Source organism: Hyla sarda, chromosome 6 (genome assembly GCF_029499605.1).
Source record: "Hyla sarda isolate aHylSar1 chromosome 6, aHylSar1.hap1, whole genome shotgun sequence".
Taxonomy (NCBI): domain Eukaryota; kingdom Metazoa; phylum Chordata; class Amphibia; order Anura; family Hylidae; genus Hyla; species Hyla sarda.
Window position 1 is genome coordinate 143,268,778 of NC_079194.1, and position 72,089 is coordinate 143,340,866.

The 72,089-nt window shown below is 44.6% G+C and overlaps 1 protein-coding gene across 2 annotated transcripts; it reads right to left on the bottom strand.

The window, feature by feature from the left end:
- Positions 1-4,456: 4,456 nt before the first annotated feature.
- On the bottom strand, positions 4,457-28,390 carry SLC38A7 (solute carrier family 38 member 7). Of its 2 annotated transcripts, none has more exons than XM_056525404.1 (11): positions 28,262-28,390; positions 20,057-20,320; positions 19,781-19,979; positions 19,530-19,671; positions 17,554-17,652; positions 11,667-11,724; positions 11,468-11,582; positions 11,235-11,382; positions 6,945-7,144; positions 6,807-6,861; positions 4,457-6,689 (listed from the first exon to the last, which is right to left on the bottom strand). In XM_056525404.1, the coding sequence occupies exons 2-11, from the start codon at positions 20,285-20,287 to the stop codon at positions 6,587-6,589; spliced, it is 1,350 nt and encodes a 449-aa protein (XP_056381379.1). In that variant the 5' UTR covers positions 20,288-20,320; positions 28,262-28,390; the 3' UTR covers positions 4,457-6,586. The 2 variants fall into 2 exon arrangements, with proteins under 2 accessions (XP_056381379.1, XP_056381378.1); XM_056525403.1 differs by lacking the exon at positions 28,262-28,390 and adding an exon at positions 28,199-28,246.
- Positions 28,391-72,089: the final 43,699 nt, after the last annotated feature.

Genomic DNA, 72,089 nt, shown 5'->3' on the forward strand with positions numbered 1-72,089 from the left:
GCCTCAAACTCACCTGTCCCCTGCTGCAGAGGTTGGGGTGAGCCAGCTAGTGCTGCTGGTGGCCGTGGCTGGAGTCAGGAGCTGGTGCGTGGCGGGGCAGAGAGTGGTGCTGCTGGGGACCAGATGGAGGAGACAGAGGACGGAGCCCAGTATCTGCCGGAGGGGAGAAGATGTGAGGAGTGGTGCTGTGAGTCTGGACAGGTGGCGGAGGGGGAGCTGAGGCGGCAGCAGAGGTGTGGGCTGTGGTCTCCAGGCTTTGTCTCCCAGAGCACCCCTGTGGGGTAACCCTCACTTTGAGCACCTACAGGTAAAGGCAACCGGCTTCTGGAGCGATCATGGGATCAAGTTTGCTATACATTTATTTTGGGAATTTCCGTATTTACCCTCCTTTCACAAATTGTGTGAGCATTTTCATGTTCCACGGAGTGCCCATTATCAGTACCTCCAATTGAGACATGCAGTTGTGGCACAATTTGGCTCTCTTGATGTGACTCCAGCTTTTTCGGAAGTGGAGCTGCTGTTGGGCACCACCGACCTCACCAAACCTCTTACAGGCTTATGAGCTTCTGCAGTCGGTAGGTCCAATCCCTTTGCTTTAGCGTTTGTAAAGTGGGTGGGTGATATCCTGGAGTTGACAGAGGACCAATGGGAGGAGGTTGTTAAAACATATTATCCTACTGTGGTAAGTGAGAGGGATATGCTTATACAGACTATATTAATACTTTGTCTATACTATACTCTTGTTAAATTATTTCGTATAGGTGTCTCCTCTTCCGATACTTGTTGTTTCTGCTGTCAGTTGGATGTGGGCTCCCTTCTTCATGCTGTGTGGAGTTGTCTGTGTGTTGAACCCTTCTGGAGAGCTGTTATGCAGTTCCTGTCTGACCAGTTAAAATTCCCCTTTGTTTTTTCTCCGGTAGTTTGATTGTTGGGAGTCATTAATGACCTGGGATCGGGTTCACTTAGACGCCTGCTCATTAGTTTCCTATTGTTTTGTACGCGTTAAGTTGTAATCATGTAGTATAAGAGACAAAAACAGACCACACAGGGTGCCTAGTGCGTTATCCCAAATGTCGGAATAGGTATACAGAATTGTACTGTGCTCACCTGGAGCACAAATTAAATGCGCATATCACCCAACACAGTGGGTATAGATGTCTGGTAGATTCCTTGGAGTGCTGCAAGGCCGTAGGGATATGGAGACAGACAAAGGCCCGTCCACAAATGGTATAGCAGGAGTCTGGAAAATTATCCCCCTCTAGGTGCTACTTCTCCGGATGCAATCACACAAAGGATAGTTCAGAATAAAGTTGAATTTTTTATTTAATTTACCAATTGCAAAACATTAAAAGATAGAAAAATATTGGTGGAAAAATATTGAAAAGATAGAAAAGTATAGCAGATTACACCAATAGTTTTCTATCTTTTAATGTTTTGTAATTTTTAGGTAGTTCTGTTAATTTCACGCGTTTTTTCAGTGTAAATATACCTTTTAAACAGTGTTACATTATGCCAATCTGAGGAAGGGTGTATACCCGAAACGCATCATTGGTAAATTAGATAAAAAATTCTACTTTATTCTGAACTTTCCTTTGTGTGATTCCATCCGGAGAAGTAGTGCTTAGAGGGGGAATAATTTTCCAGACTCCTGCTAAGTTGTAATAATGACGTTGAAGGACACAAGCATTCCCCCCCCCTATTTCTAGGGGGTTTAACATGGTTAACAAATATGTTCCCTTGTATAGATTGTTATAGATCAGTTGCAGTTGTACAAAGAAATTTGATAAAGTGTGAATGCCGTCGCTGAATTTGGGTGAGTCAGTAGTCCCTCAGGAGCATGTTAGTTCTCCACAGTAATACATTTTCTCTTTAAAGAGTACCTGTCAGATCCAACAAAATTTATTATATATAATATATATATATATATATATATATATATATATATATATATATATATATATTACTCCGTGCCTAATTTTTGTGTCTAGCACCTTTATTTTTTTATTACACTTTTAATTTAGCTCACTAGTCTGAATTCCTCTCAAAGGGAGGGGGCGTGGCCTCACTGCAGGTCTCCGCCCTCTCCCTCAGTAGGCTATCTGCTGACATGTCCCTTAGCATTGGCAAAACTACAACTCCCAGCTTGTCCTCACTGACAGTAGCAGGACACAAGTTGACAGTGGGAGGATTTTTCCTCCAGCTGTGAGCCCTGCGCTAACAGCTGTCAATCCAGGAAGTGTGTCCATGACAAAGGTGATGATGCATGGACACAGCAGGACTAGCATGTGTCCAAACAGGCAGGGGGGCAGTTGTTTGAGATTTTTTCAGTATGAAATACTGAAAATTTTCTAATGAAAGCAATTGCAAAACCTATTGGTTTTGCATGCTTAACATATTAACCCCTTAACGACCAAGGACGTAAATTTACGTCCTTGGCCGGCTCCCGCGATATAACGCGGGGTCACGCGGTGACCCCGCGTCATATCGGGTCGGTCCCGGCATGTATCTGATGCCGGGACCCGAGGCTAATAGCGCGCGGCAGCGATCGCGGTGCCTCACGCTATTAACCCTTTAGACGCGGCGTTAAGTTGAACGCCGCATCTAAACCGAAAGTGAAAGCTGCCCGGCTGCTCAGCGGGGCTGATTGGGACTACCGCAGTGAAAATGCGGTGTCCCGATCAGCTGGGACACGAGCGGAGATCCTCTAACCTGCCTCCGGCGTGTTCCCTCGGCGATTGATTGCTCCAAGCCTGAGATTCAGGCTTGAGCAATCGACCGCCGATAACCCTGATCATTAGAAAGCTATGGCTTTGCAGTGAACAGGGTATAAGATCAGTGTGTGCAGTGTTATAGGTCCCTATGGGAGCTATAACACTGCAAAAAAAAAAGTGTAAAAAAAAGTTAATAAATGTGATTTAACCCTTTCCTTAATAAAAGTTCAAATCACCCCCCTTTTCCCATAAAAAAAACACACCATGTAAATAGAAATATATATAAACATATGTGGTATTGCCGCGTGCGTAAATGTCCGAACTCTAAAAATATATCATTAATTAAACCACATGGTCAATGGCGTAAGCGCAAAAAAATTCCAAAGTCCAAAATAATGTCTTTTTGGTCGCTTTTTAGATCATGAAAAAATGAATAAAAAGCGATCAAAAAGTCCGATCAATACAAAAATGGTACTGCTAAAAACTTCAGATCACGGCGCAAAAAATGAGCCCTCATACCGCCCCATATGTGGAAAAATAAAAAAGTTATAGGGGTCAGAAGATGACAATTTTAAACGTATACATTTTTCTGCATGTAGCTATGATTTTTTACAGAAGTACGACAAAATCAAACCTATATAAGTAGGGTATCATTTTAATCGTATGGACCTACAGAATAATGATAAGGTGTCATTTTTACCGAAAAATGTACTGCGTAGAAACAGAAGCCCCCAAAATTACAAAATGGCATTTTTTCTTCATTTTCGTTGCACAATGATTTTTTTCCGTTTCGACGTACATTTTTGGGTAAAATGACTGATGTCACTGCAAAGTAGAATTGGTGGCGCAAAAATTAAGCCATCATATGGATTTTTAGGTGCAAAATTGAAAGGGTTATGATTTTTAAAAGGTGAGGAGGAAACAAACGAAGGTGCAAAAACTGAAAAACCCGTGGTCCTTAAGGGGTTTAAAGTGTTTATATCTGACAGTGCCCATTTAAGATAAGGGGCGAGGTGGGGGGTGCTTCTCTGGGTGTGTGAGTGGGGAGTGTCTGGGTGTCTATGTTGTGTTATGGTGCAGCTTAGTGCCGGGCCTCATGATTGACTGTTCTTTTATATGCTTGTTATATAATTTTCCCTGCATTTCTTTATTGGTCGCAATGCCCAGAGGAGCTCTGTACCAGTGTGGTACAGTCTCTGTCTATTGTTATTTGAAAAGGTTTTAAATAACTACTTTTTAAAATAAGAATGAAAAACACCATGAAATTGTTTTTTGAAAATATGATTAACATAAAAAGGTATATATATTTTTTATGCCATCCCTTTAAGCAAATAAGGCAGGGAAGCCATTTAGTCATGCACAGATATGTAAAGAAGGCCCTACACATTAGCAAGAAGTAGGCTGATAGTAGAAGAACAATTGAATAAATGATTTTCTAGTGAATGATTGTCCATATTGGCCATTACAGTGGATCAGACTGGCCATACATTAGCATTGACATTGGATGAAGGACAGTCATTCTGGGACTGTCCTAAAGATTCTTTACCAAAACAGTTTGAGGACTAGTGACTATGGGACAAAAATTTATAGCCAACTTAATTCAAAATGCATGTGGTCTGTCATTCAGCAAAAATGACAGTTTGCAAAATTACTTGATTCTAATGTGTATAAATACTTTTATTCATAGTCCAAACTATGGGCAACTAAAGACTAACACAGATGTTTCCAATGAACCACACTATACACATGGTCAACATATTCCCTTTACTTGTGAAAAAATATTGCACACAGATTTGACAACTTCAATTGCATTAAACAGCACCAAGTCCTGAAAAACACAGCAGCAGATGACCAACGTGTTCTGTTATAGCAGCCATAACTCCTGCAGCAAAGCTCTGGCCTTGATCAGAAATTCAGAAATTGTATATATTAATCACCCGCTGAAGCCTTAAAAGAGGTATTGCAGGCACATACAATTTCTTTGAACCAAAGTCTCCAGAAGCTCATCATATCGACATTAATGTTAGGATTCATCCATTAGTGAAAATGTAAAGCTTTCTGTGTTGTAGCAGCGCCCCCAAAAACTTTGATGAGTGAGCACACTTAGGGCACATTCTACACACTACGGATTGTCCGCCTGCAAAAACTCTGGGTGGACATTCCGTGCACAGCAGCACTAGAAATGCTCGATATGCATTGTCATCATTGACAGCAATATATCCTAGCAGAGCTGCCAAAACAATGAACTTGCAAAATTTTCCACCATGGAAATTCATCAATATGCGCGGTGCAGCAGAATCCCATTAAAACAAGAGGAATTACGTTTAGAAATTCTATAGTGTGAATGCGCCCTAAAGGTATTTTTGCTGCAGATCTGTTGCAGGTTTGCTGTAACAGATTGTGGTATCCATTGAAATCAATTGGCAGCAAAATCTACAGCAGCAGATCTGCAGCAAAAATATGCACAAGTGAACTTACCCCAAGGGTGGGGTAACACGTACCGTAATTTTGCTGCGTATTTGCTGCTATGTATTTTCCTTCGGATTTGACTTCTATGGGAAGGAAAATATGCAGCAGCAAATACGTAGCAAAATATGGCATGTGTGAACCTACCCTAAGACTGCTTTTAGAGATAAACTCTTCCATAGCTAGGAGCCATGTTGAGTACATTTAAGAGAGAGAGGGATTTTGCAGATCATTCTAGACCTTCCATTACAATTTAAAACCAAGTTTGGGATTTGGGGGACAAGTTAAGATTTAAAACTCATGGACATAAATCATTTTAAAAAAGAATACAAGAAAAGAAAATATTACAACATTGTGGAACCATTGCCTGAATGGAAATAAAAAAAAAATAGAAAAACATCAATACAAAGTCTCATTACAAAAAGCTAGTTCCGCCCTGCCTGTAGATAAGTGAAAATGTGGTGTTCATTCAGAATCCCCTGCATATTGCTCCTCTCCCTAAGGAGCCCATGTCCTTTGTGAAGATCACAGAAAAGGTGGTGACATCACTGGTAACGTGAGGACCCCAACCTATTTATCTGTCTAAATATAATTCATTACCTATATAGAGCAGTTTTCCTGTTTCAGCTGTCACTTACATGCAGAAAGTGGTACATAAACGTCCCCATCAGGTCCACTCTCTTGAAAAGGTGGGGCTAGTCTCAGTGCTCCAAGACAAGCTCATAGCACAGCCCCCCTCCCCTCAGCTCCCTGTGTTACGATCTAGCAGAGCAGAGAAGAGCCTCAGGCGAATAAGAATAGTTCGGCAGTCAGAGCTCAGCCGCGCTTACTGCCGGGAATTGTAGTTTTAGATAGAAGCAAGGGGGAAAGAATAGTGAAAAGTCCTGGAGAACACCAGGGGCCACAGGAGCGGGTGGAATCGCAAGACCACCGCACATGGGACCCAGACAAGGTATTGTGGAAGCTTTGTGGCATTTTTTTTTCTTTACTTCCCTGGAGTACCCCTTTATTAATAAACTGTCAAGAAATGAAGCAGGAACTGTGAATGACTGCTGCTCAGGTGTGGACGTCACAATCCTTGTGCTCTCAAAAGACTTTAGGGAATGAAGCAGCTAAACGGTGCAAGGTTTGTACATACAGCAGCCATTTTGGAATGTCCACTGATCATCTCTGGCTCTGTTGTTTTAGTGTTCATTCTGCAGAAATTAAGACTACTCAGGACCTCAGCACGGGAGTTCTGGAAGGACACATGCAGCCAAGATGGACAGACAGGTACCAGGGGTTATTGTCCAGGAAATGATATCCGACAGAAGAATGCCCAGAGGTAATGATGCTACAAGAAGGGAATGTCATATATGTATGTGATATTCAAGTAAGTTTACCGTTCATTTAAAAATCAGATTCTTGGATCAACCCATCAGGTCCACGAAGATTGCCTTGGTTGTGGTCTGTCCAAAGATGAAGACTCCAAGGGTAACCATGGTAACTCCATAAATAAGCAATGCCCACCAGCTAGAAGCAAAAACAAAAACAGAGATAGGCAGATGCACTCATTCTGTACACACACAGCTCTGCTTAGTCACCTTGCATTGGCCTTTTACCCATTTTCAATGGCATTAAGAGATTTACCTTCTGCTCTTTTGTTCCTGAATTTCAGACAGCTTAAGGTTTATGAGACAGAGCCCTGCATAACATAACATAATAAATTTTCTCTGAAGAGATTTCTTATAGTACATAAAGTCAGTACAATTTACCAGTGACTCTTACCTGGAAATATGAAAATGAAACAAGCAGCAAGACCCCCAATCAGGGAAATCACTCTCCCAATGTCTGGGATGAAAAGTGCCAATAGCAGCGTGAGCACAAACCAGGTCAGGGTCTGAAGGATTCTCCGGCGTCGTTCTCTAGTCGGCTCCTCGCCAGCTTCTTGTGCTGTGAACCTCAGCCACAAACCCTCTACCACAGCCCTATGAGACATTGATAGATGCTGTAATAGACTATTTTTTATTACGGTAAAAAAATACAAAAAAACAACAGAACATTACAAAATATTAATAGAAATAAAATAAAAATGTAATTCCAAGCAAATGTTACTTGGAATACTTGCAGTTACAAATAAATAGTTCCACAATGAAATGGAGACCCTGCTGTATATTATACACTTATGCTTGCTAGGAAACTTTGGTGAGTCCTAGGGTCTGGATTTTTATGGGATGAAAGAAAGGTTTGGAAGTGGGGTCTTTCATTCCATTCCTGGTTTTCAGATCAGCTCAGATCAGTACAGCTTCTCACTGAGCTTTAAAAAGGTGAAAGTGAATCTGCAAGTGAGTCTGTAAGAAATGTGTACCACTGGGGGCGTGGCCTGAATGTCGGAGTGAGTGGTCGCATCCCGTAGGGGCTCCCACTACCTCGGTAAAAATTACCCTGTTTGTACCCACCCTGCTGGGCTGGTCTTGACTTCCACGGTTGATAGGTTGCATGCCTGGTCCTCCCTCCCTTGCTGGAAGGATTAATATTTTAAAAATGATTTCTCTACCTAAATTCCTTTATTTCTTCCATTTGGCTCTCGTGGTTTCCCCTAGGAAATATTTTAATAAACTGTGTGATGCTCTGGGATCCTTCTATTGGCAGGGAAAGTCTCCCAGACTCGGTTGGGCTCTCCTTCAGGCTCCTTAATGACATGGTGGTTTAGCTGCTCCTGATGTCTATAATTATTTTCTTGCCTCTCAGTTGGTCTATGCAGCGTGGGGGATTGACCTGGAACTGTTGAACTCGGCGACTGCCTTGGCTGGAGCACTTATGGGCTCCTATGAAGCTCTCACTAACTCACTATACAGGTATCATTCTTGTTCCTCTTCCCTTGCAAGTTTCTGTAACCGCTGGTGTCTCCTAGGGCACCCTTGTGGGGGAATGTTTATTTACCTCACCAACATGGGTTACAGGAGGCTGGTTTCTGGAGTTCTCACAGAGTCAAATTTTTGATTCATTCATTCCGGGAGGATCAGGTTTTCCTATCCTTTGCGGAAATGAAAGAAAGATTTGATATCCCTGGCAGTGCCTTTTATAGATATCTTCAGTTTAGTCATGTGGTCATTTGGCTCCCTGACGTTTACTCCTGTGTTTTCTGATGTGGAGATTCTCCTGGGCACCACGGATCTCACTAAACCCCTTACCCAGTCCTATGCTCTTCTCCAGACACTGGGGCCTAGCCCATTCTCGAATGCTTATCATAAATGGGTGGCGGATATTCCTGACCTGTCTGTGCAGAAGGAAGTTGAGGGCTCATATTACTCCACATTGGTGAGTAGTAGGGACATGCTGATTCAGTCACTGTATGTTTTGAGGTTATATTATACCCCTGCTAAGCTGAAGCCTATCGGGGTGTCTCCTTCGGATTTATGTTTTCTGAGGAGGTAGGTACCTTCCCATATGCGGTTTGGGAGTGTCTTGTTAAAGCCTCTTTTTGGAGGGAGGTGATGGGGTTTTTGGCAGATAATCTAGATTTCCCCTTCCGGATTACCCCGGTGGTATGCTTGTTGGGAGTCCTAAATGAGGGGGTATCTGGTGGTATCGGAGTCATTGGGATGTGTTGTAGTGTGAATGTATGCTTGTCTGTTGGTGTGGGGCTTCTCTGGACGGTACTGGGGATACGCTTTCCTTATGTGTATGATTGCCATTCTGTTATCTTATCCCTGTCATAGTGATTGAGTTGACTTGTGGACCTACAGAGGCACTGGTTGTGTGTTGCACTTTATTGTGCTGTTTGTTTATTTTATGCAAACAAACAAAAAAAAAAAAAGGGAACGTGAGATGAGAATCAGAATCTGGAGGTTTTCAGACTCATAAATGAGACTTTGTTGTCTAAATTATTGGGTGGGTGGTAGTGAGCCACCTGTATAGACTAGGATGAGATCTATTTAGTTAGTGCTGGACAAGCAAGATTTATTTATGTGTGTAGAGGCTATTTTTTATTTTACTCAAATTTTGGCCTTAAGGACACAGTAAATTTTCATTTTTGCGTTTTCATTTTTTCCTCCTCGCCTTCTTAGTAGCATAACTTTTTTTTTTTCCCATCCACAGACCCATATAAGGGGTTGTCTTTTGCACAACCAGTTGTATTTTGTAATTACACCTTTTATATTACCATAAAGGCCCTCATTTACTAAGAAAATCGGGTTGTAAGTCTATGTTGCTTTCTTACCCGATGTTTTTTTCCCCTGATATTTATTATTATGTCGCATCCTGTTTGTCGCACGTGCGTTTTGTTGGTTTTGGTTTCCAACTCCTCTGAGCTGTCGGGAAAAAATCCACAACAATTCAACAAATTCGGGTTGGAAACCTTAATAAATACGTGGGAAAGCTCAGAAATGTCGGGTAACGCCCCTTTTTCGGGTTTGGGAGAATCCACATTGGGTCAGTCGGGAAAAAATGTCGCATAGTGTCGCAGACTGGCGCACGATGTCTGCGACATGGCGCAGACAAAGATGCGACAAAAAAACCAGACAAGAGAGGTTGGGTTTAGAATAGTAAATGAGGGCCAAAGTGTATGGTGCAACCAACAATTAGTATTTGTGTGGGGTAATAGATAAGCAAACAGCAATTTTGCAACTTTTGGAGAAGGTTTGGGTTTTACACAGTGCTTTTTAATGGTAAAAATAATATGTTCTCTTTATTCTGTAGGTCAATACGATTGAAACGATACCCAATTTAAATAACTTTCCTATTATTATACTACTTTCAAACTTCAGTATTTCTAAAATTGTCCTTTTCTGACACTTATAACTTTTTAATTTTTCTGTATACAGGCTGTATGAGGGCTTATTTTTTGCGCCATGATCTGTAGTTTTTATCGGTACCATTCTTTTTTTTATATTAACCTCTTAAGGACCCGTGACGTACCGGTACGTCACGAGTCCGCTCCCGTTCTATAACACGGGGCCACGGCACGCTATTCAACCTTTACATACAGCGTTCAAAGTTGAACTGCGCATTTAAAGTGAAAGTAAAACCATGCCGGTTAGCTCAGAGAACTTTTCGGGATCGCCACGGCGAAATCGCGGCATCCCGAACATCTTACAAGACAGCCGGAGGATCCCTACCTGGGCGTACATTTCTTAAAGGGTACCTCTCATCAAAAAAACTTTTGATATATTATAGATTAATGTATGCAGAATAACTTTACAATGCGCTTCTTTCTATTTAATTTTCCACTTTGAAGAAATGACCACTAGGGGTCTCCCTACCAGTCCTGGCAGCAAGCATTTCAGACTCATGCTGGAGTCCTAAACACTACGAGCTGCCAGTCTGCTTTGTTCACAAAGGAGAACACTCAGAGCTGCCAGCCTGCTTTGTTCACAGCCTGTTTGGCTGTGAACAAAGCAGGCTGGCAGCTCTGAGTGTTTAGGACTCCAGCATGAGTCAGAAATGCTTGCTGACAGGACTGATCGGGAAAAATACAATAGAAAGAAGCATATTTTTAATTAACATGCTATTGGAAAGTTATTCAACATTCATTAATCTAAAATATATCAAAAGTTTATTTGATGAGAGGTACCCTTTAAGGTGCTGAACATTTTTTATTTTTGTTTTGTAATCTTTAAGCCCTCATAGGGGACTTTTACATGCATTACATTGCGTTAACTGCATAGCATTGAACAGTGAGTTCAGGCCTTCACTGACACAGCCGGGATCTCCCATACTGCATTACTGGAGAGCCAAGCAGGTGGCAGATAAAGGGACCCTCCACTGCTATTTTATCTTAACTGACCCCGCTATCACGTTGACAACCCATCCGGTTACCGATGCACCACTTATTTAGATGCAGTTTATGCTTGTTAATGACTGACTGACAAAGGTACCACAAATGCAACTCTATGTAATGTGAGGCAGGTTCCAATATGCAGCCTTTGTTTCTAAGTCACCAGCCTATCAGGTTTACAGTAAACTGCATATTAAGATCATAGAGGATAAGGGATCGGGAGTGGAGAGGGCAAGAACCAGGAGAGAAGATAAGCCCTATAAGACTTCATCACAACTTATATGTTATGAAGAACTTACCGTCCACAGTAGTGTAATATGGGGTACGATGTCAGCACACACAAGATTATGAATGCTCGAGCAATAGCAACTGGAACGTCATCAGAGGGGAAGGAGAGGAGGACGTCTTGGTCTACAGCTGAGCCAAACAGCAGATAGCCACACACTCCTGAGGACACAGAGATTAAAGCATGACAGCACAAAGTCCAGTCTTGCATATCAAACACCACAGCACAATATCTACAGAATCCTACCTGTTCCAGTGTAGACACACAGAGCAATACACATGGCTGTAGTCACTATGATGGCCCAGTGTCGTATGTCCTGCCGCTGCATGCTGCCATACACCGGGACACTGCTGACATGGCACTACCAGAGATATAAACAGATAGTAAGAGGAGGCAAGAGGGGTGAGATGATCAGCAGGAGTTATCAGAATGCTTTTCCATGTACCTGGTATCCAAAACATATTGTGGGAACAGCATTAAACACAGCAATCCAAGAGGAAGCACTGAGGAGAGAAGGAAGCAAGGCATCAGAACAACAATATGGTATGTTAAAGGTTAATTCAGTATGGACCAGCCCCACTCAATAGAACAATCTGATGGACATTAGCTGGTCTTAGCGGCATCTACTCCAGGAGAATTGTTGTATTTTATGTGCAACTGCTAATATATCAGAGCAGAAACAGTTTTTCTTAGCAGTTCTTCATTCTACCTAATAAAAGGGTCCTAAGCAGAACCTGCTCATATATTTTGACAAGTTATCCAAAATACCCTACTGTGACCGTCCAGTGCATACAACTCTTAAAAAAAAAAAAGCAAAAATTACAAATACATAGAAATTTTTATTATAGCATTCCAAAAAGCCATGCATTTAAGTAAAAAATTAATTAGATTAAGGAAACACATATGAAAAGAGGCGTGTTCCTAGATATACAAAAACAGTGAATATGTAGGGCAGGTCCAAAAAAGCATATCAAGATGTAAGAAATGCAATACACAAATATACACCCCAAACAGAAGGAACGTTAAAGAGGTACTCTGGTGTAAAACTTCTTTTTTTTTTAAATGAACTGGTGCCAGAAAGTTAAACAGATTTGTAAATGACTTCTATTAAAAAAATCTTAATCCTTTTAGTACTTTTTAGCACCTGTATGCTACAGAGGAAATTCTTTACTTTTTTTATTTCTTTTTTGTGTTGTCCACAGTGCTCTCTGCTGACACCTCTGTCCGTGTCAGGAACTGTCCAGAGCAGCATAGGTATGCTATGGGGATTTTCTCCTGCTCTGGACAGTTCCTGATATGGGCATCAGGTGTCAGCAGAGAGCACTGTGGACAACACAAAAAAGAAATTAAAAAAATAAAGATTTTCCTCTGTAGCGAACAGCTGCTAAAAAAAGTACTGAAAGGATTAAGATTTTTTTAATAGAAGTCATTTACAAATCTGTTTAACTTTCTGGCACCAGTTCATTTAAAAAAAAAGTTTTCCACCGGAGTACCCCTTTAATATATGTCCCAGCACCTACAATTTGTAGGGGAAAAGTGGGGCCCAGTCTTGAACAGACTCATACTTTTAAAAAAAAACATACAAGTACATGAAATGAAGCCCGAATAGGAAGGTAAGTATGGAAGACCCACAACACCAAAATGGTCATCTAGTTAATAAGCTTTATATATGTCCAAGAACCCAATGTAAAGCAAACAATATTAAAGGGGTATTCCAGGGGCAAAAAATTATATATCAACTGGCTCCAGAAAGTTAAACAGATTTGTAAATTACTTCTATTAAAAAATCTTAATACTTTCAGTACTTATGAGCTGCTGAAATTGTGTTGTTCTTTTCTGCAGAGATGTCAGCAGGGAGCACTGTTGCTAGACAGCTGCTGAAGTTGAGTTGCAGAAAAGATCTCTGCAAAAAAGAACAACACAATTTCAGCAGCTCATAAGTACTGAAAGTATTAAGATTTTTTAATGATGTAATTTACAAATCTGTTTAACTTTCTGGAGCCAGTTGATGGGAATTTTTTTTTTTTATCAACTGGCTCCGGAAAGTTAAACAGATTTGTAAATTACATCTATTAAAAAAAATCTTAATCCTTCCAATAATTATCAGCTGCTGAAGTTGAGTTGTTCTTTTCTGTCTGGCAACAGTGTTCCCTGCTGACATCTCTGCAGAAAAGAACAACACAATTTCAGCAGCTCATAAGTGCTGAAAGTATTAAGATTTTTTTAATAGAAGTAATTTACAAATCTGTTTAACTTTCTGGAGCCAGTTGATTAAAAAAAAATCCCTGGAATACCCCTTTAATGATGCTGAAGTGAACGATTTTTCCTGTGTTCTTTGCTACAAATTCCAATAAAGCTGCAAGTTTATTTGAAGTGCTGGATCACTGCTCCTTTGTTCAAACAATATTAACCCCTTAAGGACTTAGTTTTTCCATTTTTGCACTTTAGTTTTTTCCTCCGAATATTTTAAAAATGTCACCTTATCTTTATTCTCTAGGGCAATACGATTAAAATGATACCATATTTATATAGGTTTGATTTTGTTTTACATCTGGTAAAAATCATAACTACATGCACCAAAATTAATATGTTTAAAAATGTCCTCTTCTGACCCCTATAACTTTTTTATTTTTCAGCATACGAGGATGTATGAGGGTTAATTTTTTGCGCTGTGATTTTTGTTTTGATGTGACTTTTTGATCACTTTTTATGGTATAAAAAGTGACCAAAAATACGCTATTTTGGACTGGATTTTTTTTTTTTTAACATGTACGCCATTGACTGTGCAGTTTAATTAACGATATATTTTTATAGTTTGGACATTTACGCACGCGGCAATACCACATCTTTATATTTATTTTTATTTACATTTTTTTTTTATGGGAAAAGGGGGGTGATTCAAACTTTTATTAGGGAAGGGGTTAAATCACATTTATTAACTTTTTTTTTACACTTGTATAGCCCCCATAGGGGACCATAACATGCAATACCTTGATTGCATACACTGATCAATACTATGCCATAGCATAGCATTGATCAGTGTTATCGGCGCTCCATTGCTCCAGCCTGGATCTCAGGCATGGAGCAATAAATCGCTGATCGGACGCTGAGGCGGAAGGTAGGGACCCTCCTCGTGTGTCTGAGCTGCCGGGAAGCATTTTAAAAAAAATGCGTCTAAAGGGTTAATACCAGCCATCACCGCGATTGGTGATGTCCGGTATTAATCACGGGTCCCGGCCGTTGCTGGGTGCCGAGCCCGACCCGCTATGACGCGTGGTCACTGCGTTATAGCACGGGAGCGGGCACAGGGCGTACAGGTACGCCCTGCATCCTTAAGAGGTTAATACCACCTGCCTTATATTGCAATGTATACAATACAGATTTTTAATTTTTTTTAAAGTAATTATAATACTCATAAATCCCCATGTGTCTTTGTTGTTTTAACCTATTGCCCTTGGTTATGAGTCTCTTAGGGCATACACTGAGGGGACTGAGCAAGCTCAGTACAACTGCAATATATTGGTGTCTCCTGATAGTATTGCTCATTAGTCTGTACTGTGTATGCAGAAGGGGAATTGTGGGAAAAAGTGTGTGCACAGCAACAGTAATGCCACAGTTCAGAGAGGAAAACAGAAAGTTACAAGATCCATGGGGTGAAGCACAGTACAGGTATGCAAGTTACTTTACCTAACAGCAGCAAATTTGCACCAGCACATTACCATGTCTTGCATGCGATGTGGTTTCTTTTAACAGGGGATAACACTGGTTGTTAATATAAAACAATCACTTAAAAGTGGAAAAATAAAAGAAATCAGTCCTTTATACTGTTGGGTCTTGAAATATTTGGCCAGTAATGCTATTTTCATAGTTTGGCCTCTGTAACCAACACTATGGACTTGAAATATGTGTAGTGAAGACTTTTAGCTTTATTGAAATATTGTGTTAAAGGGGTTATCTGAATTTTCTCCAGATAGGCCATCAATATCAGATTTGCGGGGATTTGACACCCAGGACCCCTAAAGGTCAGGCTGTGTTGCTCATGTGAGTTGCTAAAGAAACATAGAATGTGTCGGCAGATAAGAACCATTTGGCCCATCTAGTCTGCCCAATAATCTGAATCCTATCAATAGTCCCCGGCCCTATCTTATATGAAGGATAGCCTTATGCCTATCCCAGGCATTCTTAACCTCTTGGGGATGAAGGGCGTACAGATACGCCCTTGCTCCCTGGTACTTACACCTATGGGAATTTCGGCCCGTGGCGGAAGGGGACCGGACTGGGATGCCTGCTGAAATCATTAAGCAGGCAACCCGTGCAAATGCAATCCCCCCCCCCACTACCACCCATTGCGGGGATGTCCGCAAATCGCCGATCAATTCAGATCGACGACTTGCGGCGATTCCGGGCTGATCGGGAAATAGGGATGATCGGAGCAGTCATCGGTGGAAACTGCGGAGATCAGCGGCGCAGGTAGGGAAGCGACGGGGGGGGGGGGGGGAGGGAAGGGGGCAGTAAAGCGATCTTTACTGCTGCCCTTCTAGTGGTTGCCAAACTGCAACTCCTAGCATGCACAGACAGCCGAAGGCTGTCTGGGCATGCTGGGAGTTGTAGTTTTGCAACATCTGGAGGGTCACAGTTTGGAGACCACTATTACAGTGGTGCCCAAACGGTGGCCACCCAGATGTTGCCAAACTACAACTCTCAGCATGCCTAGACTGCCCAGGCATGCTGGGAGTTGTAGTTCTGTAACATCTGTCCCTTCAGATTTTGCAATTTTCATGAAAATTTTGGAAATTGCTGCTATACGTTGAAGCCCTCTAATTTTTTCAAAAAGTAAAAATATGTCCATTTTATGATGCCAACATAAAGTAGACATATTGGCCCTCATTTACTATTCTAAACCCGACCTCTTTTGTCGGGTTTTTTTGGCGCATCTTTGTCTGCGACATGTCGCAGACATCGTGCGCCAGTCTGCGACACGATGCGTCATTTTTTCCCGACGGACCCAATGTGGATGCTCCCAAACCCGAAAAAGGGGCGTAACCTGACATTTCTGAGCTTTCCCACGTATTTATAAAGGTTTCCAACCCAAATTTGTTGAATTGTTGTGGATTTTTTCCCGACAACTCAGAGGAGTTGGAAACCAAAACCAACAAAACCCACGTGCGACAAACAGGATGCGACATAATAATAAATATCAGGGGAAAAAAGCAGTCGGGTAAGAAAGCAACATAGACTTACAACCCGATTTTCTAAGTAAATGAGGGCCATTGTATTTGTGAACCAATATAAAATGTATTTGGAATATCCATTTTCCTTACAAGCAGAGAGCTTCAAAGTTATAAAAATGCAACATTTTCAAAATTTCCATGCAATTTTACCACCAAAATAAAGTAGAATATGTCACGAAAAAACAATCTCAGAATCAGAATAATCGGTAAAACCATCTTAGAGTTATTAATGCTTAAAGTGACGGTGGTCAGAATTGCGAAAAAGGGCTGCGTCCTTAAGGTGAAAATGAGCTGCGTCCTCAAGGGGTTAAACTCCTTCACTGTATTTGTGATCGGGGCTCCATACGTGTACTAATGACAGGAAAGATTGCCTACATACCTATACAAGATCTTACCCTAGCATAGCGGTCTGAGTTGTGCCATAACCGCGCAATGAGGGCACGCCTATAGAGGGCATGCACTATAGTGAAGGAATAAGATAAGGGAGGGTTGGGAGGGTTCCACAAACGACACGTGCTCCGCCCCTGTAGGAGAGGGGGAAGTTATATACACACGCCCCCACCTGTTCCCAATGAGCCCCACCTGGAAGTGCAGGGAGCGATAATTACTTCCGCCCCTCGCACAAATACAGCCCATCAGGCTTTATACTTGCAGCAACCACTTCTGCAGGAAGACTATTCCATGCATCCACTACTCTCTCAGTAAAGTTATACTTCCTGATATTAGTTTTAAATTAGTGGCGCAAAGGTTAAAAGTATGTCCTCTTGTGGTAGTTTTTCTTCTTTTGAATATCTTCTCCTCCTTTACCGTGTTGATTCCCTTTATGTATTTAAAAGTCTCTATCATATCCCCTCTGTCTTTTCTTTCTTCTAAGCTATACATGTTAAGGTCCTTTAACCTTTCCTGGTAAGTTTTATCCTGCAATCATATAATACCATCCACACTGGTCATATTATAAAGGAGTACCATGAAAGAACATGTCTTTATATTATAAGGAGCTTTCAACACTCAAGACATCTATTGATGTTTGTATTTAGGAGATGTACAGATTATCTGGAACAAAAGGGTCCCGGGTAAAAGGGCAAGGTTTTTACATCCCACCTGCGGGTGGCACTGTCAGATGGAAGTTCACTTGTGGGCTTCACACATCGGTAGATGACAATGAAGGTCACGTAGCAGGTACCCAAGACGCTGAGAGAGCTGCCAAGAGAACAAGATGTGGTGTCATAAGCAATGCATTCTTTTTTTTCAAGGCCATTGGTGAAAAAAACAAAAACAACTTAAAATATACAAGGCAGAGTGGTGCAATAGCAGCCGAGAATACATATATACATTTATGTATGAGACAGACAATTGTTTTTACATTTTAACAGTTCTAAAAAACTGACATCTCCCCTCCCCAACCTAACTGCCCCCCCTCTCCCCTACACAACTACCCTCTTCAAAGGAACCCAGACTTGATGGCTACATAACTGTATGTGGATCAAGAATGCCCATTAATAAAACTAATTGGTAAATTGAAAGCAGTTCTGTAATGCATGTTTCAGGAGAATTTTTTTTTTTAAAGCATCCAGCGAATTGATCCAGTCGATTTTAAAGAAAAAAAATAAAATACTTTGCTTTTGAGTGACATGATGGACGAAAAAGCATGCGGGGCCCATAAATGCAATATGCTCTCTCCCAAAGAGATGTTAAAATCCAAGATACCTGACCATTTTCTCCCCTGATATCTGCCAATGAGGGAGAGCTTTGAGTCTCTATATACATTATATTGCTGAATAATCCTGCATATTGTGTATGGCTAGCTTTACTATCAAAAAAACACTCAGAGGTAATGTAAAATGAGGGTTAATGTATCTCTATATGAAGCCTAGTAATAGTATACCCCATCCGTACAGATACCCTTATCAGTATAACCCATCCGTCCGGATACCCTATCAGTACTGATCATGGTGCATAATGTCTTATTCTCCAGTCCCTAATCTGCTCTAACAATTTGTCTTATTCTTCAGTCCCTAATCTGCTCTAACAATTTGTCTTATTCTTCAGTCCCTGATCTGCTCTTACATAATGTCTTATATTCCAGTCCCTGATCTGCTCTTACATAATGTCTTATACTCCAGTCCCTAATCTGCTCTAACAATTTGTCTTATTCTTCAGTCCCTGATCTGCTCTTACATAATGTCTTATATTCCAGTCCCTGATCTGCTCTTACATAATGTCTTATATTCCAGTCCCTGATCTGCTTTTACATAATTTCTTATTCTCCAGTCCTTGATCTGTGGTTATTTATACGCAAGTCTAATTTAGAGCGGTAGCATTAGATCACACACTACAGTTACATCCAACCTTGCAGTTTTGCTGTTACTTCAAGCCATATACAGTAGAATCTCCCAATAGCGGAAAGGGTTTGCGTGGGGTATAGGTGCGAATACTACTGCAAGCGAAATACAGCTTTTGCACACACACACACACACACACACACACACACACACACACTACCTTTGCCCACATCTCCCCTTTTTCCTACCATGCCATGATTTCTGCATCCCGTCTCCTATCTCTATCTCTAGTCCATTTTAGTATAGTAGGATGCAAAACAGGGCCGGTAGATAAGCCTGGTTGCTAACATGTCTGCACGGGTGTGTCCGCATCTGCTATTGGTAGTGTCCACTACTGGGAGTGTGTGCTATTCGGAGGGTGAAAATATATTAAAGGAGTACTCCGGTGGGAATTTTTTTTTTTTTTTAAATCAACGTGTGCCACAAAGTTACCAAAGGTGCCAAAACAGATTTGTAAATTACTTCTATTTAAAAAATGTTTATCCTTCCAGTACTTATAAGCTTCCAGAACTGTCTGTTATTGGGAGGCGTCTGCTTTTGGGAGATTTTCCTGTACTCCAGTCACAGCTAGATCTGCTGAAACTGTTCTGCTGTTACATCATACCTTAAACTCTAGTCAGATATGGACTAGAACAGTACTTTGTTGCAGGCCTGATGTAATACTTAGCAGCAGGGAAGATGCATTTGCATAGCTGCATGAATCTATCATACCAGAGGATAGACTGATGAGCTTACCTGGCATATTTTTGGACGCTGATCTCACGCGGTAGTGACAGTGGCAGGACAAACAGAATTCCAGTGATTGTGATGGTGAATTTTCGGTCTGCGTACCATGGGATGTTACTGTCTGCCAGGCTGTGCATCATGGCACCAAGAACTGCACAGGGAAGAGAAAAAGAAAAACACAAAAAAAGGTGAAAGATCAGGATTGAACACAATTCATGATCCTAATAATGTCACTTTCCCCATCCCACCCATTCACTCACGCTTCTCCAGTTGGTCACCTATGATGATAAAGAAGGCAATGCAAGTGCCAAAGGTGTAAACAGCAATGAGGATCTCACAGAACACCCCTGTCACACGTCCGCAGATCCCCCGCACCACCTCCTGGTACGTCCGCTCACTGCAGGCATCTGCACAGTGAGCCAGAATTACCAGACCCGTGATGATAAAGAGCAGTAGAACCTAGGGAGACACACTATCAGAGATGAGAAGCAGATAGAGTACTATCCTCAAGAGTTGACAATCTATGAGTTACTTACCAATTGCAGTACAATCCCTGCTGTGACTCCTCCTGCTGCGCTGAAAGCGGCAGGGAAGTTCAGCAGGCCAGCACCTAGAGCTGCATTGACCACTATAAAAACTGCCCCAATGGCAGAAGTGCCTCCTGTCAGTCTCCTGGTCTCCGGGACAATGGGACTCTGCAAGAGGCGGGCACGTTCTCCTGCATCCCATGAGTAGTCTGAATTGATGGCCACATTACCCAGGGACATCCTGCTCAGGAAAATGCTGCCACCATCCGTACCCTGTGAAAATATAGACAGCAACAAGTGAGATGTCACAGCTGATCACAAGCCTTGGTCTTCCAAAATGCTAACCCTGCATTCTGTCCCACACTGCTTCCCTCAAACAGGATGTCTACTGCTCAAATGAGGAAGATGGATAACAAACAGGGGAAAAGTCAAGTCACTCTAAATGCTAGATACTATGGAGAGAGTTCAGAGAAGAGCTACTAAACTAGTACATGGATTGCAGGATAAAACTTACCAGGAAAGGTTAAAGGACCTTAACATGTATAGCTTGGAAGAAAGAAGAGACAGAGGGGATATGATAGAGACTTTTAAATACATAATGGGAATCAACACGGTAAAGGAGGAGATCATATTCAAAAGAAGAAAAACTACCACAAGAGGACATAGTTTTAAATTAGAGGCGCAAAGGTTTAATAGTAATATCAGGAAGTATTACGTTACTGAGAGAGTAGTGGATGAATGGAATAACCTTCCTGCAGAAGTCCTAGCTACAAATACAGTGAAGGAGTTTAAACATGCATGGGATAAGTATAAGGCTATCCTTCATATAAGATAGGGCCAGGGACTATTGATAGGATTCAGATTAATGGGCAGACTAGATGGTCCAAATGGTTCTTATCTGCCGACACATTCTATGTGAATTAAAGAGTGCTATAAAAGAGAAGGGCCCACCCACTATCTACCCCCCTATATAATGGGGGAAGAATAAATAACAGAGGGGCCACTGACTATTTACCCCTATGTGTGACTTGACTCATTGACAAAAAAAATTAATAGCGCACTCAGATATAAATGTCGGATTGCTGCCTTGCCACAAGAAGACGTAAAAATCCTTTACCTCTGCCCTATAAAAAGTCTGTTAGAGGCTATTTTTAGGTAGTGTACCTCTTGTTGAGAGACCATTGACTGCTAGAAATACCTTTATGATGAACAAATACATTTTGCCCAGTAGACATTGAGAGGGGTTGTTTTGATGAATTGCCAGTCCTGTGGGCAGTTCTGATGAAGCTGTTGGGGTGCATTCACACCATGTTTTTGCAATACAGTTCCCATACATATTTTCAATGTGAAAATCATATGGAACCATATTGAAAACTGTATGCCAAAAGATGCATCCGGGTTGCATACGTTTTGCGTCTTGTATGATTTTGTCTGTTTTTTTTTCCCGTATCCAAAACCGTAGCCTGCCAGGGTTTTTGGTCCGGGTGAAAAAAACATATTAAACCGTATACGTTTTTGTTTTTTTTGAAACATGGGAGTCAATGGGAACTGTACAGAACCGTATGTGCGTATGGTTCCATCCGGTTTGCACCAGTTTTTTACTTTGCACAGTATTTTTCTTTGAATTTCAAACACACAATTGAAATTTTATTTATAATGAGTGAAAAATTAAAAAATTATTTTTTTTACATCATTTTTCAAACTGTATTCGGCTTGTAACCGTATACGGGTTAAAATTTGTACACACGTTTTGATGCAGTTTAGTCCAGTTTTGATGAATCAGTTTTTCATCAAAAACCTGATACGGGAACTGTATTGCAAAAATGTGGTGTGAATGCACCCTTAGGGTACTTCACACTGCGGAATCTCCTCTCGCAGAATTCCGCGAGCTGAGATATCATCTGGCTGCCGCCACTGAAAATGCTTTGGCTGCACCATTGACGGCTATGCAGTGCTCGTGGACTTCGGCGCAAAAAAATTAACATGTTCTTTTTTTTGCGTGGAACAATTTCCCCCGCTGAAAATCCTCAGTATGGACGGGTCTCGCGGAAGACCCATTCACACTGATGGTAGTGTTCACTGCGTGGAATTCCACTCACGGAATTCCACAGGAATTACGGAGTGTGAAGAGGTGGTGGGAGAAGTGGTGAGAGCACGCACAGTGAACAGAGAGAGGATTGTTTGATCCACTGACAAGCACACACTCCCAGTTTCCTTGTCCACCATTCAGACACGGGATGCACCTCCACCTTTTTTTTTTTTATTATTTTTTTAAACAAAATAAGCATGTTTAAAGGGGTTATCCAGGTTTTATCAACTTTTCACTATCGTGCCTGTTATTCTAAGTTATGTCTTGCATTACTTGCCTTACATGTGTAGGGTGGATCGACCCTATTTTTGTGAGTTCATTGTCCCCCTAAGTTCATCTCAAGCCTTTCCAAAGATCCTGTTTGGCTCAAGACAACAGCTGATCACGGGGGCGGTGGCATGTCCGGCTGGACAGCACACATCTGGGGTTGGCTTATCAGGGAAGACAAGAAGAAGCCAAGCCCCCTATGATCAGCTGTTGTCTCACGCCGAACAGGATCTTGGGAAAGGCTCGAGAAAACAATCATCCAGAGTCCAGAGGAATGCTGAACCTAGGGAGACCATGAAATCACAAAAAGCGGGTCAATCCACACCACAAATGTAAGGAAAGTAAAGCACTGAAGAAATAACTAGGCATCACAGGCACAATAGTGGGGGATTTATCAAAGTTGTCTATTTCCCGCATCAATATAGACCAACCTACAGAGGGTTAGGCCGATCTATTGTGCGTCTAATTTATCAAGTGTCGTAAGGCTCTTTGATAAATTCTGAGCACAGACTTCGGGAACTATGGTTTAGACTTTATTTAAACCTGCTCCAACATGGTCTGACATTTCAGTGTACTTTCGCCCGATGCAAAATTTTTGCAGAAAACTCGCTATTGATAAATTCAGCACCAATGCATTTTTCCATCTCAAGTGTCCTAGAATGTATCATGTTCTAAAAATCCTCTAAAGCAAAAGTCGCACATATTAAGACTGCGACTTTCTGTGCGACAAATTTAGACGGGAAAAACCAGTCTAAATCCTTTGATAAATCTCCCCCAATGTGTCATATTTACCGAAAGGTGCAATTGGTAGAAACGGAAGCCCCTAAAATTTGCTAAATGTTGGGGGTTTTCTTAAATTTTGCTCTACAAATAAATGTTTTTGTTGGTTTAACTGTACATTTGGAGTTAAAATGAGTGAGGTCATTATAAAGTACAATTGGTGATGCAAAAAACAAGCCCTCATACTGGTCTTTAGATGGAAAAATAAAAGTTATGTCTATTAGAAGAGGAGGAAAAAAACAAAACCTCCCCAAAAAATATGGCTCGGTCCTGAAAGGGTTAAAATTGCCCTATTCTGACCACCTATAACTTTCAAATTTTTCCATATACGGGGCTGTATGAGGGATCATCTTCTGATGTGCAGTTTTTATCAGTCCCACTTTTACATACATGTGGCTTTTTGATAATTTTTTTGATGTGATGTGACTGAATATCAGTAATTTTGGACTTTAGTATATATTTTTTTACATTTACGCTGTTTACCGTACGGGATCATTAATGGTCTATTCACACGTACCGTATTCTGCACAGATTTGATGCGTAGGATTTTCTGCTGCAGATTTCAATGTAAACTGAATGACTAAACACAGCTTAAAATCCTGCGCATCAAATCTGCACAGAATACTGTACGTGTGAATAGACCCTTACATTATATTTTAATAGTGCTGACATTTAGGCACAAGACAATACCATATCCTTTGATTTTAGTTTGTTCCATTATTTTTTTTTTTACTTTTTTATAAAATCGAAAAAGAGGAAAAAAATGTTTTATTGGAGGAGGGGCTAAAATAAAAATGAACACTTTTTTTTTTAGTACCCACAGGGGACTATTTATTGCAATCTTTTGATTGCTATTACTGATCATCAATTCTATGCATAGCACTGATCAGTGTTATTGGTGACCATCTTGATTCATCAGATCTCTGCAATTGCATCACAGATACTTCAGATGTCGTTATCAGTATAGATCACTATATCTGAAGGGTTAATGGCGGTCATCAGCATGATTGTTGATGTCCACCATTTTCGGATAGTCCCCGGCTGCCAATAGCAGCCGGCACACACCTGCTATGTAGTGAGCGTGTGTCCTTAAGGGGTTAAAAATACAGTTTTCCCCAATAAACATATCCTTTTACACCAATATTGTAATCGCTTACATATATATCCTCATTACATTCACACATGGAAGTTTTGATTCCAACAACTCCTGCTTGATGCATTATTTTTTTAGCCAATGAGTATAACAGAGGGACCCAGTCACTATCTACCCCTTATATAATTGGAGAGGGGGGTATATAACACAGGGGTCCAGTAATTACCTACCCCCTGTATAATGAGACAAGATCTACAATCATGGCCGTAAATGTTGGCACCCCTGACATTTTTCTAGAAAATGAAGTATTTCTCACAGAAAAGGATGCAGTAACACATGTTTTGCTATACACATGTTTATTCCCTTCGTGTGTATAGGAACTAAACCAAAAAAAGGTAGGAAAAAAGCAAATTGGACATAATGTCACACCAAATTCCAAAAATGGGCTGGACAAAATTATTGGCACCCTTAACTTAATATTTGGTTGCACACCCTTTGGAAAAAATAACTGAAATCTGTCGCTTCCTATAACCATCAATAAGCTTCTTACACCTCTCAGCCGGAATGTTGGACCACTCTTCCTTTGCAAACTGCTCCAGGTCTCTCTTATTGGAAGGGCGCCTTTTCCCAACAGCAATTTTAAGATCTCTCCACAGGTGTTCAATGGGATTTAGATCTGGACTTGGTAATCTTCAGATTTCAAGACACCTTGCACACATCCAGTGCCAGAGGCAGCAAAACCACCACAAAACATAATTGAACCTCCACCATATCTCACTGTAGGTACTGTGTTCTTTTCTTTGTAGGCCTCATTCTGTTTTCAGTAAACAGTAGAATGATGTGCTTTACCAAAAAGCTCTATATTGTTCTCATCTGTCCACAAGGCTTTTTCCCAGAAGGATTTTGGCTTACACAGGTTCATTTTGGCAAAATGTATTCTTGCTTTTTTATGTATCTGCATCAGCAGTGGGGTCCTCCTGGGTCTCCTGCCATAGCGGTTCATTTCATTTAACCCCTTAAGGACCAAGGACGTACCGGTACGTCATTGGTCCTGCTCTTCTGATATAACACGGGGTTACACAGTAACCCCGCGTCATATCATGGCGGGCCCGGCGTCATAGTGAAGCCGGGACCCGCCTCTAATAGCGCGCAGCGCCGATCGCGGCGCCGCGCGCTATTAACCCTTTAGCCGCGCGCTCAAAGCTGAGCCGCGCGGCTAAAAGTGAAAGTGAAAGTTCCCGGCTAGCTCAGTCGGGCTGTTCGGGATAGCCGCGGCTAATCGCGGCATCCCGAACAGCTGACAGGACAGCGGGAGGGCCCCTTCCTGCCTCCTCGCTGTCCGATCGCCGAATGACTGCTCAGTGCCTGAGATCCAGGCATGAGCAGTCATGCGGCAGAATCGTTGATCACTGGTTTCTTATGAGAAACCAGTGATCAACATAGAAGATCAGTGTGTGCAGTGTTATAGGTCCCTATGGGACCTATAACACTGCAAAAAAAAAGTGAAAAAAAAAGTGAATAAAGATCATTTAACTCCTCCCCTATTAAAAGTTTGAATCACCCCCCTTTTCCAATAAAAAAAAAAAACACAGTGTAAATAAAAATAAACATATGTGGTATCACCGCGTGTGGAAATGTCCGAATTATAAAAATATATCATTAATTAAACCGCTCGGTCAATGGCGTGCGCGCAAAAAAATTCCAAAGTCCAAAATAGTGCATTTTTGGTCACTTTTTATATCATTTAAAAATGAATAAAAAGTGATCAATAAGTCCTATCAATGCAAAAATGGTACCGTTAAAAACTTCAGATCACGGCGCAAAAAATGAGCCCTCATACTGCCCCATACACGGAATAAAAAAGTTATAGGGGTCAGAAGATGACAATTTTAAACGTATTAATTTTCCTGCATGTAGTTATGATTTTTTCCAAAAGTCCGACAAAATCAAACCTATATAAGTAGGGTATCATTTTAATCGTATGGACCTACAGAATACATATCAGGTGTCATTTTTACCGAAAAATGTACTACGTAGAAACGGAAGCCCCCAAAAGTTACAAAACAGCGGTTTTTTTTCAATTTTGTCGCACAATGATTTTTTTTCCCGCTTCACCATAGATTTTTGGGCAAAATGACTGACGTCATTACAAAGTAGAATTGGTGGCGCAAAAAATAAGCCATCATATGGATTTTTAGGTGTAAATTTGAAAGAGTTATGATTTTTTTAAAGGCAAGGAGCAAAAAACGAAAATGCAAAAACGGAAAAACCTCCGGTCCTTAAGGGGTTAAATGTCGACAGATAGTTTGCGCTGACACTGATGCTCCCCGAGCCTGCAGGACAGCTTGAATATCTTTGGAACTTGTTTGGGGCTGCTTATCCACCATCCGGACTATCCTGCGTTGACACATTATATCAATTTTTCTCTTCTGTCCACGCCCAGGGAGATAAGCTACAGTGCCATGGGTTACAAACTTCTTGATAATGTTGTGCACTGTGGACAAAGGCAAATCTAGATCTCTGGAGATGGATTTGTATCCTTGAGATTGTTGATATTTTTCCACAATTTCGGTTCTCAAGTCCTCATACAGTTCAGACAGACTCTTCTCCTCTTTCTGTTGTCCATGCTTAGTGTGGCACACACAGACACACAATGCAAAGACTAAGTGAACTTCTCTCCTTTTTATCTGCTTTCAGGTGTGGTTTTTATATTGCCCACACCTGCTACTTGCCCCAGGTGAGTTTAAAGGTGCATCACATGCTTGAAACATTCTTATTTTTTCCACAATTCTGAAAGGGTGCCAATAATTTTGTCCAGCCCATTTTTGGAGTTTGGTGTCACATTATGTCAAATTTGCTTTTTTTTCCTCTCTTTTTTTGGTTTAGTTCCATTACACACAAAGGGAATAAACATGTGTTACTGCAATCCTTTTCTGTGAGAAATACTTTATTTTCTAGAAAAATTTCAGGGGTGCCAGAGGGGTCCTGTCACAATCAACCGTCTCTCTAACAGGGAAAGGGTATATTACAGAGGGGCCCAGTCACTATCTACCCCCTGTATATTGAGAGAGAGAGGTATATAACAGAAGGGCCCTGTCACTAGCTACCCCATATAATGGAAAGAGGTATATAACATAGTAGCAGTCAGTATCTACCCCATATAGAATGGGGAGGGGAATCAGAGAGGCCCAGATACTCTCTACCCCCTGTATAATAGGAATGGGTATATAACAGAGGGGCATTGTCACTCTCTACCCAATATGTAATGGGTAAGGGTATATAACACAGAGGCCCAGTCACTCTCTTTCCCCTTGTATAATGGTCTTTCAATAATTATATCACCAATAAGGAAATCCTGAAAATAGACCTGTTGGGGGTACTTGAGGACTAGACTTGGGAAACACTGGAATAAGGGGTAGAGAGTGACTGGGACTCTTTGTTATATATCACTCCCCCATTACACAAACAGCAGGGAGTGAGTGGGCCCTCTACTATATACCCCACTATACAAAGGGTAGAGAATTACGGGGCCCCACTACTGTGCTTGGGAAACACTGTATAATGTAATAAGGGAGGGGTATAGAACAGGTATATAGGTATATAACAGAGGGGCCCTGTCACTCTCTAGCCTCTGTATAATGGGAAGAGGTATATAGTAGAGGAGGCCAGTCATAATCCACCCCTGTAATGAGGAGGGTATATAATATAGGGGGCAGTTATTTATCCCTGTATAATGGGGAAAGGGTATATAAGAGGAGCCCAGGTACTATCTACCTATTGTGTGACAGTTATATAACAGAGGGGCCCAGTCATTATATACCCCCTCTATAATGGGGGAGGGGTATAAAACAAAGAGTCCCAGCCGCCATTAGCCAAAATGTGTTCGGGGTGAGTAGAGCAGAACCCTGAGTCGCTATTTCACCTCGTGTTGTAAGAGGAGTGGTATAAAATACATATTACTCCCATTATGAGCCCGGGCACTTACTACGATCTTCCCTGGTCAGCTGTTGTTCATATGCCACCTGACCATTCTTGTCACATGATCGCAGCGCGCAGCACTGTGGGAGTTGTAGTGAGGGAGAACATCCTGTCACATGTTCAACACGTCACTTGTTGGGGTGATTTGTAGTCTCTGGTCTGACTGAAATCCTGCACGTCTATGAGCAGGTGAGGACGTCCGACTAGGGTCATCATAGAGGTTATCACAGGCCCCCGTATGTGTTGTGCTGGATTGATGGTCGCAATTGCCAAAAGGCAAAAACAGTTTGATCTTAAGATTCACTTTTATTGATAATTGGTAAAAAAAAAAAAAAAAAGTGTGAACAATTGACAACAGTTTATTAGATTTCTATACTCTAGAACAGCAGTTCCCAATCTGGGGTACCGCAACTCCCTAGGGTACACAAAAAAAAAATCCGTAATGGCCGCTGTAACGCATATTCATGTAAAATATCGATGTGAGGCGCAGAACTGCACCCGTGCATTTTTACGTCGGCCCCTCCCCTCAAAATCTACGTTCTCCTCCTGAGGGAGGGGCGAGGGAGGTGAAGAACTACGTCATGCTGCACAGCCCGCCTTCCCCGGTATTCTGACAGACTTCTCATGCGTGTCCGGAAAGGTTATGGGACGGGCCGGGGAATTGAGTTGCGGTGCACGACTCACCATAGTGCCTGGTCCAGGAATGTGGCCTTGCAGACAGCTCTACTTCCTTGCTGACGAAGTTGCGCTGTGAACGCTTGCTTTCTCCCTGTCACTTTAAAGTGTTGGGGCAGTGTGCTATGGGGGTTAAAGTGAAGGGGGCAGTGTGCTATGGGGGTTAAAGTGAAGGGGACAGTGTGATGGGGGTTATAGTGAAGGGGCAGTTTGTTTTGGGGGTTAAACATAGAAGCATAGGGGGAGATTTATCAAAACTTGTCCAGAGGAAATGTTGCTGCGTTGCCCATAGCAACCAATCAGATTGCTTCTTTCATCTTGCAGAGGCCTTGTTAAAAATAAAAGAAGCGATCTGATTGGTTGCTATGGGCAACTTTTCCTTTGGACAGGTTTTGATAAATCTCCTCCATAGAATGTGTTAGCAAATAAGAACCATTTGGCCCATTTAGTCTGCCCATTAACTCCTTAACCTCTTAAGGACGCAGGGCGTATGGATACGCCCTGCATTCCGAGTCCTTAAGGACGCAGGGCGTATCCATACGCCCGTGGGAATTCCGGTCCCCACCGCTAGCCGGTTGGGGACCGGAGCCGGATGCCTGTTGAAATCATTCAGCAGGCATCCCGGCATATCGCCCAGGGGGGGTCATTATGGCCCCCCCCCCCCCCATGTCGGCGATGGCCGCAGATCGCTGGACAATTCAGTCCAGCGATCTGCGGCGATTCCGGGTCAATCGGGTCTCCAGTGACCCGGAATTACTGGCTGATGTCGGCCCCGAACAGCTAGAGCCAGCAGGGGTGAGGTGGCACTGGTGCCACCTCACGATCGCCCTGATTCGTCGGCCGACCGATCAGGGCGCCTGCTGCGGGTGTCACTCCCGCACCCGCTCCGCCCCTCTTCCGGAGGATGTGAGCGGGTGCGGGACGTGCACCCCGGGTGCTGGGGACCCCGATCCCCGCCGTCCCTGTGTGGATTGGGGCCCCAGGAGCGATGGCCGCGGCGAGGGACTGTCCTGCGACGCAGCAGCAGGAGGTGAGTGACAGCCTCCTGCTGTTGCTTAGCAGCAGCTCCCAGCATGCAAAAAGGGCATGCTGGGAGCTGTAGTTATGCAACAGCAGGAGGCAGACCACCACAACTCCCAGCATTCCCTTATGGGCATGCTGAGACTTATGGTTTTGCAACAGCTGGAGGCACATTTTTTCTTTGGAAAAGTGTACCTTCAGCTGTTGTATAACTACAACTCCCAGCTTGCACAAACAGCTAAAGTGCATGCTGGGAGTTGTAGTGGTGCATCTGCTGGTTGCATAACTACAACTCCCAGCATGCCCATTGGCTGTCGGTGACTGCTGAGAGTTGTAGTTTTGCAACAGCTGGAGGCACACTGGTTTTGAAACACTGAGTAAGGTCACAAACTTAGTGATACATAACCAGTGTTCCTACAGCTGTTGCAAAACTAAAACTCTCAGCATGTGCAGTCTGTCAGCGCATGCTGGGAGTTGTAGTTTTGCAACAGCTGGATGTTCCCCCCTCCCCCATGTGAATGTACAGGGTACACTCACATGGGCGGAGGTTCACAGTAAGTATCGGGCTGCAAGTTTGAGCTGCCAGCGAGAAACTACTGTGAACCCCCGCCTGTGTGACTGTACCCTAAAAACACTACATTACACTAACACAAAATTAAATAAAAAGTAAAAAACACTACATATACACATACCCACAGCCCCCCTCCCCAATAAAAATGAAAAGCATCTGGTACGTCACAGTTTCCAAAACGGAGCCTCCAGCTGTTGCAAAACAACTACTCCCAGTATTACCAGACAGCCACTGACTGTCCAGGCATGCTGGGAGTTTTACAACAGCTGGAGGCCCCCTGTTTGGGAATCACTGGCGTAGAATACCCCTATGTCCACCCCTATGCAATCCCTAATTTAAATGTCCTTTTCTGACCCTTATAATGTACAGGGCGGTATGAGGGCTCATTTTTTGCGCCGTGATCTGAAGTTTTTATCGGTACCATTTGTGTTTTGATCTGACTTTTTGATCACTTTTTATTCATTTTTTAATGGTATAAAAAGTGACCATAAAGAATTTATTTTTTGGGACTTTGGAATTTTTTTACGTGTACGCCACTGACTGTGCGGTTTAATTAACGATATATTTTTATAGTTTGGACATTTACGCACGTGGCGATACCTCATATGTTTATTTTTATTTACACTGTAAAATATTACTTCCTGATATTACTTTTAAACCTTTGCCCCTCTAACTTAACCTCTTAAGGACCCAGGGCGTATGGATACGCCCTCACACCCTGGGCCTTAAGGACCCAGGGCGTATCCATACGCCCTGGCGTTTTCCGGTCTCTACCGCGCGCCGGGCAGAGATCGAAACTGGATGCCTGCTGAAATCCTTCAGCAGGCATCCAGGGCAAACGCCGAGGGGGGTCATGTAGGCTCCCCATGTCGGCGATCGCCGCAAATCGCAAGGGAAATCGCCCTTGCGATCTGCGGCGATACCGGGCTGATCGGGTCTCTGGGACCCGACCGCCCGGTAATTTCGCATGATCCCGGCTGTCACAGACCGCCAGGACCATGCTAACGTATAGGAGCGAGGTGGCAAACCTGCCACCTCCTCCGATCCCCTGCGATCTGTCGGTTAGTTAACCGACCAATCGCAGGAGGGGGGCGGTTACTTCCTCCCGTCCTGCCCGGCCCCTGAAAGTCCGGAGAGGACGGGAGGAAGACCGGAGGACGCGGCGGGGGACGGGGGAGTGCTGGGGACCGGCCCCGGTACTTACCTCGTCCCTGAAGACCCGGATCCTGGCGGCGGCGGCGACAGGTGAGTAGATCTTCAGCCGCGGTCGGGCCCTTTACAGCAATGCACGTCGCCGTAAAGCGACATGCATTGCTGTAATGGGACCCTGTAAACTACAACTCCCAGCATGCCCAGACAGACCTTGGCGTCTGGGCATGCTGGGAGTTGCAGTTTTGCAACATCTGGAGGTCCACAGTTTGGAGACCACTGTGCCCTTCCAGATGTTGCAAAACTACACATCCTCAGCATGCCCTTACTGTCCAGGCATGCTGGGAGTTGTAGTGCTGTAACATCTGGGCCTTCAGATGTTGCAGAACTACAACTCCCAGCATGCCTGGACAGTTTTGGCATACTGGGAGTTGTAGTTTTGCAACATCTGGAAGGGCACAGATTGGGAACCACTGTATTAGTGGTCTGCAAACTGTAGTCCTCCAGATGTTGCAAAACTACAACTCCAAGCATGCTGGGAGTTGTAGTTTGGCAACATCTGGCTCTAAAGATGTTGCCAACTACTACTCCTAGCATGCTTGAGAATGTTTGGGAGTTGTGGTTTTGCAACAACTGGAGGCACACTGGTTGGGAAACATTGTCTGTTTCCTAACTCAGTGTTTCCCAACCCGTGTGCCTCCAGCTGTTGCAAAACTATAACTACCAGCATACACTGATAGACTGTGCATGCTGGGAGTTGTAGTTTTGCAACAGCTGGAGGTCCCCCCCTGTGAATGTACAGGGTACATTCACATGGGCAGGGGGCTTACAGTGAGTATCAGGCTGCAAGTTTGCGATGCAGCAAATTTTGCGCGGCAGCTCAAACTCGCTGTAACCCCCCCGCCCATGTGCCTGTACCCTAAAAACACTACACTACACTAACACAAAATAAAATAAAAAGTAAAAAACACTACATATACACATACCCCTACACAGCCCCCCTCCCCTCCCCAATAAAAATGAAAAACGTCTGGTACGCCACTGTTTCCAAAATGGAGCCTCCAGCTGTTGCAAAACAACAACTCCCAGAATTGCTGGACAGCCGTTAACTGTCCAAGCATGCTGGGAGTTTTGCAACAGCTGGAGGCACCCTGTTTGGGAATCACTGGCGTAGAATACCCCTATGTCCACCCCTATGCAAATCCCTAATTTAGGCCTCAAATGCGCATGGCGCTCTCACTTTGGAGCCCTGTCGTATTTCAAGGCAACAGTTTAGGGCCACATATGGGGTATCGCCGTACTCAGGAGAAAGTGCCTAACAAATTTTGGGGGGTATTTTCTGCTTTCACCCCTTATGAAAATGTGAAGTTGGGGTCTACACCAGCATGTTAGTGTAAAAAAATATATTTTTTACACTAACATGCTGGTGTTGCCCTATACTTTTCATTTTGACAAGAGGTAAAAGGGAAAAAAGCCCCCCCAAAATTTGTAATGCAATTTCTCCCGAGTACGGAGATACCCCATATGTAGGCGTAAAGTGCTCTGGGCGCGCACAACAAGGCCCAGAAGGGAGAGTGCACCATGTACATTTGAGGTGATTTGCACAGGGGTGGCTGATTGTTACAGCGGTTTTGACAAACGCAAAAAAAACAAAACCCCACATGTGACCCCATTTTGGAAACTACACCCCTCACGGAATGTAATGAGGGGTGCAGTGAGAATTTACACCCCACTGGTGTCTGACAGATCTTTGGAACAGTGGGCTGTGCAAATTAAAAATCTTGTACAGACCACTGTTCCAAAGATCTGACAGACACCAGTGGGAGTAAATGCTCACTGTACCCCTTGTTACGTTCCTCAAGGGGTCTAGTTTCCAAAATGGTATGCCATGTGGGGGTTATTTTGCTGTCCTGGCACCATAGGGGCTTCCTAAATGCGACATCCCCCCCGTGCAAAATTTGCTCTCAAAAAGCCAAATATGACTCCTTCTCTTCTGAGCATTGTAGTTCGCTCGTAGTGCACTTCAGGTCAACTTATGGGGTACCTCCATACTCAGAAGAGATGGGGTTTCTGATTTTGGGGGGTATTTTTTGCTATTAACCCTTGCAAAAATGTGAAATTTGGGGGGGAAACACCCATTTTAATGAAATTTTTTTTTTCTTTTACGTATGCAAAAGTCGTGAAACCTGTGTGGGGTATTAAGGCTCACTTAATTCCTTGTTACGTTCCTCAAGGGGTCTAGTTTCCAAAATGGTATGCCATGTGGGTATTTTTTGCTGTCCTGGCACCATAGGGGCTTCCTAAATGCGACATGCCCCCGAGCAAAATTTGCTCTCAAAAAGCCAAATATGACTCCTTCTCTTCTGAGCATTGTAGTTCGCCCGTAGTGCACTTCAGGTCAACTTATGGGGTACCTCCATACTCAGAAGAGATGGGGTTACAAATTTTGGGGGGTATTTTCTGCTATTAACCCTTGCAAAAATGTGAAATTTGGGGGGAAACACACATTTTAGTGAAATTTTATTTTATTTTTTTACATATGCAAAAGTCGTGAAACACATGTGGGGTATTAAGGCTCACTTTATTCCTTGTTACATTCCTCAAGGGGTCTTGTTTCCAAAATGGTATGGCATGTGTTTTTTTTTGCTGTTCTGGCACCATAGGGGCTTCCTAAATGCAACATGCCCCCCAAAAACCATTTCAGAATAACGTACTCTCCAAAATCCCCTTGTCACTCCTTCGGTTCTGAGCCCTCTACCGCGCCCACCGAACAATTTACATAGACATATGAGGTATGTGCTTACTCGAGAGAAATTGAGCTACAAATATAAGTATACATTTTCTCCTTTTACCCCTTGTAAAAATTCAAAAATTGGGTCTACAAGAACATGCGAGTGTAAAAAATGAAGATTGTGAATTTTCTCCTTCACTTTCCTGCTATTCCTGTGAAATCCCTAAAGGGTTAAAAGGCTGACCGAATATCATTTTGTATACTTTGGGGGGTGCAGTTTTTATAATGGGGTCATTTGTGGAGTATTTCTAAGATGAAGACCCTTCAAAACCACTTCAAACCTGAACTGGTCCCTGAAAAATAGTGAGTTTGGAAATTTTGTGAAAAATTTAAAAATTGCTGCTGAACTTTGAAGCCCTCTGGTGTCTTCCAAAAGTAAAAACTTGTCAATTTTATGATGCAAACATAAAGTAGACATATTGTATATGTGAAAAAAAAATTAAAATATTTTTAATATCCATTTTCCTTACAAACAGAGAGCTTCAAAGTTAGAAATATGCAAAATTTTCAAATTTTTCCTAAAATTTTCACATTTTTCACCAAGAAAGGATGCAAGTTACAATTTTTTTTTACCACTATGTTAAAGTAGAATATGTCACGAAAAAACAATCTCGGAATCAGAATGATAACTAAAAGCATTCCAGAGTTATTAATGTTTAAAATGACAGTGGTCAGATGTTCAAAAAATGGCCGGGTCCTAAGGTGTAAAATGGCTGGGTCCTTAAGAGGTTAAAGGGGTACTCCGGTGAAAACCTTTTTTTTAATTTTTTTAAATCAACTGGTGCCAGAAAGTTAAATAGATTTGTAAATTACTTCTAATAAAAAATCTTAATCCTTCCTGTACTTATTAGCTGCTGAATACTACAGTGGAAATTCTTTTCCGTTTGAAACACAGAGCTGTCTGCTGAATCACAAGCACAGTGCTCTCTGCTGACATCTCTGTCCATTTTTAGAAACTGTCCAGGGTAAAAGGAAATCCCCATAGCAAACATATGCTGTTCTGGACCGTTCATAAAATGGACAGAGATGTCAGCAGAGAGCACTGTGCTCGTGAAGTCAGCAGACAGGTCTGTGTTTCAAAAAGAAAATAATTTCTGCTGTAGTATTCAGCAGCTAATAAGTACAGGAAGGATTAAGATTTTTTAATAGAAGTAATTCACAAATCTGATTAACTTTCTGGCACCTGTTGATTTAAAAAAAAAAGTTTTTCACCGGAGTACCCCTTTAAAACTTGTGGTAGTTTTTCTTCTTTTAAATATCTTCTCCTCCTTTACTGTGTTGATTCCCTTTATGTATTTAAAAGTTTCAATCATGTCCCCTCTGTCTCTTATTTCTTCCAAGCTATACATGTTAAGGTCCTTTAACCCCTTCCCGCTATAGGACGTATGCATACGTCAAATCATCCGACACGTTTGCGCAATTGGACGTATGCATACGTCATAGCGATCTCCGACACTGCCGCGGGCAGCGCAGGAGATCGGCGACGGGACCCGGCTGTCAATCACAGCCGGAGTTCCGCCGCAGCTGCCGGAGCCGTGATCGCGCCGGTCCCGGCAGCATTAACCCCATAGATGCCGTGATCAATCTTGATCATGGCAGCTATGGTGTTGACAGGGGGAGCGCTCTCCCCCTGTTCTCCAACTGCGGTGCCGCAATACAATCGTGGGTCTCTGTTGGTTGCTATGGCAGCAGGAGGTCAGATCATGACTAGAGATGAGCGAACTTACAGTAAATTCGATTCGTCACGAACTTCTCGGCTCGGCAGTTGATGACTTTTCCTTCATAAATTAGTTCAGCCTTCAGGTGCTCCGGTGGGCTGGAAAAGGTGGAGACATTCCTAGGAAAGAGTCTCTTAGGACTGTATCCACCTTTTCTAGCCCACCGGAGCTCCGGAAAGCTGAACTAATTTATGCAGGAAAAGGCATCAACTGCCGAGACGAGAAGTTTGTGACGAATCGTATTTACTGTAAGTTCGCTCATCTCTAATCATGACCTCCTCTCTGCCTACTACAGAAGCCGTTGAGATCCAGCCAGAGGCTGGATCGCACAGGCTGTAGTGTCTGCAGCTCATCAGGTTATTCTGTGCTGCAGTACAAATGTATTGCAGCATAGTATAACCTGTAAAAAGTGTAAAAAATAAAATAAAAAGTTCTTCAATAAAAATATGAAGTGTAAAAAAATAAAAAATAAAATGCCCATTTCCCAATAAAAGCCCTGTATTATCACCAAAAAAGATCAAAAACACAAATCATATACAGTGGTCCCTCAACATACGATGGTAATTCTTTCCAAACGAGCAATCGTTTGTTGAATCCATCGTATGTTGAGGGATTCGTGCAATGTAAAGTATAGGAAGCTGTATTCACCTGTCCCCGCCGCTCGAGATGGTGTCCCCGCCGCTCCCGATGGTGATCCCGGGCCTCCGCTGGGCTCTCCTGGTCTTCTCCGGTCCTCCGCTGTCTTCTACGGTCCTCTTCTGTCTTCTACGGTCCTCTTCTGTCTTCCGCAAGGCCTTACTGGGCCTGCGTAGCGATGTCATTACGCCGCTGCGTACGCCATTCCTATTGGATGGCGTGTACAGCAGCGTATTGACGTCATTGGAGAGGGCCGAGAAGACACCGGAAGACCAGCGCTGGACCCGGAGGGCACCCCGGAGCATCGAGGAGGGGTAAGTAATACTTACCGCACCACACGGGGAACATTAAGCTGCTATCCGGCAGCAGCTTTAGCATTTGGCGCTGCCGGATAGCACTTAATGCGATGGCCCCGACATAAAAAAGCATCGTATGTCGATGCTGACATAGACATGCCATCGTATGTCGATTTCATCATATGTCGGGGCCATCGTAGGTCGGGGGGTCACTGTACATAATAGGTATTGCCACATCCGTAATGACGTGTACTATAAAACTAGAATGTAAATTATCCCACACGGTGAACGCCGTAAAAAATAAATATAAAAAAGAGCAAAATTGCACCAGTTATATAGTATAGTTATAAGTACAATATGTCACAAAAAAACAATCTCAGAATCGCTATGCTCAGAAAAAGCATTCTAAAGTTATTATCATTTAAAGGGATACATGTGAAATTTTAACCTGTTGGGGACGAAGGGCGTATGGATACGCCCTTGCGTTCTGGTACTTAAAGGAAACAAATCATCAGATTTGACCCTATATAATGCTTGGCAAAGCGTTATATAGGGTAAAATTGTTGTCCTCACCATCCCCGGGGGACGCTCCTGCCCCCAGGGATGGTGAAGATATGAAGTTATAAACTAGTCACTGCCGCCGCCGTAAGTAGTCACCTGGGCGGGGAGCTTCACTCACCTACTCCCGTTCTTCGGCCAGGAGCGACGCCCCCTCCGCTTGATTGATGGGCCGCGTCATTGTTCCGCTCACTGAACAGACGGAGCAGAGCGATGACGCGGCCCATCAATCAAGCGGAGGTGACTACTTACGGCGGCGGCGGTGACTAGTTTATAACTTCATATCTTCACCATCCCTGGGGGCAGGAGCGTCCCCTGGGAATGGTGAAAATAAAGATTTTACCCTATATAACGCTTTGCCAAGCGTTATATAGGGTCAAATCTGATGATTGGTTCCCTTTAAGGATGAAGGGTGTAACGGCGGGGACCGGACCGGGGTGGTTGATATTTATCAGCAGGCACCCGGTGCAAATGCCCAGGGGGGGTCATTAGACCCCCCCTATGTCGGCGATCGGCGCAAATCGCAAGTGAATTCACACTTGAGATTTGCGCCGATAACGGGTCTATGGTGACCCGGAATAGAAGGGGGATCGCGGTTGTGTAAGACAACTACGATCCCCATGAAGGCATAGGAGTGAGGTGGCAGGGGTGCCACCCCTCCTATCCCTGCTATTGGTGGTCTAGACGCAACCACCAATAGCAGATCGGGGGCGGAGGGGTTTACTTTCGTTTTACCCGTCCTGCCCACCCACAATAGACGGGGCAGAATGCCGAAGGTCCACTTACCCCTCCGGAGGCTGCGGGCGACGGTGATCGGCGGGCGGCGACGGAGATCGGCGCAGGAGGCAGAAGAGGACTGCTCCTTGGATCCTACGGAAGTCGGTAAGTTGCCTAGCAACATCTGGAGGGCTACAGTCTGAGACTCTAGCCCTCCAGATGTTGCAAAACTACAACTCCCAGCATGACCAGACAGCTGTTTGGGCATGCTGGAATATGTAGTTTTGCAACAGCTGGAGGGCTGCAGTTTGAGACCACTATACAGTGGTCTCTAAACTGTATCCCTCCAAATCTTGCAAAACTACAACTCCTAGCATGCTCAAACAGCTCTTTGCTGTCTGGGCATGCTGGTATTTGTAGTTTTGCAACATCTGGAGGGTCACAGTTTGCAGATCACTGTGCAGTGGTCTATAATCTTTAGCCCTCCAGATGTTGCAAAACTGCAAATCCCAGCATGCCCAAACAGCAAACAGCTGTCTCAGCATGCTGGGAGTTGCAGTTGCGTAACCTCCAGCTGTTGCATAACTACAGCATGCCCTTCGGCGATTGGTACATGCTGGGAGTTGTAGTTTTGCAACAGCTGGAGGCACACTGGTTTTCCAACCAGTGTGCCTCCAGCTGTTGCAAAAGTACAACACCCAGCATGCACGGTATGTCAGTACATGCTGGGAGTTGTAGTTTTGCAACAGCTGGAGGTTTGCCCCCCCCCCCATGGGAATGTACAGGGTACATTCACACAGGCAGGTTTACAGTAAGTTTCCTGCTTCAAGTTTGGTCTGCGGCAAATTTTTCGACGCAGCTCAAACTCCTAGCGGGAAACTCACCGTAACACACCAGTGCGAATGTACCCTAAAAACACTACACTACACTAACACAAAATAAAGAGTAAAACACTACATATACACCCCCTTACACTGTCCCCCCCAATAAAAAGTTGGGGGCTACACCAGCCTGTTAGTGTAAAAAAAAAAAAATGTTTACACTAACATGCTGGTGTTGCCCCATACTTTTTATTTTCATAAGCAGTAAAAGGAAAAAAAAGCCCCCAAAATTAGTAACGCAATTTCTCCTGAGTACGGTAATGAGCTGCCTAATCTGGGGGACAACTATGCTGCCTAATCTGGGGGGCAACTATGCTGCCCAATCTGGGGGACAACTATGCTGCCCAATCTGGGGGACAACTATGCTGCCCAATCTGGGGGACAACTATGCTGCCTAATCTGGGGGACAACTATGCTGCCTAATCTGGGGGACAACTATGCTGCCTAATCTGGGGGACAACTATGCTGCCTAATCTGGGGGACAACTATGCTGCCTAAACTGGGGGACAACTATGCTGCCTAATCTGGGGGACAACTATGCTGCCTAATCTGGGGGACAACTATGCTGCCTAATCTGGGGGACAACTATGCTGCCTAATCTGGGGGACAACTGTGCTGCCTAATTTGGGGGACAACTGTGCTGCCTAATCTGGGGGACAACTGTGCTGCCTAATCTGGGGGACAACTGTGCTGCCTTATCTGGGGGACAACTGTGCTCCTAATCTGGGGGACAACTATGCTCCCAATCTGGGGGACAACTATGCTAATCTGGGGGGAAAATATGATCCTAATCTGGGGGACAACTATGCTCCTAATCTGGGGGAAACTATGCTGCCTAATCTGGGGGACAACCATGCTGCCTAATCTGGGGGAAAACTTCCCGGCCCTTCACAATTTTTCTAGTTTCTAATGTGGCCCCATGGAAAAAATAATTGCCCACCCCTGCTCAAGAGTGAGAGCTCACCATGTACATTTGAGGCCTAAATTGGTGATTTGCACAGGGGTGGCTGATTTTACAGGGGTTCTGACATAAATGCTAAAACAAATACCCACATGTGACCCCATTTTGGAAACTACACCCCCCACGGAACATAACAAGGGGTATAGTGAGCCTTAACACCCCACAGGTGTTTGACGAATTTTCATTAAATTTGGATGGGAAAATGAAAAAAAAAATGTTTTCACTAAAATGCTGGTGTTACCCTAAATTTTTCATTTTCACAAGGCAAAATAGGAAAAAAGCCCCCCAAAATTTGTAACCCCATTTCTTCTGAGTAAGAACATACCCCATATGTGGATGTAAAGTGCTCGGCGGGCGAACTACAATGCTCAGAAGAGAAGGAGCGCCATTGGGATTTTGAAGAGAAAATGTGCCCGGAATTGAAGGCCACAGGAGTTTACAAAGCCCCCATAGTGCCAGAACAATGGACCCCCCCCCCCCACATGTGACCCCATTTTGGAAACTACACCCCTCATGTAGTGTATTAAGGGGAACAGTGAGCATTTACGCCCCACAGGTGTCTGACAGATTTTTGGAACAGTGGTCCGTGAAAATGAAAATTTTTATTTTTCATTTGCACAATCCACTGTTCCAAAGATCTGTCAAACGCCAGTGGGGTGTAAATACTCACTGCACCCCTTATTAAATTCTGTGAGGGGTGTAGTTTCCAAAATGGGGTCACATGTAGGGGGGTCTACTGTTCTGGCACCACAGGGGGCTTTGTAAACGCACATGACCCCTGACTACCATTCCAAACGAATTCTCTTTCCAAAAGCTCAATGGCGCTCCTTCTCTTCTGAGCATTGTAGTTCGCCCGCAGAGCAATTTACGTCCTAACATGGGGTATTTCCATACTCAGAAGAGATGGGGTTACATATTTTGGGGGGCATTCTCTCCCATAACCCTTTGTAAAAATTGTAAATTTTGGGGAAAAACTGCACTTTAGTGAAATTTTTTTTTTTCATTTACACATCCGATTTTAACGAAAAGTCATCAAACACCTGCATGGTGTTAAGGCTCACTAGACCCCTTGTTACGTGCCTTGAGGGGCGTAGTTTTCAAAATGGTATGCCATGTGGGGTTTTCTGCTGTTCTGGCACCATATGGGCTTCCTAAATGTGACATGCCCCCCAAAAACCATTTCAGCAAAATTCACTCTCCAAAATCCCATTGTTGCTCCTTCCCTTCTGAGCCCTCTACTGCGCCCGCCGAACACTTGACATACACATATGAGGTATTTCCCTACTCAAGAGAAATTGGGTTACAAATTTTGGGGGGCTTTTTCTCCTATTACCACTTGTAAAAATTCAAAAACTGGGTCTACAAAAACATGCGAGTGTAAAAAATGAAGATTTTGAATTTTCTCCTTCACTTTGCTGCTATTCCTGTGAAACACCTAAAGGGTTAACAAACTTATTGAATGTCATTTTGGATACTTTGAGGGGTGCAGTTTTTATAATTGGGTCATTTGTGGGGTATTTCTCAATTGAAGGCCCTTCAAATCCACTTCAAAACTGAACTGGTCCCTGAAAAATTCCGATTTAGAAAATTTTGTGAAAAATTGGAAAATTGCTGCTGAACTTTGAAGCCCTCTGATGTCTTCCAAAAGTAAAACATGTCAACTTTATGATGCAAACATAAAGTCGACATATTGTATATGTGAATCAATATATAATTTATTTGGAATATCTATTTTCCTTACAAGCAGAGAGCTTCAAAGTTAGAAAAATGCTAAATTTTCAAATTTTTAAGAAATTATGCAAGTATCGACAAAAATTTACCACTACCATAAAGTGCAACAATCTTGGAATCAAATTTATAAGTAAAAGCATCCCAGAGTTATTAATGCTTAAAGTGACAGTGGTCAGATTTGCAAAAAATGCTCCCGTCCTTAGGGTCATAATGGGCTCCGTCCCCAAGGGGTTAAAAAAAGAGCCTGGTCATAGAGGTAAAAAATGGGTCGGTCCTTAACCCGTACAGGACCCAGGGCGTATGGATACGCCCTGCGTACCTGGGTCTTAAGGACCCAGGGCGTACCTGTACGCCCGTGGGAATTCCGGTCCCTGCCGCGCGCCGGACAGGGATCTGACTGGGGTGACTGCTGATATCAAACAGCAGGCACCCCGCGCAAATGCCGAGGGGGGTCATCAGACCCCTCCATGTCGGCGATTGGCGCAAATCGCAAGTGAAATCGCACTTGCGATTTGCGCAATTCCGGGTCTTACGGGTCACGTGTGACCCGATGACCGGGAGATACAAAGTGATCGGGGGTGTAGAATACACCCCCTATCACCTACTATATCTATGGGGAGGTGGCGATTTCGCCCCCCCCCCAGGAGAGTTGCTATTGGCTGGACGATCGGCCAGCCAATAGCAGCCGGCAGGGGAGGGGTTAAACGGCATCCTCTGTAGCGCTGACCGTTAGCTGGGTTCAGTCAGCGGTCAGAGCTGCAAGAGGAGCCAGGGACCCCCCCCCCCCCCTCTGCACCCATTGGATCACCTCAGGAGACCCGAAGATCCCCTAGATCAGGGACAGAATCCACCAGAGGGAAAGGTAGGGAAATCCATATAGTAAAGTAAAAAATAAAAATCCCCCCGACCCCCTAATAGGGCTCAAGAGTACACCACATTTTTTTTAGCGTGACCCTGGCCCTATTAGGGGTTCAGGTCGCTGCGATTTGCGCGCCCCCCCCCCCCCCCTTTATTTTTTTGTCCGTAGCTTTTTTTTTTTTTTTTGCCCCCATAACGATGTGTGATTATACTTAGTTACACCAAGCACTCACTACACACTCCCCCGCCCCCCCCCCCCAGGCCTACGTACCACTTAGGGAGCTCTCGGTTGATGAGTCTCTTATCAGTTTTAAGGGGAGACTCATCTTCCGCCAGTATATTCCCTCGAAGCGGGCCCGGTATGGCGTGAAGCTCTATAAACTTTGTGTGAGTACCTCCGGGTACACTTTCAAGTTTAGAGTGTATGAGGGACGAGATTCCCGTATTGAACCCCCAGATTGTTCCCCCACTCTGGGTGTTAGCGGGAAAATCGTTTGGGACCTTATGCACCCATTGCTGGATAAGGGTTACCACGTGTATGTGGACAACTTTTATACCAGCATCCCTCTCTTCACATCCCTTGCCGCCAGATCCACGTCCGCTTGTGGGACCGTGCAGAGAAACCAGAGAGGCCTCCCTCTAAATTTGATCCAGGCACCTATTCCCAAGGGTGAGCCCGTACCCTTACCTATGAAAACCTGTTGCTGGTCAAGTATAAGGATAAGAGGGATGTCCTTATCTTGACCACTATTCATGGTAACGGTAGCTCACCTGTCCCTGTGCGAGGTACCACAACAACGGTCCTCAAGCCCGATTGTATTCTGGACTACAATCAGTAGATGGAGGGAGTTGATCTTTCTGATCAAGTCCTCAAGCCATATATGGCCATGCGGAAAACACGTGTATGGTACAAAAAAGTTGCGGTCTACATGGTACAGGTTGCCATGTACAACTCTTTTGTACTGTACCGGAAAGCTGGCAACACAGGGACATACCTCCAGTTCCAAGAAGAAGTCCTAAAGGTCCTGATCTTTGCTGACCTGGAAAGAGCAGGCCGGACTTCCCAAGAAACTGGAGTTATAGGTGCCAGGATTGTCCCAGGCCAACACTTTTCAGGTGAAGTCCCCCACACTGGAAAGAATGGACGATTACAGAAAAAATGGAGTGTGTGTCACAGGAGGGGGATACGGAAGGACACCACCTATCAATGTGACATTTGCCCCGATCATCCGGGCCTCTGCATTAAGGATTGCTTCAGGGAGTATCGCACTTCCATGGAGTACTAAATTTTCCCTCTTCATTTTAATTTTCCATAATTTGACCCCAATGTACCAAGTCCAGAGTACATTCCAAATTTTAACCCCATAAAACCACTAAATTGCCCAAAAAAACTATTTCCTAAAGAAAAAAAAAAAGCTGATAAGACCTCTGGGGGGATTAAAAAAAATGGGTCATGGGTTATTGAATGACGATCATCGGGGACTTTTTAGGTTAGGGACTTTTCAGGTTAGGGACGGCCACACACATCACATTCCCAGAATGATGATTCAGAGCATAGGGTTTGGGGTGGGCATATTTTTTAGTTTTGGCTATGCTCTGGGTCATCATTCTGGGAACATAACCTGTTTTATCCTTTTATGTCCCACTGTACCCCTTGTTAGTTATTAGTGTACCCCATGTAATGCCCCTTTAGGGGGGGTCCCACTGCTATGGCTCCATATGCAGCTGTCTAGAAGCTCAAGGCCCTGACTGCCCTCCTGTTCCTCCGTGACCAGTGAGCAGAGCCGATCTACACCCAGATATGAGGTATATCCTTACTCCAAAGAAATGTATTTACAAATTTTTTTTTTTTTGCGGTTCTGGCACTAAATAGGACATGCCCCCCCCCCCCCCCATTTCAGCAAAATATGACTCCTTCTCTTCTGAGCGTTGTAATGCGCCAGCAGAGCCCTTGACATCCACACATGGGGTATTCCCATACTCAGAAGAGATGGGGTAACACATTTTGGGGGACATTTTCTCCTATTACACCATGTAAACATGTAAAATTTTAGGAAAAACAGCATTTTAGTAAAAAAAAAATGTATTTACACATCCAAAGTCGTCAAACACCTGTGGGGTGTTAAGGCTCACTGTACCCCTTGTTACGTTCCCTGAGGGGTGTAGTTTTCAAAATAGTATGCCATGTGTTTTTTGTTTTTTTTTTGCTGCCCTGGCACCATAGGGGCTTCCTAAATGGGACATGCCCCCCAAAAATGATTTCAGAAAAACTCACTCTCCAAAATCCCTCTGTCGCTCCTTCCCTTCTGAGCCCTCTAGTGCACCCGCCGAACACTTGACATACACATATGAGGTATGTCCTTACTCAAGAGAAATTGTGTTACACATTTTAGGAAGATTTCTCTCCTTTTACCCCTTGTAAAAATTCAAAAACTGGGTCTACAAGAACATGCCAGTGTAAAAAATGAAGATTTTGAATTTTCTCCTTCAATTTTCTGCTATTCCTGTGAAACAAACCTTTTGAATGTCATTTTGAATACTTTGAGGGGTGCAGTTTTTATAATGGGGTCATTTGTGGAAATTTTTTTAAAATTGCTGCTATACTTTAAAGCCCTCTGATGTCTTTCAAAAGTAAAAACATGAAAACTTTATGATGCAATCATAAAGTAGACATGTTGTATATGTGAATCATTTTATAATTTATTTGGAATATTCATTTTCCTTATAAGCAGAGAGCTTCAAAGTAAAAAAAAAAATGCTAACTTTTCAATTTTTTCATCAAATTGTGGAATTTTTCACCAAGAAACGATGCACGTATCGACAAAATTTTACCGCTAACATAAACCACGAAAAAACAATCTCGGAATCAGAATGAAAGGTAAAAGCATCCCAGAGTTATTAATGCTTAAAATGAAAGTGGTCAGATGTTCAAAAAATGGCTGGGTCCTACAGTGAAAATTGGCTGGGTCCTTAACCCCTTAAGGACCCAGCCATTTTACACCTTAGGACACGGCCATTTTTTCCACATCTGACCACCGTCACTTTAAACATTAATAACTCTGGAATGCTTTTACTTATCATTCTGATTGCATCATAAAATTGACGTGTTTTTACTTTTGGAAGACACCAGAGGGCTTCAAAGTTCAGCAGCAATTTTCCAATTTTTCACAAAATTTCCAAACTCACAATTTTTCAGGGACCAGTTCAGGTTTGAAAAGTGAAGGAGAAAATTCACAACCTTCATTTTTTACACTCGCATGTTCTTGTAGACCCAATTTTTGCATTTTTACAAGGGGTAAAAGGAGAACATTTATACTACAATGCTCAGAAGAGAAGGAGTCATATTTGGCTTTTTGAGAGCAAATTTTGCTCCGGGGCATGTTGCATTTAGGAAGACCCTATGATGCCAGGACAGAAAAATAACCCCAACATGGCATACCATTTTGGAAACTAGACCCCTTGAGGAACGTAACAAGGGGTACAGTGAGCATTTGTCTGTCAGATCTTTGGAACAGTGGGCTGTACGAAATTTTTAATTTGCACAGCCCACTGTTCCAAAGATCTGTCAGACACTAGTGGGGGGGGGGGTAAATTCTTACTGCACCCCTCATTACATTCCGTGAGGGGTGTAGTTTCCGAAATGGGGTAACATGTGGGGTTTTGTTTTTTTTTGCGTTTGTCAAAACCGCTGTAACAATCAGCCACCCCTGTGCAAATCACCTCAAATGTACATGGCGCACTCTCCCTTCTGGGCCTTGTTGTGCGCCCCCAGAGCACTTTGCGCCCACATATGGGGTATCTCCATAGTCGGGAGAAATTGCATTACAAATTTTGGGGGGCTTTTTTCCCTTTTACCTCTTGTCAAAATGAAAAGTATAGGGCAACACCAGCATGTTAGTGTAAAAAAATTATTTTTTTACACTAACATGCTGGTGTAGACCCCAACTTCACCTTTTCATAAGGGGTTAAAGGAGAAAAAGCCCCCCAAAATTTGTAAGGCAATTTCTCCCGAGTACGGCGATACTCCATATGTGACCCTAAACTGTTGCCTTGAAATACGACAGGGCTCCAAAGTGAGAGCGCCATGCCCATTTTAGGCCTGAATTAGGGATTTGCATAGGGGTGGACAAAGGGGTATTCTATGCCAGTGATTCCCAAACAGGGTGCCTCCAGCTGTTGCAAAACTCCCAGCATGTTTGGACAGTCAACGGCTGTCCGGCAATACTGGGAGTTGTTGTTTTGCAACAGCTGGAGGCTCCATTTTGGAAACAGTGGCGTACCAGATGTTTTTCATTTTTATTGGGGAGGGGAGGGGGGCTGTGTAGGGGTATGTGTATATGTAGTGTTTTTTACTTTTTATTTTATTTTGTGTTGGTGTAGTGTAGTGTTTTTAGGGTACAGTCACACGGGCGGGGGGGGTTACAGCGAGTTTCCCGCTGTGAGTTTGAGCTGGCGCGCAAAATTTGCTGCCTCGCAAACTTGCAGCCTGATACTCACTGTAAGACCCCTGCCCATGTGAATGTACCCTGTACATTCACAGGGGGGGGGGACCTCCAGCTGTTGCAAAACTACAACTCCCAGCATGCACAGTCTATCAGTGCATGCTGGTAGTTATAGTTTTGCAACAACTGGAGGCACACGGGTTGGGAAACACTGAGTTAGGAAACAGACAATGTTTCCCAACCAGTGTGCCTCCAGTTTTTGCAAAACCACTACTCCCAAACATTCTCAGGTATGCTGGAAGTAGTAGTTTGGCAACATCTTTAGAGCCAGATGTTGCCGAACTACAACTCCCAGCATGCTTGGAGTTGTAGTTTTGCAACATCTGGAGGACTACAGTTTGCAGACCACTAATACAGCGGTAACCAATCTGTGCCCTTCCAGATGTTGCAAAACTACAACTCCCAGTATGCCAAAACTGTCCAGGCATGCTGGGAGTTGTAGTTCTGCAACATCTGACGGCCAGATGTTACAGAACTACAACTCCCAGCATGCCTGGACAGTAAGGGCATGCTGAGGATGTGTAGTTTTTCAACATCTGGAAGGGCACAGTGGTCTCCAAACTGTGGACCTCCAGATGTTGCAAAACTAACAACTCCCAGCATGCCCGGATGCCAAGGGCTGTCTTGGCATGCTGGGAGTTGTAGTATACAGGGTCCCATTACAGCAATGCATGTCGCTTTACGGCGACGTGCATTGCTGTAAAGGGCCTGACCGCGGCTGAAGAGGAACTCGCCTGTCGCCTCCGTCTTCATCGCCGGGATCCGGGTCTTCAGGGACGAGGTAAGTACCGGGGCCGGGCCCCAGCACTCCCCCGCGCGTCCTCCAGTCTTCCTCCCATCCTCTCCGTACTTCTAGGGGCCGGGCAGGGCGGGAGGAAGTAACCGCCCCCCCCCCCCCCCTTCGATTGGTCCGTTAGCTAACCGACGGATCGCAGGGGATAGGAGGAGGTGGCAGGCTTGCCACCTCGCTCCTAGCCTCCAGCATGGTCCTGGCTATCTGTGACAGCCGGGATCATGCAAAATTACCGGGCGGTCGGGTCCCAGAGACCCGATCAGCCCGGTATCGCTGCAGACCGCAGGGGCAATTTCCCTTGCGATTTTTAGACGATCGCCGACATGGGGGGCCTACATGGCCCCCCTCGGCGTTTGCCCTGGATGCCTGCTGAAGCATTTCAGCAGACATCCGCTTCCGATCCCCGCCCGGCGCGCGGCAGGGGCCGGAATTGTCCATGACGTACGCGTATGTCATGGGTCCTTAAGTACCAGGTTGTCATGACGTACACGTACGTCAAGGGTCCTTAAGGGGTTAAAGGGGTACTCCCATGGAAAACTTTTTTATTTATTTTTTTTAAATCAACTGGTGCCAGAAAGTTAAGAGATTTGTAAATCACTTCTATTAAAAAATCTTAATCCTTCCAGTACTTTTTAGGGGCTGTATACTAAAGAGAAATCCAAAAAAGAAATGCATTTCCTCTGATGTCACGACCACAGTGCTCTCTGCTGACCTCTGCTGTCCATTTTAGGAACTGTCCAGAGCAGGAGAAAATCCTCATAGCAAACATATGCTGCTCTGGACAGTTCCCAAAATGGACAGCAGAGGTCAGCAAAGAGCACTGTGGTCATGACATCAGAGGAAATGTAGCTAGATTCTGTGACTAACGGAGTTGTGCCTCAGACTCCAGCAACTGCGAAAATCACTGCCGTGATCTACACGCCCGGCCCCGGCTTGCAATCGGAGGGAGTGGTGAGAGGTGCATAGCACCACCGTTTTATTATTCACTACCACAAAAACCAAGTTACAGTTATCTCGTTGCCGGACATAGGTGCATTTCTGCAGTTACATTGTTGCAAAACTTCTAAAGTAATTGCTGAACAGTTGCAATAACATTTCTGCAGTTGCATTATTAAAATACCCCTATAAGACATTTTGTTGCTGGATTAAAAGCATCTGCAGGTCATTTTGCCGGATTAAAGGACATTTGAAAATGTTTATTCTAAAGTCTGCGCAAAATACTACACAATACTTTATAGTGATGTAAGAATTGCATTTTAATTCAGAAGCAGTCCTCGATATATTTTATTTTATATGCTTTATTGTATTGTATTGGGTCAATAATGGCATCTGAGAATGTAGATTTAGTGGCTGTTACTGAGACATGGTTTAATGAAAGGAATGACTGGCTCAAATCCATACCAGGGTACTCTTTATACAGAAGAGACAGAGAAGGCAAGAAAGTAGGAGGAGTGGCCCTATATGTGAAAGATAGCATAAAAACTAACCTAATACAAGTTAGTGAGGCATCCATAGAGTCAGTTTGGGTTACGTTGCAGTTTGGTAATCGTGTAGGTGTGATATATAGACCACCTGGCCAAGTTAAAGAAGTAGATGATCTACTAGTTGAAGAAATATCTAAAATGACAATGAAAGGAGAAGTTATCATTATGGGAGACTTCAATCTTCTGGATATAAACTGAAAAACCAAAATAGCTGCTTCTGCCAGGAGTACAGATATTCTAAATTCCCTACTGGGATTATCTCTACAACAAGTGGTTAAGGAGCCAACCCGGAGGGAGGCCATTTTGAATTTGGTATTCACAAATGGGGATTTGGTATATGATGTTATTGTTGGTAAAAGCTTGGGATCTAGTGATCACCAATCAGTGTGGTTGTTACGCCGAGCGCTCCAGGTCCCTGCTCCTCCCCGGAGCGCTAGCGGCATTCTCCTCTCTGCAGCGCCCCGGTCAGACCCGTTGACTGAGAGCGCTGCACTGACATTCACGATGGGGATGCGATTCTCATAGCGGGACGCGCCCACTCGCGAATCGCATCCCAAGCCACTTACCCATTCCGGTCCCCGGCTGTCATGTTCTGGCACGCGCGGCTCTGCTCTCTAGGGCGCGCGCGCGCCAGCTCTCTAACATTTAAAGGGCCAGTGCACCAGTGATTGGTGCCTGGCCCAATCAGTCTAATTAGCTTCCACCTGCTCCCTGTCCATATAACCTCACTTCCCCTTTCCTTCCTTGCCGGATCTTGTTGCCTTGTGCCAGAGAAAGCGTTTAGTGTTGTCCAAAGCCTGTGTTTCCAGACCTTCTGCTATTGCTATTGACTACGAACCTTGCCGCCTGCCCCGACCTTCTGCTACGTCTGACCTTGCCTCTGCCTAGTCCTTCTGTCCCACGCCTTCTCAGCAGTCAGCGAGGTTGAGCCGTTGCCGGTGGATACGACCTGGTTGCTACCGCCGCAGCAAAACCATCCCGCTTTGCGGCAGGCTCTGGTGAAAACCAGTAGCAACGTAGAACCGGTCCACTGACACGGTCCACGCCAATCCCTCGCTGACACAGAGGATCCACATCCAGCTAGCCGAATCCTAACAGTAGATCCGGCCATGGATCCCGCTGAGGTGCCGCTGCCAAGTCTCGCTGACCTATCCACGGTGGTCGCCCAGCAATCGCAGCAAATTGCCCAACAAGGACAGCAGCTGTCGCAGTTGACCGCCACATTACAGCAACTTCTGCCACTGCTACAGCAGCAACCATCTCCTCCGCCAGCTCCTGCACCTCCTCCGCAGCGATTGGCTGCTCCTAACCTCCGCTTGTCCCTGCCGGACAAATTTGATGGGGACTCTAGACTGTGCCGTGGCTTCCTGTCTCAATGTTCCGTACATATGGAGATGTTGTCGGACCAATTTCCTACATTAGGTCTAAGGTGGCGTTCGTAGTGAGTCTTCTGTCTGGAAAGGCCTTGTCTTGGGCCACACCGCTCTGGGACCGCAATGATCCTGCCACAGTCCAGTCCTTCTTCGCTGAAGTCCGTAGTGTCTTCGAGGAACCAGCCCGAGCCTCTTCTGCCGAGACTGCCCTGCTGAACCTGGTCCAGGGTAATTCTTCAGTAGGCGAATACGCCATCCAATTTCGTACTCTCGCCTCCGAATTATCTTGGAATAACGAGGCCCTCTGCGCGACCTTTAAAAAAGGCCTATCCAGTAACATCAAGGATGTGCTGGCCGCACGAGAGATTCCTGCCAACCTCCTTGAACTTATCCATTTGGCCACCCGCATTGACATGCGTTTTTCTGAACGACACCAGGAGCTCCGCCAGGAAAAAGACCTTGATCTCTGGGCACCTCTCTCACAGTATCCTTTGCAATCTACCCCTGTGCCTCCCGCCGAGGAGGCTATGCAAGTGGATCGGTCTCGCCTGACCCATGAAGAGAGGACTCGCCGTAGGGATAAAAATTTATGTCTGTACTGCGCTAGTACCGAACATTTCTTGGTGGATTGCCCTATTCGTCCTCCACGTCTGGGAAACGCACGCACCCAGCTCACGTGGGTGTGGCGTCTCTTGGTACGAAGTCTGCTTCTTCACGTCTCACTGTGCCCGTGCGGATTTCTCCTTCTGACAACTCCTCCTTCTCAGCCGTGGCCTTCTTGGACTCTGGTGCTTCTGGAAATTTTATTCTGGCCTCTTTGGTGAATAGGTTCTGCATCCCGGTGACCCGTCTCGTCAAGCCGCTCTACATTTCTTCGGTCAACGGAGTGAAGTTGGACTGCACTGTGCGTTACCGCACAGAGCCCTTGCTTATGAGCATTGGACTGCATCGGGAGAAAATAGAATTTTTCGTCCTGCCCAACTGCACCTCTGAAGTCCTCCTCGGTCTGCCATGGCTCCAGGATCATTCTCCCACCCTTGACTGGACCACCGGGGAGATCAAGAATTGGGGTCCTGCTTGCCGCAAGAAATGCCTCACGTCTGCTTCCAGTCCCGTCTGTCGGGCCTCAGTGTCTCCCCCTGTGCCTGGTCTCCCCAAGGCCTATCAGGACTGTGCCGTGCCTCCTCATAGCCCCCGTCCTGGTGACACTCTGCCCTGTGACATGCTTCACCCTCTGCCCCCCCTCCCCATTCCCATTCCTTCTGAACTACCTGCCGCTGGTGTAGCTACCCAGGACTTCTTTTTGTTCCAGAAGGAGACTCAAGAGGCGTCCCCTATGTTCTCGTCTCTTTTGAAGGGACTAGGAGACAAAAAGAGGGGGAGACCTAAGGGGGGGGGTACTGTTACGCCGAGCGCTCCGGGTCCCTGCTCCTCCCCGGAGGGCTCGCAGCGTTCTCCTCTCTGCAGCGCCCCGGTCAGACCCGCTGACCGGGAGCGCCGCACTGACATTCACGATGGGGATGCGATTCGCATGGCGGGACGCGCCCACTTGCGAATCGCATCCCAAGCCACTTACCTGTCCCGGTCCCCGGCTGTCATGTTCTGGCGCGCGCGGCTCCGCTCTCTAGGGCGCGCGCGCGCCAGCTCTCTAACATTTAAAGGGCCAGTGCACCAGTGATTGGTGCCTGGCCCAATCAGTCTAATTAGCTTCCACCTGCTCCCTGTCCATATAACCTCACTTCCCCTTTCCTTCCTTGCCGGATCTTGTTGCCTTGTGCCAGAGAAAGCGTTTAGTGTTGTCCAAAGCCTGTGTTTCCAGACCTTCTGCTATTGCTATTGACTACGAACCTTGCCGCCTGCCCCGACCTTCTGCTACGTCTGACCTTGCCTCGGCCTAGTCCTTCTGTCCCACGCCTTCTCAGCAGTCAGCGAGGTTGAGCCGTTGCCGGTGGATACGACCTGGTTGCTACCGCCACAGCAAGACCATCCCGCTTTGCGGCGGGCTCTGGTGAAAAACAGTAGCAACCTAGAACCGGTCCACCGACACGGTCCACGCCAATCCCTCGCTGACACAGAGGATCCACATCCAGCTAGCCGAATCCTAACAGTGGTTCAATATAAGAACAGTGAAGGAGGTACACCACACAAAAACAAAAGTTTTAGATTTTAGAAAAACAGACTTTTCAAAAATGAGATTAGTCATAAATGAGTCCCTATCAGACTGGAACAAATTACATGGAGTTCAGGAGAAATGGGACTACTTAAAAGACGCTTTATTGAAGACAACACAAAATTGCACTAGACTTGTCAGTAAAAGCAGAAAAAGGAAGAGACCACTGTGGTACTCAGCAGAAGTGGCCAAAATCCTAAAAAACTAAAAACTAGCATTTAGTAGTTATAAAACAACCCAGAGCAATGAAGGTAGGGAAATCTACAAGACTAGGCAGAAAGAGGCCAAGCAAGTTATAAGAAATTCTTCAGCGCAGGCAGAAGAAAAGCTAGCTCAGTCTGTGAAAAAGGGGATAATGAAAAAGATATAGAGAGAAAAAAAGGACTTTTTGGGAGTGGGTACTAGTTCTCTTTCATATAACCATAAATCTCAGAAAGAATTTTTCACTTACACTTGTTAATGGCCCCAATTCAGACCACTCACTAGCTTCAGAGGCGTTTTCTCAATAATTTTTTCCTTTTAGGCGGCCGCTGCACACTTCTTCTGGCGGAAGAACCTTCTATCCACCCAATTTTAATAGTACTAAAACAAAGGCAAAAAAACAAGGAGCGGAAACACCTGGACAGGTGTGTCCGCTTCTCGTTTTTTTGCCTTTGTTTTAGTACTAAAAAAGGGGATAAGACTTCTTCAGATATATAAATGAAAAAAGGAAATTAAAGCAAGGAATAACTTAATTAAAAACAAAGGAAGGAAGGTATGTAGAAGAGAATAAGGGGCTAGCCGACTGCCTTAATGAATACTTCTGTTCAGTTTTTACAGAAGAAAAAGAAGGAAAAGGACGTCCATTAGAGAGGAAAACTAAGGAATCGTTTGATGCATGTATCTTTACAGAGGAAGAGGTTCTACATTTGCTTTCTAAAGTGAAGACAAATCACAGGGGCCTGATGGGATATACCCAAAATTATTAAAAGAGATTAGTGGTGAGCTAGCAAAACCGTTAACAGATTTACTTAACCAATCAATGGTGACAGGAGTAGTCCCAGAAGATTGGAAATTAGCAAATGTCGTGCCCATTCACAAGAAAGGTAGTAGGGAGGAATCAAGCAACTATAGGCCAGTAAGTCTGACATCAATAGTGGGGAAATTAATGGAAACCCTACTAAAGGATAGGATTGTGGAACATCTAAACTCCCATGGATTGCAAGATGAAAAACAACATGGGTATACTTCAGGGAGATCATGTCAAACAAATCTTATTGATTTTTTTTGACTGGGTGACTAAAATAATAGATGGCGGAGGGGCAGTAGACATCGCATATCTAGATTTTAGTAAGGCTTTTGACACTGTCCCATCTGTCCTTATCAATAAACTACAGTCATTGAGCTTGGACTCCAATATTGTTGAGTGGATTAGGCAGTGGCTGAGTAACAGACAACAGAGGGTTGTAGTCAATGGAGAATATTCAGAGCAAGGTTTTGTTACCAGTGGGATAGCTCATGGATCTGTACTGGGACCAATATAGTTTAATATCTTCATTAGTGATATTACAGAAGGTCTCGATGGTAAGGTATGTCTTTTTGCTAATGACACAAAGATATGTAACAGGCTCGATGTTCCTGGAGGGATCCACCAAATGGAAAAGGATTTAGGCAAACTAGAAGAATGGTCAGAACTTTGGCAACTGAAATTTAATGTTGGTAAGTGCAAAATGTAAAAACCCAAGGGCAGAATATAGATTATTTGACACAGCCCTGACTTCAGTATCTGAGGAGAAGGATTTAGGAGTAATTATTTCAGAAGACTTAAAGGTAGGAAGACAATGTAATAGAGCAGCAGGAAACGCTAGCAGTATGCTTGGATGTATAGGGAGAGGTATAAGCAGTAGAAAGAGAGAAGTGCTCATGCCTGTTACGCCGAGCGCTCCGGGTCCCCGCTCCTCCCCGGAGCGCTCGCAGCGTTCTCTCATTCGCAGCGCCCCGGTCAGACCTGCTGACCGGGTGCGCTGCGATATTACTCCCAGCCGGTATGCGATTCGCGATGCGGGACGCGCCCGCTCGCAATGCGCATCTCGGCTCCCGTACCTTACCCGTTCCCCGTCTGTGTTGTCCCGGCGCGCGCGGCCCCGCTCCTTAGGGCGCGCGCGCGCCGGGTCTCTGCCATTTAAAGGGCCGCTGCGCCACTGATTGGCGCAGCAGGCCTAATCAGTATCCTCACCTGTGCACTCCCTACTTATACCTCACTTCCCCTGCACTCCCTCGCCGGATCTTGTTGCCATTGTGCCAGTGAAAGCGTTTCCTTGTGTGTTCCTAGCCTGTGTTCCAGACCTCCTGCCGTTGCCCCTGACTACGATCCTTGCTGCCTGCCCTGACCTTCTGCTACGTCCGACCTTGCTCTTGTCTACTCCCTTGTACCGCGCCTATCTTCAGCAGTCAGAGAGGTTGAGCCGTTGCTGGTGGATACGACCTGGTTGCTACCGCCGCTGCAAGACCATCCCGCTTTGCGGCGGGCTCTGGTGAATACCAGTAGCAACTTAGAACCGGTCCACCAACACGGTCCACGCCAATCCCTCTCTGGCACAGAGGATCCACCTCCAGCCAGCCGAATCGTGACAGTAGATCCGGCCATGGATCCCGCTGAAGTCCCACTGCCAGTTGTCGCCGACCTCACCACGGTGGTCGCCCAGCAGTCGCAACAGATAGCGCAACAAGGTCACCAGCTGTCTCAACTGACCGTGATGCTACAGCAGCTATTACCACAGCTCCAGCAACAATCTCCTCCGCCAGCTCCTGCACCTCCTCCGCAGCGAGTGGCCGCTTCCGGCTTACGATTATCCTTGCCGGATAAATTTGATGGGGACTCTAAGTTTTGCCGTGGCTTTCTTTCGCAATGTTCCCTGCACTTGGAGATGATGTCGGACCAGTTTCCAACTGAAAGGTCTAAGGTGGCTTTCGTAGTCAGCCTTCTGTCTGGGAAAGCTCTGTCATGGGCCACACCGCTCTGGGACCGCAATGACCCTGTCACTGCCTCTGTACACTCCTTCTTCACGGAGATCCGAAGTGTCTTTGAGGAACCTGCCCGAGCCTCTTCTGCTGAGACTGCCCTGCTGAACCTGGTCCAGGGTAATTCTTCTGTTGGCGAGTACGCCATCCAATTCCGTACTCTTGCCTCCTAATTATCCTGGAATAATGAGGCCCTCTGCGCGACCTTTAAAAAAGGCCTATCCAGCAACATTAAAGATGTGCTGGCCGCACGAGAAATTCCTGCTAACCTGCATGAACTGCATGAATCTTGCCACCCGCATTGACATGCGTTTTTCCGAAAGGCGTCAGGAGCTCCGCCAGGATATGGACTTTGTTCGCACGAGGCGGTTTCTCTCCGCGGCTCCTCTCTCCTCTGGTCCTCTGCAATCCGTTCCTGTGCCTCCCGCCGTGGAGGCTATGCAAGTTGACCGGTCTCGCTTGACACCTCAAGAGAGGACACGACACCGCATGGAGAACCTATGCCTGTACTGTGTCGGTACCGAACACTTCTTGAAAGATTGTCCTATCCGTCCTCCCCGCCTGGAAAGACGTATGCTGACTCCGCACAAAGATGAGACAGTTCTTGATGTCTACTTTGCTTCTCCACGCCTTACTGTGCCTGTGCGGATATCTTCCTCTACCTTCTCCTTCTCTGCTACGGCCTTCTTGGATTCCGGATCTGCAGGAAATTTTATTTTGGCCTCTCTCATCAACAGGTTCAACATCCCGGTGACCAGTCTCGCCAGACCCCTCTACATCAATTCTGTTAACAATGAAAGATTGGACTGTACCGTGCGTTACCGCACGGAACCTCTCCTAATGTGCATCGGACCTCATCACGAAAAAATAGAATTTTTGGTCCTCTCCAACTGCACTTCTGAAATTCTTCTTGGATTACCGTGGCTTCAACGCCATTCCCCAACCCTTGATTGGTCCACAGGAGAAATCAAGAACTGGGGTACTTCTTGTCACAAGGACTGTCTTAAATCGGTTCCCAGTACTCCTTGCCGTGACCCTGTGGTTCCCCCTGTATCCGGTCTTCATAAGGCTTATATGGACTATTCTGACGTTTTTTGCAAAAAGCAAGCTAAGACTTTGCCTCCTCACAGGCCTTATGACTGTCCTATTGACCTCCTCCCGGGTACTACCCCACCCCGGGGCAGAATCTATCCTCTGTCTGCTCCTGAGACTCTTGCCATGTCGGAGTACATCCAGGAGAATTTAAAAAAGGGGTTTATCCGCAAGTCCTCCTCTCCTGCCGGAGCTGGATTTTTTTTTGTGTCCAAAAAAGATGGCTCCCTACGTCCTTGTATTGATTACCGCGGACTTAATAAAATCACGGTAAAAAACCGCTACCCCTTACCTCTTATCTCGGAACTCTTTGATCGCTTACACGGTTTGCCCACGCATATCGTCTCAGATAGAGGCGTCCAATTCGTGTCTAAATTCTGGAGGGCCCTCTGTAAACAGCTCAAGATCAAATTAAACTTCTCTTCTTCTTATCATCCCCAATCCAATGGGCAAGTAGAAAGAGTTAATCAGGTCCTGGGTGACTATTTACGGCATTTTGTTTCCTCCCGCCAGGATGACTGGGCAGATCTTCTACCATGGGCCGAATTCTCTTACAACTTCAGAGTCTCCGAATCTTCTGCTAAATCCCCATTTTTCGTGGTGTACGGCCGTCACCCTCTTCCTCCCCTCCCTACTCCCTTGCCCTCTGGTTTGCCCGCTGTGGATGAAGTGACTCGTGATCTTTCCACCATATGGAAAGAGACCCAAAATTCTCTTTTACAGGCTTCATCCCGGATGAAAAGATTTGCTGATAAAAAAAGAAGAACTCCCCCCATTTTTGCTCCCGGAGACAAGGTATGGCTCTGCGCTAAATATGTCCGCTTTCGTGTCCCCAGTTATAAACTGGGACCACGCTATCTTGGTCCTTTCAAAATCAAGTGCCAGATCAACCCTGTCTCTTACAAACTCCTTCTTCCTCCTTCTCTCCGTATTCCCAATGCCTTCCATGTCTCTCTCCTTAAACCACTCATCCTTAACCGCTTCTCTCCCAAAGTTGTTTCTCCCACTCCAGTTTCCGGATCTTCTGACATCTTTTCTGTGAAGGAGATTCTAGCATCCAAGACGGTCAGAGGTAAAAGATTCTTCTTGGTCGACTGGGAGAATTGCGGCCCTGAGGAGAGATCCTGGGAACCTGAGGACAACATCCTGGACAAAAGTCTTATCCTCAGGTTCTCAGGCTCCAAAAAGAGGGGGAGACCCAAGGGGGGGGGGTACTGTTACGCCGAGCGCTCCGGGTCCCCGCTCCTCCCCTGTACAGAACACTGGTGAGACCTCACTTGGAGTATTGTGCGCAGTACTGGAGGCCGTATCTCCAGAAGGATATAGATACTCTAGAGAGAGTTCAGAGAAGAGCTACTAAACCAATACATGGATTGCAGGATAAAACTTACCAGGAAAGGTTAAAGGACCTTAACATGTATAGCTTGGAAGAAAGAAGAGACAGAGAGGATATGATAGAGACTTTTAAATACCGTATTTATCGGCATATAACATGTTCTCTCCCCCTGACTATCGGTGCCGGCGCCCCATTGCCGGCGCCGATAGCCAGGGGGAGAGAAGCGGCGCCGGCAATGGGGCAGCGGTGCTGACAGCCAGGGGGAGAGAAGGGGCAGCAGCACCCATTGCCGGCGCCGCTGCCCCGTTGCCTCCCCCCATCCCCGGTTGCATAATTACCTGTTGCCAGGGTCGGGTCTGCGCTGCTTCAGGCCTCCGGTGTGCGTCCCCTGTATCGTTGCTATGCGCTGCACGGTGCGGCGCAAAGACGTCACTTGTCATTGCGCCGCGCCGTGCAGTGCATAGCAACGACGCATGGGACGCACACCGGAGGCCTGAAGCAGCGCGGACCCGACCCCGGCAACAGGTAATTATGCAGCCGGGGATGGGGGGAGGCAGCGGCGCCGGCAATGGGTGCCGCTTCCCCTTCTCTCCCCCTGGCTGTCGGCGCCACTGCCCCATTGCCGGCGCCGCTTCTCTCCCCCTGGCTATCGGCGCCGGCAATGGGGCGCCGGCACCGATAGTCAGGGGTAGAGAACGGGCAGCGGCGCCGATAGCCAGCAGAAGAGAAGCGGCGGCAGCAGGGCTCTAGACCCCAGGAAAGGCAGGGGCAGAGAAGCGGGCAGCGACGGCCTCTCTCCCGCTGCCTTTCCTGGGGGTGTATCGGGGTATACACATGCACACACACGCACCCTCATTTTTCCATGGATATTTGGGTAAAAAAAAAATTTGATACAAATATCCTTGGTAAAATGAGGGTGCGTGTTATAGGCCGGTGCGTGGTATACCCCGATAAATACAGTATTTATATAGCACAGATTCCGCAGCGCTTACAATTATGGGGTACAAACAAAGACAAGTATCAGACATAATATTACACAATAACTATTCAAACAAGAGGTGTGGGGATATGTTGAGGCCAATTAGAGACTGTTGTAGGCCTGTCTGAAGAGATGTGTTTTTAGGCCACGTTTGAAACTATGGATGTTGATGTTGAGTCTGTGGGATTGAGGGATAGCATTCCAGAGAACCGGTGCAGCACGAGTGAAGTCTTGGAGACGGGAGTGAGAAGTTCGGATTATAGAAGATGTTAGTGTGAGATCATTAGCAGATCGGAGAGAACGTGTAGGATGGTAGACAGAGATGAGAGAGGAGATGTAGGGAGGTGCAGCATTGTGGAGAGCTTTGTGTGTGAGACTGAGGATTTTGTACTGTATTCTGGACTGAATTGGTAACGAGTGTAGTGACTGGCACAGGGAGGAGGCATCGGTGTAGCGGCTGGAGAGGAAGATGAGTCTGGCTGCGGCATTAAGGATGGATTGGAGAGGAGAGAGTTTGGAGAAAAGAAGGCCTATTAGTAAAGAGTTACAGTAGTCGAGGCGGGAGTGAATCAAAGCAATAATGAGGTGTCATGGCCATACTGTAGAATGGGGTCTGGTAGAGGCGTCCTCAGTCCAGTATTGTATGATACAAGGTTTTTTGACTAGGACCATGTGCAGCACGAGGCCCTAATATGTCTTCATCTCAGCTGCACTAATGGGGGTCCATCCATTGGGCCTAGCCAAAAGGAAATCCAGGTGGGGGCTGACAACCTGTTGGGCGTACAGGTTTGTCTACTCCCCCATTAGATTGACAAAGTCGTCACTGAAAAAATAACTGAAAAAGTCAATTTCAGTGAAGCCACCAATGTCAATCTGGATTTCTTGGTTGCCAACAAACCCAGGAATCACGGGCTGATAGTCCTCTGGGGCAGTCCAGACAAGTTCACCGGTAGGGGGCACAGGTAAACTTGACTGGGGGGTCGGACACTAGTATGGGGCACTGGATCAGTTGTACGGAAGGTTTGTGGCATCGCCACCACCTTCAAGGGGGCTCATCATCTCTAGATGAGGAAGACAACAGTAAAGTGGGGTCTTCCTCGCCCTCACTGGCACTTTTATTGTCTGAGAGCATCATAGCATATGCCTACTCCACCGAAAATACTCTGTTGGCCTCTCTTTATATCTAAGAGGGTCCGGCTAAAATGTTAGCAAAAAAAAAGGTCTGTGTCCAAAAAAAGGTTGGGGCAGACCCTGGGACACCTACTTTGGAGGCAGCTGTGACCAAAAAAAACCCATGTATTATTTTTACACTTTTTTTTTTACTCCTAAACTATCCTTGCCTGCTCGAAATCTCTCCCTATACTAAATCAGTGCCAGATGGCACACGGATTGCCCAGATGGTCACGGATTGGCACAGTGGGGGGGGGGGGGGTTCTAGGCACCAGGCTCAGCTCCACTCACTCACTTCCTAGTGTGGGTGGTCAGAGCGGGGCATGGAGAGGTTAACCCTTCCGTCAGTGCCCGTGATTGGTCAATCACCACTGTTTCCCACCTACATATTTAGGGTGGTGTGTCTTACACCACCGATCACCCTCCTCTTCCGGGTCACTGGAGACATGAAATCGTTGTGAATCACAGCGACAGGACCCCCCTAGGCATTGTCACGTTATGCCTGCTGAAATTTTAGCAGGCATTCCGTTCCGATCACATGCAGTGATCGGAAACGCAGTGGGCATACAGGTATGCCCTTGGTCCTGTAGTACCAGAGACCAAGGGCGTATCTGTATGCCCTTAGTCCTTAATGTGTTAATGAAAATTTGTTTTCCATTGTTCCTAACAGAAGCACTGGTGGGTTATTCCACCTCCTATGACCTGGTAGGACAGCTATTTAATTTCATTTAACTTAAAATAAACTTTTAATTACTCTCCCTATAAGAGGAAAGAACACCCTTAGTCCACTATGTAATGAAAAGTAGAAAAAACACTACTACAGTATGGCTATTAAAAGAAAGTAGGGATGTCTCGATACCATTTTTTTAAGACCGAGTACGAGTACCGATACTTTAATTCTAGTACTTGCCGATACCAAGTACGAGTACTTATATTTTAAAGGGGTACTCCGCCCCTGACATCTTATCCCCTATCCAAAGGATAGGGGATAAGATGTTAGATCGCTGTGGTCCCGCTGCTGGGGACCCCGGGGATCGCTGCTGCAGCACCCTGCCATCATTACTGCACAGAGCGAGTTCGCTCTGTGCGTAATGACGTGCGATACAGGGGCCGGAGCAGCGTGACGTCATGGCTCCGCCCCTCATGACATCACGGCCCGTCCCCTTAACGCAAGTCTATGGCAGGGGGCGTGACGACCGCCACGCCCCCTCCCATAGACTTGTATTGACGGGGGCGGGCCGTGACGTCACGAGGGACGGAGCCGTGACGTAACGATGCTTCGGCCCCTGTATTGCCCGTCATTACGTGCAGAGCGATCTCGCTCTGCGCAGTAATGATAGCGGGGTGCTGCAGCAGCGATCCCCGGGGTCCCCAGCAGCAGGACCCCGGCGATCTGACATCTTATCCCTTATCCTTTGGATAGGGGATAAGATGTCTAGGGGCGGAGTACCCCTTTAAAGGGAATCTGACACCAGGGTGACCGTTTACCGTAGGATATGTAGGTCCTTGTTGTGTACAATGGAGGCGGCTGCTGTAGTATGAGCCAAGATTTCTCTCTTCTCCATTGGAATTTGCATTGGCGGTGAGACCGATGTACACATGGTGAGCAGTGGTAGAAACCGGGTCACCTGCACTATCTATATATCTCAACGTGAGTATGTTCCACAAAAACGTTCAAACGGCTAAAGATATTAACATGAAACTTGGCACACATGTTACTTATATGTCAACAACAAACATAGGATAGGTGATTTAACCCTTACTCACCCCCATTTGCCAGGGGCGGGGTTTATGTTTAAAGTCCCATACAACTCTATGGGAAATATATGTTACTGCATAACTTCCAAACGGCTGGAGATATTTTGATAATACTTGGTCACATGTTACTTATATGTCCACTTAAAATATAGGTGAGTGTCGGGGTTTTTGTTTAAAGTCCCATGCAAATCAATGGGAAATGTATGTTCCCACATAGCTTCCGTACGGCTGGAGATAATCAATACATGATACACATATTACAGATCGGGATAGGAGGTCGGGATAGGAGGACCAGTATAGGAGGACGGCATAGGAGGTCGGAATAGGAGGATGGGATAGGAGGTCGGGATATGACAACAATATATGAGGACGGGATATGAAGTCAAAAGCTTCCTCCTTTGTTTATTTTCCTTCCCAACAAGGATTAGGAAGGAAAAACCGGCAACGCTGGGTATTAAGCTAGTCTACCCTTTAGACAGCAGCAGGGCCCCCCCTTTGGACAGCAGCAGGGCCCCCATTTAAACAGCAGCAGGGCCCCCCCTTTAGACAGCAGCAGGGCCCCCATTTAAACATCAGCAGCCTCCCCTTTAGACAGCAGAAGCCCCCCCCCTTTAGACAGCAGCAGGGCCCCCCCTTTAGACAGCAGCAGGGCCCCCCCTTTAGACAGCAGCAGGGCCCTACATTTAGACAGCAGCAGGGCCCCCCCTTTAGACAGCAGCAGGGCCCCCCCTTTAGACAGCAGCAAGGCCCCCCTTTAAACAGTAGCAGGGCCCCCCCCCCTTTAGACCGCATCAGGGCCCCCTTTAGACCGCATCAGGGCCCCCCTTTAAACAGCAGCAGGGTCCCCTTTAGACAGCATCAGGGCCCCCCCTTTAGACAGCAGCAGGGTCTCACTTTAAACAGCAGCAGGGCCCCTCTTTAGACAGCAGCAGCACCCCCCCCCCCCCGTTTAGACAGCAGGGCCCCCCCGTTTAGACAGCATCAGGGCCCCCCTTTAAACAGGGCCCCCATTTAAACAGCAGCAGCACCCCCTTTAGACACAGCAGCCCCCCCCCCCTTTAGACAGCAGCAGCCCCCCCCCTTTAGACAGCAGGCCCCCCCTTTAGACAGCAGCAGGGCCCCCCTTTAGACAGCAGCAGGGCCTCCCCCGCTTAGACAGCAGCAAGGCCTCCCCCGTTTAGACATTAGTAGCAGCCCCCCTCCTTGCAGGCAGCTCACCTCCTCTGTCGGGTGCTGGTGCTGCCTCTCTGCTGCCCCGTTCTCCCGTCCTCCGGTCCGCATTGTGTCGTCCTATGGAGGAGCATGTGACATACACGTCACTCTGCTTCCTGCGTAGCGTTACACTGGACGCAGGGGAGGAGGCGGAGTGTGTGTGTGTCACATGCTCCTCCATGGAACACTATGATGCGGATCGGAGGACGGGAGAACGGGGCAGCAGAGCGGCACCAGGTATCGGGCATGGTATCGGGGACATTAAACGAGTCCCCGATACGATGCAAATGGCTAGTATCGGCCCCCGATACCAGTATCGGTATCGGGACATCCCTAAAATAAGGGAAAAACTAATTATTGTTATAAATTGACAATTCCCTTACATTCTACCAGCAGCACAGATGGGAAACTAACAATCGGAGGGTTCCTTTGCATGCCAGAACTAAAAATAGTTCACCCAAAAGCAGTAACGTCTGAAATACTACAGGGTGGGCCATTCATATGGATACACCTTAATAAAATGGGAATGGTTGGTGATATTAACTTCCTGTTTGTGGCACATTAGTATATGTGAGGGGGGGGGAAACTTTTCAACATGGGTGGTGACCATGGCGGCCATTTTGAAGTTGGCCATTTTGAATCCAACTTTAGTTTTTTCAATAGGAAGAGGGTCATGTGAGACATCAAACTTATTGGGAATTTCACAAGAAAAACAATGATGTGCTTGGTTTTAACATAACTTTATTCTTTCACTAGTTATTTACAAGTCTCTGACCACTTATAAAATGTGTTCAATGTGCTGCCCATTGTGTTGGATTGTCAATGTAACCCTCTTCTCCCACTCTTCACACACTGATAGCAACACCGCAGGAGAAACTCTAGCACAGGCTTCCAGTATCCGTAGTTTCAGGTGCTGCACATTTTATATCTTCACAGCATAGACAATTGCCTTCAGATGACCCCAAAGATAAAAGTCTAAGGGGGTCAGATCGGTAGACCTTGGGGGCCATTCAACTGGCCCACGACGACCAATCCATTTTCCAGGAAACTGTTCATCTACGAATGCTCGGACCTATCATCCCGAGCATGTAAAAAAGGCTGTCCCATACATACAACTCCTTAGATTGAGGCGAATAAATAGCCGGGATGAAGACTTTGTGGTGCAAGCAAGGGAACTGCAGGCCCGTCTGAATCAGAGAGGTTACCCAAAGAAAATCTTGGATGAAGCTTTCGAGAAGACCTATAATTGTGACAGAACTGAGCTTTTGAAAAATAAGTACTCCCGAAAAAAACAGCACAATCAAAGAGGTAATAACACATTTGAAGATAGGTTTTCTTTTTCTTTTACATACAGTCCGGTAGCAGAGAAAATAAAAAAAGCTATTAGTAATAACTGGTTTCTCTTGCAAAACGATCTAGATTTACAGAGCTGGACCACCAAACGGCCCTTAATAACTTTTTAAAAGTGTAAAAATTTGAAAGATACCCTTGTTAGCAGTAACCTAAAAGCCACTCCAGATAAGAACTGGTTAACTAAAAATACCCTGAAAGAAACGTATAAGTGTGGGCATTGTAATTGGTGCAGCTATTGTTGCACAGATAAATTTATTACCCTTGGAGGAATAGAGGCACAGTGTAGAGACTTTGTGTGTTGCCGCACTAAAAATGTGGTATATGCCATACGCTGCGATTGCCATAGATTTTAAATTGGTTGCACTACCCGCCTCCTAAATGTAAGATTTCGAGAGCATGTAAACTCCCTAAAAACGGGAAAAGGCTCTCCTAGATTAATACAACATATGAGGGAAGTACATGGGAGCGATCTTAAAACTATGCAATTTTTCGGCATTGAACGAGTAACCACAGCGTATGGCATAGATGTCCGTAATAGTCTTTTGAAAAAAGAAGGGATGTGGATAATAAAGACTAATGCCCTGGGGAATCCAGGCTTAAAAGACAGGTTAGAGATGAACGTATTTGTTTAATTCAGTCTGTCCAGGTCTGTGTTGTCGTTTTTGTTTGAATATGTTTTAAATTCATTGTGTTTTTTCACTAAAATGTAACACACCTTTTCCGTGACGTGAGCAAGAAGGGTGTATTTACCTGCGCTCAGATGGTGGAAAGGGTGGGTCAGACGAAGCACTGCTTGATCAGTGCGAAAGCAGCTGTTCACAGTCCATGTTCGTGAGCTCCTGGTGTCCCGCTCTATGATGCACATGTACCGCACCGAAGCTTAAGAATAAAGTCACCACTTGATGTCATCCCTGCGCAGTGAGTGCTCCCTCTGTTTTTCTTCTTTTATTGCATATTTGTAACTACAATTGACGTTGCCCCTGTAGAGTGGAGCTCAATTCTGCAGCAGAGGAGACGGTGTTAATAGGAAGATGACAACCCCTTCCACCTCAGTGCACCAAGCAGGTAATTTGCATGTACCAAAGATTTGATATTGCGGCGGTATTATTGTCATCAGTGTCACCCACACTACAAGCCTGTAGATCAGGTTAGTGTGAGTGATACTTATGACAGATTCCCTTTAACCCCTTAAGGACTCAGCCCATTTTGGCCTTAAGGACTCAGACAATTTAATTTTTACGTTTTCATTTTTTCCTCCTCGCCTTCTAAAAATCATAACTCTTTTATATTTTCATCCACAGACTGTTATGAGGGCTTGTTTTTTGCGCGACCAGTTGTCCTTTGTAATGACATAACTCATTATATCATAAAATGTATGGCGCAACCAAAAAACACTATTTTTGTGGGGAAATTAAAACGAAAAACGCAATTTTGCTAATTTTGGAAGGTTTTGTTTTCACGCCGTACAATTTATGGAAAAAATGACACGTGTTCTTTATTCTGAGGGTCAATACGATTAAAATGATACCCATTATTATATACTTTTATATTATTGTTGCGCTTAAAAAAAATCACAAACTTTTTAACCAAATTAGTACGTTTATAATCCCTTTATTTTGATGACCTCTAACTTTTTTATTTTTCCGTATAAGCGGCGGTATGGGGGCTCATTTTTTGCGCCATGATCTGTACTTTTTTTTGATACCACATTTGCATATAAAAAACTTTTAATACATTTTTTATAATTTTTTTTTAATAAAATGTATTAAAAAAGTAGGAATTTTGGACTTTTTTTATTTTTTTTCGTTCACGCCGTTCACCGTACGGGATCATTAACATTTTATTTTAATAGTTCGGACATTTACGCACGCGGCGATACCAAATATGTCTATAAAAAATGTTTTTTACGCTTTTTGGGGGTAAAATAGGAAAAAACGGACGTTTTACTTTTTTATTGGGGGAGGGGATTTTTCACTTTTTTTTTACTTTTACTTTTACATTTTTTTACATTTTTTTTTACACTTGAATAGTCCCCATAGGGGACTATTCATAGCAATACCATGATTGCTAATACTGATCTGTTCTATGTATAGGACATAGAACAGATCAGTATTATCGGTCATCTCCTGCTCTGGTCTGCTCGATCACAGACCAGAGCAGGAGACGCCGGGAGCCGTACGGAGGAAGGAGAGGGGACCTCCGTGCGGCGTTATGAATGATCGGATCCCCGCAGCAGCGCTGCGGGCGATCCGATCGTTCATTTAAATCGCGAACCGCCGCAGATGCCGGGATCTGTATTGATCCCGGCACCTGAGGGGTTAATGGCGGACGCCCGCGAGATCGCGGGCGTCGGCCATTGCCAGCGGGTCCCTGGCTGCGATTAGCAGCCGGGATCAGCCGCGCATGACACGGGCATCGCTCCGATGCCCGCGGTTATGCTTAGGACGTAAATGTACGTCCTGGTGCGTTAAGTACCACCTCACCAGGACGTACATTTACGTCCTGCGTCCTTAAGGGGTTAAAGGGGTATTCCAGGCAAAAACTTTTTTTTTAGATATATCAACTGGCTCCAGAAAGTTAAACCGATTTGTAAATTACTTCTATTAAAAAATCTTAATCCTTTCAGTACTTATGAGCTTCTGAAGTTAAGGTTGTTCTTTTCTGTCTAAGTGCTCTCTGATGACACCTGTCTCGGGAAACGCCCAGTTTAGAAGCAAATCCCCATAGCAAACCTCTTCTAAACTGGGCATTTCCCGAGACAGGTGTCATCAGAGAGATCTTAGACAGAAAAGAACAACCTTAACTTCAGAAGCTCATAAGTACTGAAAGGATGAAGATTTTTTAATACAAGTAATTTACAAATGTGTTTAACTTTCTGGAGCCAGTTGATATATATAAAAAAGTTTTTGCCTGGAATACCCCTTTAAGGACAATGGACATAAATGTAAGTCCTTGTGCACTGGTACTTAATGCACTAGAAGGTACTTTTGCATCCGTTACATGAAGCAAACACAGAAGCTGTGCTCGCTTCATGCTTGCCAGGTTCCTGCTGGTGATGGCAGACTTTAGCAATCACGCTGATGTCCGCCATTAACCATTCAGATGCTGTGATCAATACTAATCATGGCATCTGCAGCATTATCAGGGCTGTCTCATTGGACCATCTGCATCATAATCGCAGTGATTAGATAAGTCATAATGGCTGCTCGAGGTCCCCTTACCTGCCTCACAGACCAGATAAGTAGATCGCTGAAATTAGTGATCACTGCTATGCATAGCATTAATCAGTAATAGCAATCTAATGATTGCTATAGATAGTCCCCTATTAGGACCTAAAAAGTAAAATTAGTTTAAAAAACGTTTTTAAAATGTGAATAAGCCCCTCCCCAATTATTAAATCCCCCCATAAAAAAATGTAAAAAAAAGATAAAAGAAACATATTTGGTGTTGCCATGTGTGTAAATGTCCTTGACATTTTCTCTCTATGTTGTATATATGCTCTCTAATGCGATGTTTTAACATTCTTTTTGTACGGCCAATATACATCTTGTATATTGGCCGTACAAAAAACATTATGCTGAACACCATCAAGCCAAAAAAACATTGGAGGGGAGGAGACTATATCTCCCGTATGTCTCAAGCAGAAAGTAAACTTATTATTGAACTAGATACAATGATCTCACGGGGACTTAATGTGGACTTTGAATTATTTTCTTTTTTAAAATAACAGAATTCATAACCATCAGTTCAAAAGATAATAAAATACATAACACATTAAATATACTGTACATACATTCTCCCATACTGGATGAGATAGAACCCCCCCTAAACCGATTAAAACACAGATGCCATTAGGATAATTAAATTGTGCCGGAGGAACCACTATATTCTCTAGCACTTCGACCAATTTATGTATATAAGATATAGGGGATTATAAAAACCAATTTTTTTGTGTACTTGCAAGAAAGCAAAGCCGTGATATAGATAAGATTTTATAGATCCTATTTTCATTCAAGCTAGAAAAAGAGATAATAATTAAAGGGTTACACATCACTTCCAAACCATTGGATGTGCATCACCTTCGGATTAATGGACTTGTAAAACAAGCTAAGATCTGTGCCTTAAATAAGTAAGGACACTTGATAAGGTGCATATCTTCTTACTAATATGGACTTAGCACAATAATGAATGTTTTTAATGAACTTACCGGGTAGGAGGATCGCTGGGACTTGTAGTATAAATGACGGCAAAAACCCATGACTACCATCTCTGAGGAAAGAAATCGCTAATTTCCAAAACGCATTAGAATTGATCCACACTGAATACTGTAGTGACGTCACTATCAGCCGAAGGTTAGCCGGGTCATTTTTTCCATAGCGTAATCAGCCGGTTGTAGACGCCACCGGCCGGGGCAGTCTCCCGGCATACGCCATCAAGTCAGAGCGCACATACTCCACCGAAACGGACGTCCTGAGGTACCGTTACCCAGACCTTCACAGCAATATCGTAAGTGGAACGATCATTACTAAAACCTAAGTGTATATTTTTTTAACAGTAAGTATGGGATGTATCCGAATAAACGTCGATACCAGATAGATTTATTTATAAATTGAGGCGGTCACCACCTTCAATTTAATTATCCTATGTTTCAAATCACTACTGTTATTATTATTATTGTCAAGAGCTGACACCATAACCAACATATTTTTGTAACTTAATAGACTTTAGTGGCATAGCAGGGAACCACTAGAAGGTGTCTTAGCAGCTGACCAATTCCATAAGCGCCAGTGCTCAGATACTATTATTACAAAGTATAATTGCTTGCGCAAGACACTATATAGGTCTGTGGATGGAAAAATTTAAGTTATGGCTCTTAGAAGGAGAGGAGGAAAAAACAAAAATGCAAAAATGAAACTGGCTGTGTCCTTAAGGGGTTATTCATACAGTGTTATTCTTTGGAACGGCTGCAGATTCCAGTATGTTTTTGCGTTCATTTTATCCACAGCAACTTTCTTGGCAGAAAAATGCTACGTTTCTTTGCCTCCACATTCATTAGACACTATAGACTCGATATTGTCAGCTGAGGGTTAATTCCCTCCCTATATTAAATACTACCGTGAATGAATATCCCATCATGTGCTCCCATTGTTACCAACCCCCCCCCCCCCCCCCCCCAAAAAAAAAATTAAAAAAAAAATTGTATTGCTGTATAAATGATGTGCGTTCTCTAGTACTGCATAGGATCTCCTAGCTTTGGGTTGAACAAATGATTTCATTGCTAGGGTATACATCTATCAGGGTAGTAAAAGTCGTTTAACTCATCATGTGCTGCCCACTGACACCAGGAAATTAAACATTTAGGTAACACATTTTCTATGTTTGCAAAACAGAAAAGTGTCTAAAACATATTGAAAATGTGGTGCAAGTCATGCAAGCCAGTATGTTAGTGCAAATTGCACCAGATTTGTGGTGCAGCCACTTTTGATGATCTCATGCTTCGTTTTTTCTGCCTCAGATTCGGCATAAAAAGGTTCATCAGTTGATTCCCTGTCTAAAGGAAACATACGTCAATGTGCTGTATAGCTCAGATGTTTCCCTTTACCTCTTCTACCAAGTATCAGCTGAGAGTAGACAAGTAGTCATTTGGCCTAGATCTGAACCTTAAGGCAAATAACTCCCTGCTTACCCTGAAGTATCTACTGGTCAAAGAGGAGTGGACATTAATAATGGAACCCTTTGCGCAACATATAAGGACATCATCGACCATATCTGGGATCCAGATAGGGCGGCAGAATCATTGCATTGGTCTGTTTGCCGATGATTTCATTGTTTGTTTAACCAATCCACAACACTCAATCTCTACAGTCACAACTATAATAGAACATTTTGTGAAGGCGAGTTAATATAAGATTAACCCTACTAAACCCTACTAAAATTAACCCTACTCACCATCACGGGTCTTAATTTAACTATGGAAGTTGAGGAATATTTACAAACAAATTTCTCCTTCTCTTGGGCAGAAGCTCAAATTTCTTATCTGGGCATTATATTAACTGCTAATCCATTTAAAACTGCAAGCGTAAATTTCTCCTCTTTGAAATGAAAAATAACCAAAGACATTGCAGATTTCTCTTTCCTCCCAGTGTCATGTGTAGGGCATACAGCAGCAGTAAAAATGGTTTTATTACCAAAAATCCTATATTGTCTCCGAAACCTGCCAATTGTAGTTCAAAATAAGCATATTTCTGATCTTCAGAAGCTACTATCATAATTCATATGGGCAGGTAGACGCCCCAGAGTTAGTGCACAGCTCCTTTATCGCCCATTTAAAGGAGGAGGAATGGGGTGTTCCTGTCTACGAACTTATTACCATGCAGTTTTAATAGATCAGCTTAAAAGATGGTGGTGGCAAAAAGATTCCCCACATTGGGTGGATATAGAAGTAGAGCTACTAGGATCACCCTCCTTGTGCAACTTCATATGGTCTCTTCGATTCAATTCTACCTTACTTCCTTCTGTTTCATATCCTACTATAACAGCAGCTATTAAAATCTGGAGTAATTCGGAATATATGAAGGTCCTGTTCCTATGGCGAATAAGGGATATTCCACTCACAGCAATAAGTACTTATTTGAAGGACCTAGATCTAAAACCTTGGATTAGAGCAGGTATACATACTGTTTATCAATTGTTTGACTCTTCTGGTCTTTCTTCCTTTTCTCTTTCACTTAAGGAGTTTTATAAATACTTAAGAATACAGCATTTCCTTAGCTCTTTAGTGTGGCCCCAGGTAACTAATAGAACAAACTATGAAAGGTTTTTTCTTAATAATAAGGCATTTACCAAGGGAATTTCTGTGGCCTACACAGAGCTCTTGCAGATAAATAAACCTCAATGTTTTATATTCCAGCAAAGATGGGAGGAAGATCTGGGTCATAAATTTACAGTTGAGCAATGGGGATTTGTATTTGATATACAAAGAAAAACATCTAGATGTGCTAATCATTTTGAATCGTCACGGAAATTGCTATATAGGTGGTATTATACTCCT

Excerpts from the sequence above, each read along its gene's own strand:
- SLC38A7 (XM_056525403.1), bottom strand. The coding sequence starts at position 28,231 with ATGTATTTTATACCACTCCTCTTACAACACGAG. Across the intron at positions 17,653-19,529 it reads AGCGTCCAAAAATATGCCAG|CTCTCTCAGCGTCTTGGGTA; the intron begins GTAAGCTCATCA and ends TTCTCTTGGCAG. Across the intron at positions 6,690-6,806 it reads CAGGAACAAAAGAGCAGAAG|CTGGTGGGCATTGCTTATTT; the intron begins GTAAATCTCTTA and ends TTTTGCTTCTAG.